Here is a 72,089-nt window from a genome sequence, read left to right on the forward strand (position 1 = left end):
CGATCTGATGTTGACAGATGAAGGGGAAGGCATCGGGAGAGAAAGAAACGTCGATCCGGTATTGTATTGTCACGGCCGCGTTGACAGTGAAGTACCGTCCACCGTGCTGCGAAGATTAGTTTCGGTTGCTGAAGAATCGGGCGTCGTTCGTTGCACGGAGACCTTACGCGGGGGGTGGGTTTGATGAAAATCGAATCGCGAGATTCCCGTTCGTAAACATCGCCGGCAATCTATGATCGCCGAGATGAAGAAGTAATGGACAACCTTCGGGACTGACTTACTCGATCATCTCCCGAGCAACATATGTATAGTTGCACGAACGTTTCGATACGGATCAGAAACGTGTTTGGTGAGCCAACAAACTCGGGGATCTACAAATAACTGCTTTAATTTGTAGTGTGAATCTGATCGATTCTATTGCAATCTTCGACTTTTGAAATAATTTACTGTAGTGAAATCTTTTCCTAGAAGACTCATCGCTAGATCTTCATGCAAAATAAAAATTGTTACCACCGATTGCAGGAATCGAATAAAATATCGTAATGTTCTTAAATTATTAAATAACATTAAATACATTATTTTCTATTAAATTGAAGATGAAAATAGTACACCGGTATTCTTAAACTCCCTGAACCAGTTAGGCGCGTTCGACGTGTATACACGTCAATCCGAAACTCTATTGCGGCGCGGTTAACGTTAATGAATTGTTAATTTCCTCTCGAATAAAAACGTAATTCTTTCTCATTTTGTTTTACTGTTTTCGTCAAATATACAGGGTCATCCGTTTTTAAACGGCCAAAAGTCAACCAGCTATAGAGGACCCCAAATGGAACAACTTTCACCCCTAACACTTTTTTTGATTCGAAGTTATTTCATTCAGTCTCCACGGCGTGCCCCTTGTCAAAAAAACCAAAATCCAAATGTCATACAAAAAAGTTGACTCAATAAAAAAGATGCCCCTATTTATTTGAAACCAAACAAAGGCAAAATCATCAAGATACATAACTGCAGTCCTAATATATTTAATCTTAAGTGAACGCAAAAAATTACGGGTTTTTGCAATTATCTAAAAATCAAGACCGAATCAAAAAAAGTGTTAGGGGTGAAAGTTGTTTCATTTGGGGTCCTCTATAGCTGGTTGACGTTTGGCCGTTTAAAAACGGATGACCCTGTATAATAGCGGCATTTGGCCCGCGTTCGGCGTATATATTCCGCATTGCTTGATTTTAATTCCGCGCCCCGTGAGGGATTTTTCAAATTAAACTCCACAGTTAACCGGTCGACCCTGCCAGAGTTTTAAATCTCATTCACTCATTTTGGCTGTGAATGCATGAAATCCGTCTACTGGTCGCAACGATAGCCCATCGAAATAAACGTTTTCTATCTGCGATCGAGTTACGTTGCTCGCGCTGTACTTACAGCAAGGTTCTCGTAAAGAACAGCGAACGGAGTGATTGCTATAGCGAATATCTCCCACTGGTAAAAAAAAAAAAAGAGGGAAAAGCGAGGTGCAGGAGACGCCCATCGCGAAGAAGGAAATATTTCGCTCGGCCGTTTGTTCGGCGGAGTAACGTTCACGGCTAAAAGATCCACTTTAGAGCGGCTATCGCGACGGCGGAACGGTACCGTCGCTTCATAAACCATCGCCGTACACATTCGCATTACCGGTGGCGTGATCGCGCCGGTAAAAAATGTATCGCGACGGAAACGATGTACGCGATCGCCCTCCTTGGCCGTCGTAAAAACATTTATCTGGACGGGCGATTCCGGGAGCGAGAGAGGACGAAATGTGGCGGTGGCGGCGGGCCGAATTAGCATGCACGTGCACGGAACTTTAAAGTTTGGACTGGCGGAATGTATAACGCCCCCCCCCCCTGAAGGTAGTCTAAGCGTGCCGGCAATTCGTTAATATGATACGCCGTTCAATAAAGAAGAGGAACCGATTAGATCGAGCCCCGGAACATCGCCAAGGAACCCGGGCGAAGGAGACACCCTGGAGGGGTGGGGGGTGAGTTTGTTCTCGGGACGGGTCAGATTAAAAATGAATATTCAACGACACGTCTATTAAAATATAACAGGCATCGATTAACTGTTTGCGGTCCCATTTATTCCCGTCGCTTCGTATCACGGTGATCGGAATACGCTCGATCGGACGTGACCGGAGAATAATGCTTTTTTAGGGGGTGAGAAATGATTCTATCTAGACTAGATCGGGTATAGCGTGTTCGGGAAGTTTTCCGGAGGATGATTGTAAATTTTAGGAAATTTGAGAGCGTTGATAGGGAATACTTAAACGGAGAGGAGAACGATTTGCAGACTTGCAGGGAGGCGGTTGGGGAATTGTTATATCTACAGTGATTTCTGTATACAGGGTGTCCCAGCTAACTTGACCACCTTGAATATCTCGCTTAGTGATCATTTTTTTCTAGATATCAAGGTCATCAATTTTTTTAAAAGTGGCACTATATATTTTTTTATCGCGATGTAATAGTAGGGGTGAGGACCTCTTCAATGACGTATTATACAATGACCTTCGTGTGACCTTGGGTATGAAAAATCCAAAAATATTTACTACACTAATTGGTTTGATTGAACTACTCTATTTCAATAAATGTTCGAAATGATGACCATTGTTTGCAATACATTGGTGTATAGGGAAAATAAATGATTCTTTGGCTCTTCTAATAGCTTCATTGCTAATATTCAAACATGCTGTTCTAATACGCATCTTCATATCTTCGGCTGTTGTTGGAACATGTTCATAAACAGTACTCTTAAGTGTTCTCCATAAAAAGAAATCTAACGGAGTTAGATTAGGTGACCACGGAGGCCATAAAACGTTCGCGCCTTGCCCAATCCAACGTTGAGGAAACTTCTCGTCTAATATTTGACTGGCTATTCTTGAGTTATGTGCCGGACGTCCGTCATGCTGATACCACATGTCGATCCTTCGAGCTAATGGTATTTCTTCCAATAGGTGAGGCAAATCTTCAGTTAAAAAATTGGCATATTTGTTACCATTTAGTGTACCATTAACACCAAGCCAATTCGGTTTTTTGGATTTTTCATACCCAAGGTCACACGAAGGTCATTGTATAATATGTCATTGAACAGGTCTTCACCTCTACTGTTACATCGCGATAAAAAAATATATAGTTCCATTAAAAAAAAATTTGATGACCTTGATATCTAGAAAAAAATGACCTTGAAAAAAGTTTTTTCCGAATCATTATGTTGCCCCTTAGGTTAGGCGAATATTGTCCTATAACGTTTTTTTCTATCACTAACACTAAGCGAGATATTCGAGGTGGTCAAGTTAGCTGGGACACCCTGTATATGTCGTCAAGGCTTGGATGATAAACGTCGCGGAATTATCCCCACTATCGCGGCGTATAGAGAGGCCTCGGACTCCTCGGTCTCCTGGACGATACACGACGCTGGCAAGACCCGTGTTGTTGACATATATCGAGAATTCACTGTATTCTAGACTATACAGGGTGTTCAGTTGAAAACTTTCCAGCCGAATATCTCGAAAAGTATGAAAGATATTAAAAAAGTGTAAAACACGTGTCTAAGGATCTCGAAGGGGAAAGGACGAGTCAAATGACGAGGTCATTTGAAGGTCAACTTTGTTTTTTCAAAAGGGAACCTATATTCTTTATTATGGGATCTTATTGTACGTAAAAAGACCAGCAATTTTCGTATGATACTTTTTTTATCCGCGCACTAGATTCAGAGATATTTAGAGGAAAGTAGAGCGAGTCGTACTTATACTGCGACAAATTTTCAAAATGTTCTCCGTTGTTTTCTAAACAATAATATAGACGATTCTCAAATTCTGAACATCATTCGAAATCCTTGGACACGTGTTTTAAACTTTTTTAATATCTTTCATACTTTTCCAGATATTCGGCTGGAGAGTTTTCAAATGAACAACCTGTATATAGCTTATCCGTTCATTTTTGTGATAGTAATAAAATTTAGAAGTTTTGCAAGTATTACTGACAACAGAAAATATTTGAAGAAGCAGAAAGAATTTCTTGGCGGAATTGTAGATAAATGGGGTGTAAAATGATACTATCCATCAGACCCTGAAAGTAGCGAGAAAAATGATAAAACGAGGGATCACGGGGTCTAATCTAGTCTAAATTGCATACAGTCCGTTTGACTATCGCGTCCCGGAGTAGCGAAAGACTGAAAGCTGTAATTAATACCAGCGAATATTCGAGATAAGGGTAATTCGCGACTTGTTAGAGGATTACGGCTTTAACATGCAGAGAAGTCCGGTGCAATCAAACCTACTGCACACTTCGCGAGTGGCTTTACCACCCTAAATCACGCTCTCCGCCGGTGCAAAAGTAAATAAGGAAACGCAGAACGAAGCATTTACTCATACGATCCGCATCTCTCCTTTCAGTGCCTACGGGCACACGATCGTGTAATAATTTCGTGAGCAATCAAGATCGGCGCAAATGAAATACTCGTTTGAGAATAAATTACCCCTCGCAATTAATCTTTCGCTTGGCCGACTGTTTTCCCGGCTGACAAAGCAGTTCGTGACTATCTTGCCTAACCCTTTATGGCCGAAAGAGTTTCTTTTATTTCAAAACTGGGTACAGGTATCGTTTAAATCAATTGTATTCTCCTGTGTAATTTTTGCACCAACCTGTTCGAAACAGTTGGGAAATATGTAATGCGATTGTTCTTGCATAGCATACAATTATTGTGGCACGAATTCAAGAATGCAATATAAATCAGCGGAATCGAGAACTATTGGCGTAAAGGTTAACGTATTCAGTGTAGAATATCAATTCTCAAAATTCTCACAGGATCAAAGCGATTTAATTGACACGGCCGAAACTCGGAATTTAAAATTGAACGCAGTGGATGAAACTCGATTTATTTGAACATATCGTACCACCCTCAGAAACATGATCCACTCGCTTTTTTTTTCGTGATTATTCTTTAAAAGAAGATTTCTGGGTTCTTGTTTCATACGGTATCACGAAGTTAAGTAATCCAAGATAAGTAACGTGTAAAGTTCGAGTGTACGGAATACTTCTAGAGGGTTCGATGGCAATTAGTCAATGTCGAAATCACCATGCAAAGCAGTCCACTGCTAGTACCGGCCATAGTTAAACGCCATAGAATCGCGGAACGTCGGAAGTGTGCTTGGAGGTACTGTTTTTCTTTTCTACGGGGCACTTCTAGAGACTTCAATAGCAATCAGTCAAGTATCGAATTAGCATACAAAGTGCTCCACAGCTGGCACCGACGATGGACAATCGAAACAAGCTCGAATAACGGCGTCACGGCTGACGCTGGTTCGCGAATCGTTCGAATCGCGGTATCTCGAAAACTCGAGATAAACGAAGAGATAAAGCTGGTCCCCCGGTAATTATATTCGCAACAACGGCCCCCGTTCTAGCCTAATCGTTCGACCCCGGCAAAAAAAAGAAAATCACTTTATCGCAGCCGCGGGGCCATTAAACGGGCGAGTCGAGAGCGTGCGAGATCGCTTTGAATCGGGGCCGTGGCCGGTTCGTATCCTCGAGGCAGAAATGCCACGGTCATTAGGCGGTAATCGCGGTGGCGGCGGCTCCTCCGCCCCTTTTTTCTGCCCCTTTCACGTTGTTTCCCCTTTCGCGGGGGCCGCGTCGGTCTTGTGAACCCGCCATAAATCCTCGACGAAGCCGATAGTTCGCCGCGGCACCGGCAATGACGTACGATCGACGTGGCCCATAACTTAAGGCGGAATCAAAAGCCGATTACCCGCCTTATGTCTCGGGACCCCGCTCCTTTCCGCTTTGCTCCGCCACGATCCGCTTCGTTTCTCCCGCGACTTTCCACCCTCCTCGGCCGCGGCGCGCCGCGGTGGTGCAATTTAGCGTATTAACAAATTACCCTCTCACCTTCGCCAAGCTTAATGTATGCGCGGCGTGCGCGCGAGCCGCGCCACCTCGCCCCGACTTTCTCTTTTATAGAGAGAGAGGGGGGGGGGGGAGAGAACGAGCGCACCTGACCTTTCCAGGCTCTGATCTTTCCACGGGCCGATCGAGAGACCGATTAACGATAACCGGAGCTATCCGCGCCGATCGGACCTCTGGGAACGGAATTGATTACTGCTTTTTCGGGAGAAAATCCCACAGGTAATTTCACACGTTCATTACCACGCTGATGGTCGTAGAAGTCACGGAACATCAGAAAAACTTGAGAAGATGTCTTGAGAAGAACAAACAGATTTATTTTGACAGTTGCTTTTCTAGCCTCCTGGTTATCCCTGTGATGTTGCTTTCACACATTCAGTAAAAAATTGTACGGGAACTGTGCTAATTTTCACCATGATTCGTTCGCATGGGTTGCCGACAATGGCGGAGCTGTCGCGTCGCGTTAGCATCGAATGCGATTTTAATAGAATTCATTAGAAACATCTGTGCGGATGTGTTCGTTGCATGAATTTATTGAACAAACTGAAATGCAGGTTCGAACGAGTCTGTTGTACGGAACTCTGGACCACTTTTTATGGAAATTAGCTTTTATCGTCGTGTCTTTTACAAGCAATATTAATCTCTGTGCCTTTTCTGCGCGCGCCCGCTCTGTCGAATTTTATACATTCATGGAAAATGCGAACGTGCGGCACTGTGAAATGGAGGTTTTATTAAAGGTAGACGAGTTTCTACCTTGATTTTGGACGCAATAAATATGATAATATATTGGCGGTCGGCTGACAAAATTACATTTTACGCGGGCCCATGTTTTTCCAACGGTTCAGACGTAATTACGTTCTAAAAGTCAGCTTTCTGGCTGGTTTTCGAACCAAACATTGTAAAAGAGTACCACTTCAATTCTGAATACATTAAAGAAGAACCATACGCATTGTATGCGATCACTGTACTTCGATGATCAATCAAGCTGAAACAAATGTACACACACGTCCGTTTCCACAAATTTTCCACAAGCGAGCAACAACGTGTCTACAGAGACGTACAGTGACTCCCATAAATATTCGGACACTAGGTACAACTAACTTTATGATTTAATAATTCGTTTGTTGATAAAGCAATCGCCCTGGAAATTGTTTTTAGCAATAAAACATTTATTAAGGATGATAAACATGTATAATTTATTTGAAAAATATACATACGTTTCATAATAAAAATTATTAAACGAAATAATGGACCATTTGTGGCTCACAAAAATATTCGGAAACGTATTATATTTCTCTGGCAATCGCCATCTGGGGACGCGATATTCGAAGATCGGGAAAACGTTTGTTTATAAACAGAATCTCGTGGACCATTAGATGTCCATGCCACCTCACTACTGTCAGTAGTAAACGTGAATTCGTTCAAAACGGGTCGCAATGGAAAGAATACGAGTTTCGATGTGCGACAGCTTGTAATTTTTCATCGAGAAAAAGGAAACGCCTATCGCGAAATTAGTGCAATGCTTCGTATAAGTAAGAGTACTGCTGCAGATATCTGTCGACGATTTTATATTGAGGATCGCATTGATTCTATTCCGCAAACTGGAATACCAAGTCTCTTATGTACGAGGGAGAAAAGCAAAATTATTCGGAAAGTGAACAAAAATCCGCGCTTAAGTGCTCCAAAACTAGTTAGTGAACTATTAGGCGAAAGCTCCAAAAATGTTTCAGCCGAAACAGTTCGGAGAGTGCTGAGGCAAGCTGGTTACAATGGAAGAGTAGCTAGAAAGAAACCATTTATCAACGAAAAGAATAGGAATAAACGAAAAACCTTTGCAAGAGAGCTAATTTCTAAGGCTGAGACGTGGTGGAAGGATGTCATATTTGCTGGTGAAAGCATATTCAATCTGTACAATTCCGACGGAAGAACTATGGCGCGGCGGAAAGCGAATAAAGAGTTTAATTTTGAAAATACAAGAGGTACAGCGAAACACGGCGGAGACAGCGTAATGGTCTGGGGTTGCATTTCGTCATATGGAGTCGGTAACCTAGTGTTTATTGACGGTATCATGGACAAAAATCATTATTTAAATATACTCAAAAATAATTTAATTCAAAGTGCTGAAAAGATGGGGCTTAATAATACTTCTAAGTTTTACCAAGACAACGACCCCAAGCACAAGTCACGTATTGTGCAAGAATTTTTATTATACCGCTGCCCCAAAATTCTTCAGTCGCCGCCCCAATCACCGGACCTTAATCCTATCGAGAATTTATGGGATGAATTGGATAGAAAAATTCGAAAAACCCCAATTACATCGATAGCTGAATTAAAACAAAGACTTGCAACTGAGTGGTCGAATATAACTGTTGAATATTTAAAAAAAATTACAAACAATATGCCAAACAGGTTAAGACATGTTCTTAAACAAGATGGTTATGCCACGAAGTATTAAACAAATGTTGTAATGCTAAATTACATTATCTAAATTGAAAAAGTAATATTGTCCGAATATTTTTGTGAGCCAAAAATGGTACATTATTTCTTTTACTAATTTTTATTATGGAATTTATGTACATTTTTCAAATAAATTATTTATGTTTATCAACATTAATAGATCTTTTATTGCTAGAAACAATTCCCGGGACGATTGCTTCATTAACAAAGGAATTATCAAGTCGTAAAGTTAGTTATAGCTAGTGTCCGAATATTTTTGGGAGTCACTGTATTTACGATGAATAAAGCAATGAATAAGCAATCGGCGTGATTAATTGTCCAACAGAGACACCAGTCTAGCCGGCCGAGTCGATCAATGATCTCTTTGTAAATACAGAAGTATCAGATAGGCGAGGAACAACGGGGGACAACGAAGGTCTAGATATCTCCCCAGTGTCACGGCAGACCCAGATTCGAATCTCGAACAGGTCCCCGGGGGGCTTTTCCGCGCTTTTTCCACGGCCACGACACGTGTACCGTTCGCACAAGACAGATGTATTACACACGCTCGGACACAAATCTTCGCGCTACGTGCGCGCGCGCTTGATCGCGCGCGGCTGATTGCTGTCGCAGGGCTGCTATTACTCCCTCGAACCGGTCCAGGCAGCTAGACAAAAGCGACTCGAAAACACTCCTCTTAACAGTGATCGGCAACTGCCGAGGGCTCGCTGACATTTCAAGCAACGCTGCGAATCCTGCGCTACACGCGATTCCCAGCGCCGGCGCTTGTCACACTTGAATATCACAACGCGGCGACCTTATTCGGCGTCTGAGATTTATTGTTTAGAGGAAAATATTCTTCAGAGCAGGTCACAATTTTCTTCGGAGCATTGCTCAAATTTTTTCTCCAGAATTCCAGTGTGCTAAAATGTACAGTGATATACAGTGTGTCCCACGAGCTATGTCCACTTGAATGTCTTGGTTGTTTCAAACAATACGAGAAAATGTTACTTACAGAAGTTGTAGGGTTTAAGAAACTACATAGTATGGTATAAATGGTAATCTTGCAAGTGGAGGCGTAGCGAAGATATAGAGGTCACCTTTGTTTTGTTAAATGGTATGTCTAACTTTTTATGCTCGGTTTCGATAGATTGGCGTATTCTGAGTATAAAAGTACCGAAGTGTATTTGTCCTAAAACTTACCGTTGCTGAGATATGTGACTGTTTTCTTGAAGAATGTTCGAAATGTCTGAGTATGACCGGATATTCTACTTGTAAACGAGACACTTTGGGTAATAGAATCACCCAGATTTTGTTCAACAATTTTAGGCTACTGAGGAAAGAGTGTACAGTACAGTATGTCTGATTATGACTGGATATTCTACTTTTAAAAGAGACGCTTTAGAAAATGGCTGAATTATAATTCTCTTGGAGGGCATGTTCGAACTTCGACTGTGAATTTTATGCAAGTTTTAATTGTCCGCGCATAATTAGACAGCAAATGGGTGAAACTATCATTTGCAATCGATACAAGACTCGATACGAGTTACTTATTGAAACATGCAAATACAGCGTCATAAGTAGACTGAATGTTATGCAAATTTGAGTTGTCTGCTTATAATCAGAAAAAATGTTCGAATTCCATTGAAGAATTCTAGGCTCCAGAGGTTAGAGTATAGTATACTCAGTATACAATACGATGTATCTGAGCATGCTTGAATATTCTACTGGTCGGAGAAACTCTGTAGAAAATGGTAGAAATTTCTGTCTTTCATTAACAAATTTCGAAGACCATATCCAGCTATTCTGGAACTCTTCATCAATTTCCAATTTTTACAACGTACAGAAGCGCAGTCTACTAATGAGCAATAACTTGCTGCAGATGAACAAACATGATCCGTATATTCTGAGCGACCTCTAAATCAAGTGCGTCCAATCCCTTCTTGTGCGCAAATCAAACAGCAAAAACGAGGTATAGACAACTTTGTCTCTGGTTCGCGAACCAGCCTACGCTGGGGAACTAGTGTCAATGTTTCTCGATACAGCAGTACTGCTCGTCGTCGTCGTCTTCGTGGTACGTTCCTTCAGCTAGTCTAGCACGGGCCCCGCGACATTTGCATGGGAACGCCCGGCTTTAATCCGCGAGGCACCGTTGAATTATGCCGAGCGCCCCCGATTTGCATAACGCTCGCAGAACCCGGCCCGATAAATGACGATTCGCGGAAAATTGGCCCCGGTCCTGGAATTAAATCCGCGGGCTTAATTAAGCGAAACTTTACAGCGACGACAGCGAACCGGCGGTTCTGCAATCCCCTCCTGCCCCCCCCCCAAACTACGGCGAGATCATCGCTCCGAAATGACTGTCCGACAAATCGGCCATGCTCTTTTTCGTCCGCGACCACTATGTCTTGTTAAATTACGACCACGACGAAACGCATTCCTGCGGGTCCCCCTCTCTTCCGCTCGCTGTCTTATTGCGCCGACACTTTGATGGCCCACCGCGTAATTAGGAGATCCCTATCGCGGGATCTGAACATAACGAGCGCTACCATCGAACCGGGGGGACGCTACATTGTGCGAAATGTCGGCGCGACCCTCGCGGTTTTGATCGCTCGTTAAGTGGCAAAGTGTTTTCCGTGCTCAATTCCGATCTGCGTTATGCTCGCCGGGATTTTGTCGCGTTGGGACTCGTGTCTCTGTGGGGAACCTGGTTTTTAAGCCCCCGTGGGGTTTGTTACGCCTATAGTTAGCGGGTACGTTCATTAGTTCTGATTGACAACGGATCTACGGGCGTAGAAAGTGACTACTTTATGAAAACAACGAGAATTTATGTAGATTGTTAGCCATTTTTATCATAATATGTATCCAAAGATATAAATTCATTAACGCTACACCTACCGACACTTCTTGTACACCTATTGCAACCGCGGAAAAAATGACCGGTCCTTATAAAAAGTTATTGTTAATATAATTAAACGTAGATAATAGTCAATTTGTCGCTGAATGAATTAGCAGATGGTCGGTCGCGGTAGGCAGGACAGGCTACAAATATTTCTTCAAAAGAAAAAAATAAAAGGAGAAATAAATACTGAAAAATACTTTAACAAAATACGTAAAGATAAATAGCGATTTAATAATGTTGTGTGTACGAAATTGTATGCAGAAGTTTGAAAAGTCCGGTCAATTCGACCGGGCGTGGTAGGTTTAGTGTTAAATAGATTCTTCATAATTGCGGTTTCTTTTATCAACTTGCTGTCCAATGTTTCCAACAAGTAGATTATCCGACTATACTCAGCCACATCTCGTTGTACACTCTACCCTCTCTAGTCTAGAATTCTTTAATGAAATTCGAACATTTTTTTCTGATTATAAGCAGACAACTCAAATTTGCATAACATTCAGTCTACTTCTGACGCTGTATTTGAATGTTTTAATAAGTCACTCGTATCGAGTCTTGTATCAGTTGCAAGACTCAGGAGTGAAATAAAAACGTGTTTCTCCAACCACTTTAACACTATTCCTACCGACACTTCATGTATACCTATTCCTACCGCGACCGGTCTTTAGCACAACTTATATTTTTTAATATAGAATGAAGATAATAGCCAATTTGACAGTATAAAAATATAGTTTCTTTTATTTAGGAGTATATAATGTATATTTTATCCGTTTTCACCGCATAATATTTCGTTTACTATACCCTGTTGGGCCTGATGTTCCCCTAGAAATATTATGAATAGGTGCTCTTCCAGGATTAGACCCTTCTTTTACTTCTTGCCAAACAGTTCCGTCTACAGCAGTTTCGATTACTTCTTCCTCATTCTCACTATCGGAAGTAATTAAAAATCTCCTTCTCTTTCGTCCTCTACGTACGTTCGAAACATTCTCTTCGTCCTCATCGGTGTTCGAGTCGTTCTCAAATAGATCATAATTTTCCGTATTGTCATTTTCAATGTCAAAGATTTCGAACGTCTTGACATTTTGGGAATGAATATTCAAGGGATAAAATAAAAATTAAAATATAAAAATGTAAATCAAGATGGATAAAAAAATGAACAAAAGATAAAATGTGAAACTTACTACGAAGTATTGTTGGTTTGTTCACTTTTTTGAAAATGACACTTATAACACGTAATACGATATAAAATAAAAGTAGAATAATAATAGAATAAAAATACAAAATAGTAAAAGACTGCCGAATATGCTCCTTGTAACTTTCACGTTTTGATGCTCTCTGTTCAGCTCACAAGACTTTACTGATTTGAATTCGTGAGAAGACGTCTAGGCATCTCCTTCGGCTATGATTTTATTTATTTTACAGTCATAGTAGATAAGACGGTGTAAGAAAATCCGAGGTTCTGGACCGCTTCGGTTATCAATCAGGCAAATAAACACCGCGAGGCCGATAGGCGAGCGAGAACTCTAAACACTTTGAAGTGCCGTAAAGCAGTCCCTGGATGGCACTTTTCGGCTAAAATCATACCACAACTGCCTTACCTTTCGTTTGTAACGACTTTATAGTTTTGGAATTGAGTCTTTGAAAGAATACTATTACAAAAAGATATAAATCGTTCTACCGGTGAAATGACCGGTCGCGGTAGGTAAGACAGACTACAAATTTTTCTCAGAAAATAAACAATAAAAAAAGAAGTGAATATTGAAAAATGTGTTATACGCATATTTTAGGAAAAGTCGTGAAGTTTAAAGGCGATTCGATTACGTCGTATATAAGAAATTCTAATCGAAATTTTAAAAACGGTCATTTGACCGGTCCCGGTAGGAATAGTGTTAATGGAACCAAAGTAAAATTCAAAACCCGTAATTTTAAAAAATTTGTCTACCGTCTTGAGCGTCGCTTATGATGCCAGATTTAAAATTTTGAAACGAGCGACTCGTATCGACACCGCGGCGGTAAATCTTGATTTTGGGACCACAGTGCGGCGCGTGTGCACGTGCAGAAATAATGCTCTCGGCCGTTTCGCCGCGCGCTATTTACGTCCGGCCCGTTCGGTGACTTGTAACCGGCTGCATCGCAATTTGTAAAGTCACCGGGGGTAGAGAGACGCCGGATTGGTTTATGGTGGCTGTGCCAGGGGGTGTTGCGCACGCCGAGTAAGAAAATGTATGCAGATTGGGGCTGTGTTTAGATTTTGACGAGGTCTAGCCGCCACGCCGCGTCGCCACGATTGAAGGAGATGTTGGAGGAGTGTCCCCGCGGGATTGGAGACCTCGGATATTTACGGATCCCCATTGCCACGGTGTTGGAACTGTCTTCCAGCCTCGAAATGTGGACAGCGCGCTCTATGTTCGACCCGGAATTTGCGATACCGAGTTATCGTCGCTGTTCTCGCTGAATTACGGTCGAACGAGCCAGTTCGAAATTGCCGCTTCACTTCCGCAACTCGTTTAGCGAACTCCGAATGAGATGGAATAACTTTTTTCTGGGCAAACGAGATTTCGTTCTGTCAGTCATATTGTAATAGAAAAAAGGCGAACCACGTGAATTTAATAGGGCAACGCAGTGGAAAATTGCGAACAGTGCGACTCGTTCTAAATCGTCGATGGGTCACTTCAATAGTTTAATTTCCTGGATTATTGCACTTCAGATAAAATAAAATAATGTTTTCTAGGCAACCAAAGGCCTCATTCTATCATCTAGATTATGATGAAAAAATGATTTTGCTGCTTTGAAGCCTGACGAAACCGTGCACTTTGAAATTGGTTCACTATTTAATAGATCTACGCATTAGGTAAATTTTCTTTGGCATCAGCTCTAGGATCTGTTGAAGCGCATAATCCTATTGTAAAAGTCTCATGGGACGGTACATCTCGTTAGAAAATAATTATTAAATATTCCTTTGAAAAATCTACCTTAAAAGGGTTGAGAGTCCTGGTGATCCCTTAATCCTGGGGAGGTTACGGTGTATTTCAGAGACACGAGGAGGTCATTTAAAATCTGTGCTGTAGCACTAATTTCTGCGGAAAAGGATTCACTTGTATGCATGTAAAATATTCAACTTCCCCAACACAGATATCACTTGAGCGTAGTACGTTATGCAAACGTGCATTCTTGCGAGCTAATTTGTAGAAAAATATACAAAAGAATTTTCCGTTATCTTGCTAGAAGTTTTATACGAACGTTCTAATTAAAGTTAATCGAGAACAGAAGAGAGGATTGATTGAATTTGATGTCTTTATAAATGAGGAATCAAAACTGATCTAAACCAGGAGGAAGATCAGAAGAATGGAAAAATTGGAGAATTAAAATAATTGTAGAGCGAAAGGAGTTTCGAAGCGACTTCCGTTTCACGTGGAAAATGTCCACCCCGCATAAAGATCCAGCTTATAATTCTTAAAGGAAATGCAGCGAGCCTTTTAAAAAAGTTTCAGACGCAAACGACGACGTATCCTTCGCAGGATAATGTCCTCGGGAGAGTCATTAAAGTTCGAATATTTTTTCCAGGTTCTCGCCAGGTTCCCGGAGAAAACGTACTCCGTCGTACAGCTTGGGAATTCCCGGCTATAGCAAAATAATTTGTCTCGTTAACGTATTAATTGCCGCAGGAATATTGCGGGACGTTTCTGGCGGGGACTGTACCTCGCAGTGGCGCATACCGCGTAAAATGCGCGGCAAATTTATTGCCCTTTAGCCGCGGATGTCGAGGAATTCCGCGACGGAATTGTTTCGAAACTATGCGGCCACGTTTTTTGTTTCCGCGCTCCGGCAAAAATCCGACGCGGCGGGACAGCGGAAAAATACGCCGGTTCCTTTCGACGCCGTTTTAGAGACGCTTTCGCTCGTTCGTTTTTCCCTCGTGCAATTCTGCACGGTTCTCTTTCACCGGTAATTGAATCCTTGACCCTTTAACCCTTACGACTTTCTTCCCCCAGAAAATATCCCCGCGACCCAAACTGAAATCTTCGAACAATTTGGAAATCGGTCCAAGAAGATTTTTTCCCAGGCGAACCGGTGCTTGCGATCTTTATTCAACTAAATCGGATAAACTTCTAACACTTGCTGCATTAATTTTAGCAAGCCGTTTCATTTTTATCGCTCATCCAAGTGCTAGAGATTTTACGATTTTCACGATTGCTGGACAGAATGCGCTATGCGTCAAACTGCTTCTGCAAATGATTTTTTTATAGACGTACCAGTGATGTGATATTTGTTTAACCAATTGGGGCAGATGATATGGACCTCCTGCCACGCGCTGTATTAATTTCATTATGCTTCTGCGAGGCGTTTCATTTTTATCGCTCATCCAAGTGCCAGAGACTTTACGATTTTCACGATTGCTGGACAGAATGCACGCTGCTAATGATATTTTTTTGTAGACATAACGATGCAGCGATTTTTATTAAATCAATTCGAGCGAGTAATATGTACCTTCTACCACCGGTTGTATTAATCTTATTAAGCTCTTGAAAGTTATTCGATTTTTATCGCTTTACATGATTGGGGAATAAAATGCGCAGTGCATTGAGATAGTAGTGGAAACGAATTTTTTACAGACGAACCAGTTTTGCGATTTTTATTTAACCAATTGGGGCAGGTAGTGCGAATCCCCTGCCACCCGCTGGATTAATTCGAACGAGTATGTTGCCGTTTGATTGTCACCTGCGATTTATTTCAGGTGTCTCCCGCCGGAAAGCAGATCATAATTTTTAGGAAACGTCGAGCGCTGATTTTCTGAGACCCGGGGTTCCTTCCACCAGTTCCCAGCGGAGCCTGGTGCTCGATAAGATCTCAGCTGCCCTCTCATTCTTCGCAATCTTCCTTTCATTACTGGCAGCGGTAGCATTCCCCTCTTGAAGCCGCCTGATGCGCTCCTTATCCTCCGGACTCCCTTTCACTTCCCTTCGAAGTGATGCAATTATTTCCAAAACGAGCCCTAACCTCACACACACGTGTAACCGTGTTCCTCTTCTATCGTTCAATGGCTGGCTAATTGTATCCACATCTATTGGTCTCCCTTGAAATTTTTCTTTTCAGCCAATCATCCCTCGCCCGCTTTCTTGACCCTCATACGTTCTTGTTCTTCGTACCTCTTCGAAAAGAAAAAGAAGCATTAAGTGCTCGTTAAGATCTAATCGTACCTCGGAAATAAAATATATGTTGCCAGGAGGTGAATAGGTTTCGTGAAATTAAAAGCAGTCAATTACGCAGCGGAGTTTCTAATTTTTCAATAGCAACCGCAGTTTCAATTGCATACCAAAAAATCGCTCCCCTCAAAAATAATGTTGCAATTGTGATCGACGTTCACAGGAATATTTTGAGCTTCTTTTCGACGTAAAACAGTCATTGTAATATTCAATTGCGCCACGAATTTTTATTTCATCCTTTCTGCTTCCGTTCTGATGAAATTACCTTGACCATCGTTATTTCGTAAAATACTATTTCATGCTGATGGAGATTCATGTCCGCGTTTCATCCGACAACATACGAGAAACGCATTTCCACGTGTCCCGCGCATGATGTGTTAATAACAAGCTTCAGACGAGCAAAGCATTCAATTAGAATACGCTCGATATTTCATAGCAATAATTATTCTAGTAACCAGAGAAGATTTCCATCTAACAGCCACACTGAAATTTTATTAAAAATGAGACAGTTTCATTTCTACGGTTCATCGCGACCATCCCTTATTTCTGGACCGCACAGTTCGCACAATTTATACCGTAGCCAGCGTTATCTGTATACATTTTTAAACCGTGGACGCGTATCATTTATCAACGAAAGTAACGCATGTTCATCGAACGCGATTTCCAGCGGAGGTCATTAATTCCGGGGCTGTTCATTACTGCCATCAGTTCTTCCGAGGACAACGTGTAACCCAGCCGCATACAAACTCGCCCCGTTCCATGGTGGCGGCTTCGGTGTGCCCATCCAAAATTGACAGAGCACCGTTCATAATCGTTACAAAGCTGATCGCGATGATCCGGTGCTATCGGCTTCCACAAAACCCGGGGAAAGCAGCGATTTCAGAATCGCAGGGCGATAACGTCGTCGTTACGACGCGGTTATTGCCGCGGCCGCCGTATATGCATAATCCACGTCAGAGTCGCATAAATTCCCGGTCCAGAACCGTATTAATTTCCCGGGTAATCGCGATCGGGATCTACAGGCAATTACGAGAAGGATAGGCCGTTCAGATTGGCCGACGCCGTTTCGCGCACACGCAACCGCCCCCGCAAATTTTCATCCCCTAGACACATTGCTTTCGAAAACGGTCCTCGGCGGCAATTTGAAAAATGAGGTACACGTAATCATTAAACGAAGCACCCTAATACAAAATAAAAACAGGGAAACATCGATAGACTGCGCGTTATGCAAAATAAAAATTGTTTGCATCAATCACATCAAAATTGATTTCTTCCTGGAATAATTTTAGGGGGTTATACGTAATGCATCAGTAATATCAAATTCATCTAATGTTTCTTCTATTTGGTATTTCACCTACCCATTTTTCCATAAATCCATACGAAGAGAACAACGAAAATATTCCAAGAACCTAAAGATACTGTTGTATTGTTTTCAACTTGATGGAATGATTAAGGAAAGAAATAAATGTGCATGTACGATTTTTATTTTACGTACAAATCCGCTGAGTAGTTGTGAAAATATTTTAAGGAAATCATTTTAGAGGGTTATACATGATGCCCCAGTAATATTAAATTCATCTAATGTTTCTTCTATTTGGTATTTCACCTACCCAGAGAACCTACCAAGAGAACAACGAAAATATTCCAAGAACCTAAAGGTACTGTTGTATTGTTTTCAACTTGATGGAATGATTAAGGAAAGAAATAAATGTGCATGTACGAGTTTTATTTTACGTACAAATCCGCTGAGTAGTTGCGAAAATGTTTTAAGGAAATAATTTTAGAGGATTATACATGATGCACCATTAATATTAAATTCATCTGACGTTTTTTCTATTTTGTATTTCACCTACCCATTTTTTCCATAAATGTATATGAAAAGGACAGTGAAAATATTCCAAGAACCGAAAACTACTGTTGTACTATATTGGACTTGTTGAAATGATTAATGAAAGAAATAAATGTACATGCACGATATTTAAGGAACAGTTCTTCGAAGATTAGGAATTCTCGTTTGCTTAAAAATGAAAAATGTGGATAAAAAATTCGCACAAATAAGGGTAGAGACAAAAATGATTTCGCACAGCCAGGATCGCGATATTAAACGACCGTGCAGCCTCCCTTCGAATCGGCCGAAACAGGAGGGTGCGTTTATGAATTGTCCGGCGAGGATATCGCGATCGACCCGCGTGGAAATCGATCTCTCGACCGGCCCGGCGCCGTTTCCGTTTCGAAGTCGTCGATTCCCGCGGAAATAAATTGCTCGAGCAATTGCCGCGGCCGTAACTGTAGCAATTGCTCAACCGCGTATGAGTAATGCGTTGATGAGCATCGGACGACTCCGTTCGCTCTGCAACATGCAACCGCTCTGTAATCGTTAATCGCGTTAATTCGCCGGTCGGGCTACCGGTTACACGTTAACGAGCGCCGATTGAGTCTCGTTGCGCTCTAATCACCGGATCGCAACCTTCTCGCGCTAATCTAGACTCTACAAGATGCGAAATTAGCGAAAGGGAAACGTCTTGGACCGTAGGAACTATTTTACAGTGGCGTTATTAAAAAGCACTCGAGAAAATACCAGTGTGATTTTTCTTTCGTCCAAGGTCATTCGAAGGTCACCGGTGTCGCGGGTCATCGAACTCGTACTGGTACACGCTACAATAGCGAGTCTTTTAACGTACGTCTTTTAAACTATTGTGATTTTTGCTTTCGTCCAAGGTCGTTGAAAGGTCACCGGTGTCGCGGCTCACTGAACTCGTCTTGATGTGTGATGCGATATCACACGAGAAAAAAATCGATATTAATAAGTAGGCTGCGGATGATATGCATCTCCAATAAAAATGAGTACGTCAAATGTAAAATAGAAGAAACATTTAATGAATTTAAAAATGCAGTTGTATTATTTCCAACTCACTACAATTATTCACAAAATAAATAGTCATACGTAGTTCCCGTAGCTTGTAATTAACGCGTTACATTGCATAAAAATCCGCAGTCTATTAACAAGCGAAAATATGTTGACGACTTTGAGAACTCGCAAAAATGTCCTTGAAATAAAAGTAGTCCTCCCGATTTATTTCGCGTTTCCAATATTTTGTATGAAATCCACCAATGAGCAACGACAACGGCCACCATATTCCATCGAAGATCAACATCCCCAACCACCACACACCCTAATCGCCTCATTACCCCAAAATCAGAGTTGATTAACCACCCGCCAGGACACCTCCGGCGTACCAGGCGATCGATGCTGATGGATCGAGCACAGTTTTCGACGATTGCTCGAAAGAAGAGAGAAAGCGTGTCCCGCGGCTGATGGCAGGACAAAGAGGAACAAAGAGGAACGTATCCACGCTAATACCGTGGAAGGGTGAGAGGCCCGGGGGTAGCCGTCCCCGGCAACGCAGGTCAACAGCCATTGTCCGACGGAATTACCAGGCAGCGGGCTCCTGTGATTAAATGCCACCCCTTGGAAGAGGGTGGTCTGGGGAGGAAGGAAGGAAGGAAGCCTAACGGGGTGGGGGTGGGGGTGGAGGAACAGATAGATAGATAGACAGATAGATAGATAGAGAAAGGGAGAGTAACATCGAGGGAGGCGAAGGGATACACGGCATACCTATATGATAGTTGGCATCCCCGCATACCTATAGCTCCTCGAACCCTGCCAGAATCCCAGGACCCTCCCCCTACCATCCCCTGTCGTCCGAGCCGGATAATGCCCATTGTTTCGAGCATCCCACGCATCCTTGCTCTCGGACGCCGGATGCTGTCCCGGAGAAGCCCACCTGAAATGCTACCCCCCCCCTCCCCAACCCTCGCGCGATACCATGTGTCCGAATGCTGCCCGAAATGGCCGTCTAAATGCACTTCGCGGCTGCGTGGCCCCAGGAACGCGATCCAGACATTCAGGTGCAAATTGCCCGACCAGCCTCGTTTCGCTACTTCCGATCTTCCTGTGGCCGGGACGTCCGCATTGTTCGGGGGACGCATGAGGACTCGATGCGAGACGGATTCTGCGAATGGTTTACGTCCGCGATTATCGTCCCTGCAAGGTAGCAAGATGCTCGTTGCCACTGGGAATGGGCACTGCTAATGGGATTTACGTGGGAATCCGTGGAAACGGGAGCGCGGGAAAGTACAATGGACTTCTGAGAGCTTCGAGGAGACTCGATGGGCTATTAATTGTTCCTTGATCTCTTTTCCTTGGATCCTGAAGACGGAGGCTGGAGAACGAGCCAGATGTTTGGTGGAAACGAGGTTTATGTGTGGACGTCGCTGATGGCTTCGCGCAATGTGCTTCTAGGTTGATTGTTTTTTGAGTTCTTTCTGTTGTTATTTATAGAATATTGTGAAATTCTTGGCACTTTTGTGTGCCATGATAAAAGTATTAACCCTTGGCATTTAAATGGCGCCATTAAAATTGATAGACCATTATTCAAAATATCTAATAAATTGTTAAACATTTAAGTATTGTATGAGTATTATATCAGTTTCAGATGCACAAGATTTAAAAAATCAGAATGGGAATATTGTAGGGTGGAAGAAATGTTTGGTTTGGAGTGCAAAGGGTTAATCCTCGAATTAGAGGCTAGGCCCATTTTTACCCAGAGCTATAAACGTCCTATCTAAACTCTAATTGTCCAACAGTCAGTTTAATGTACGGGCTCCGTACATTATGTCTGATCATCAACATTGATCTAAAAAACTGTGGTCAAAAGAATTGTAAAAGAAAATTGTTACGCAGGAGTTTGATCTGATAATGGCTGCCATGAAATCGTCAAAAGCGTCCAATGCGAAGCGTCCATTTAACAGTTCAAACCTGATGAGACAACGTCAAACCAATATCAACATATTCAATGCTGCCAAAAGGGAACATAGGGGTGCAACGATGCTGATCTGCTAAGTAGACACGATTCTATCAAAATATGTGTAAATAATGTTGATGCTGGTTTGACGGCGTTTGAGTCCCTTGGTGAGGAGGATGGGGGCTAGAGAACGAGCCAGCTGTTTGCTATAAACGAGCTTTATGTACAAACACCATTGCTGTCTCTATACAACGTGGTTCTACATCGATCATTCTCAGTTCCTCGCAGGAGTTACGGTTTATATTGTTCATCGTCTTATCTCTGTTATTTACAAAACATTGTAAAATCGTTGGCAGTGTGTTGTCGTTTGATCTCGCACGCCTCAGATCCACGGGCCGAGGCGGCTCTCGAGGACGTTGGCAGCGTCGACGCGTCCCATCAGTCTCAAGTGGTTCAGGAGGTCCGCGAGGGCAGTGCCCTCCTGATGCTTCGCCTCCCATAGGTCCAGGATGTGCTCGGTCGGGCTCGCCTTCGTCGCGAAGTAATCGACGTATCTGAAATGGAATCGTGACAGATATTTTAGCCGGGGCTTCGCCCTTTTGTCGTCCGCGATCGGATCTCTCACCGGTCGACTTGCAGCCTCTGCGCGAGCATCCTCCAATCGTTGCCCCGGGCGCTCGGAGGGTCCAGACACTGGCAGAGCTGTTTCCTCAGCGTTTTCGAGAACCTTGGACCACATCGTCTGTCAAACGAATTCGAGCGAAATCCAATGGAATAGCAGAATGAAGTGAAAAATACCTGAACGGTCTTGGGAGCACCGATTCCGTCGACCTGGCCGAGTTCTTTCCTCGCAAAACGATAGAGGACTCCGTCTTGGTGGACCTCTTCCCGCTGGAGCTGTTCCTCTTCATGAAGTCCAGGTCTATCCTCAGGAATAGCGCGTGCTCTTCGAAACCGCACTGACAGGCGCGTAGCTCGAAGCTTAGGCGCGTTTCTCCGACCGTTTTCTCGATCCTGAAGGATCGCCTTATGCTTGTCCTCGTCGAGGACCAGATCCTGCGGTGCGGAATCTCTTGGCGCTCTACGAACCCGCTTTCGCGGTCCTCTAGGTCGATTCTTAAGGGAGAACCACCGGCTCTGAAGCCTAGGGCACCGTGCTCCACTCGGCTGCCGCCTAGGCGACGTTCCTGAAGAAATACGGGGAATAGGACACTTTCAAACGCGATCAAACATGGTTGAACATGGTCGAATATTGCTGGGCGGAAGTGTAAGTGCCACTATGAAGTTGTTGAAGAAAGCATTTCAACAGTATACATTGAATTTAAGAAATTGTAGAGCAAAGAAGGGGTAGATAGCATAGACGACATTCTTGAGATGCCTACTCAAAAAGAACTCTGGAAACGATGGAATATGGGAAGTAATTGAACTCACCCTATCCACCAGAAGTTTGAACGCCGCCTTGGTGTCCTCGATCAAATGACACCTGATGTGATCCCTCTCCCTAGACATGAAGACAGCCACGCAGACTCTCTTCACCGCCAGGCCAGGAGCCACCGATGAACTCTCCCCAGCGACAGCATAAGCGCTGGGAGTCTCAGTCACCAAGAAGACCCCAGTGTGATCAAGTTGTGCGAAAGGTTGTCCAGGTAGATTAATCGGTTCTCCTCCCAGCGTAAGAATCTTGCGCCACATCATCGAAGAAGTGACATTCGAACTGGCCGACGAGTTGGTCGAATTACTGGATCGAGTCTCCAGGTCAAGATCCGTGGACCAGAGGCTGAGCTCCCAGTTGTCAGTCCTCAGCTCTGCACAGTGTTCAAACTGGAGGATCACCGGCTTCACTAGATCGATGTCGCTGGGTCCGCAGGCTACCACAGCTGACAATAAAGTTAGACCAGGCGGTAGGGTGGGTCTCAGGTAGTCGTCCCCCAGGACAGCCAGGTGCAGGTTGTGTCGACGACCTCTGGGGATGGCTCCTTCAGGAACCGACATGGAGACTCCAACCTCTGGGACCACGAGGAGGGCTCCTTGCTCATCCACTACTGCTCTGACGATGAATCCACCCGAGTCTCCATGACTCCTGTCATCTTCAGCAAGTATATCCAGCTCGTCATGGGCGTCTTCGTCTTCGTTGGTGCTCTCCGCGTTCGGCTGAGTGGAACCTGCGGAAGAAACGCCAACAAAGCTCGAGAATGCTCACCAGCAACTGGTGCATCGTCCGTCTACGAGAAGATGGCACGCAGAGGCTTCGAGGCAGCGTTTCCGCAAAAATTCCCCCTGAGAAATATGTGACGTCACGTTCCGAGAATTCTCCCTCCAACGTACCAATAGCGGGGCTAGCACGAATGGCGACGTCCCATCCCCATTACTCAAAACTTTCCCCACCCTGAAAAATCGCCTCGAACTGGGATTGACTACACTATAGGCGTGTGACGTCACTCGATTCTGACTATAGCATTTCCCCTCCATTCCCTCGATCCGGTACCGCTGCTTATAGGTTTCTATACCCCACTCCCCCCCCCTCTCTACGTCGCGCTACAAGTATTTGTGAGCTATGCGGCGATGATGTCCCACTGTCCCTCTAGAAGAGGACTGCCCTACTTCTTCCTCGCTTCTCCTTTTCAACCCCACTCCTAGTCCCCACTAATGGACCCCTACTCAGAACTTCAGCTACGTCTCTATCTCTGCCCTCCTCAAAGCTGAAGAGCGGGGTCACGGAGATCCCGTTCCGCCGTTTCGCGTGCCATCTTCTTGCGCACGGCCAGTACAACGTTCCGAGCGGAAATGGCTCATGTTTACGAGAAGATCGGCCCTCCTCGTTGTCGGACAGGCCCCGTCCACGTTGGGAGTTCCTGCAGGACGACCTGGTAACCGAAGAACTCGGCGAAGGCCTCGCAGTAGACGGCAAGGACAGTTGAGGCACGTCATAGTGGTGCTCCGAGCAAGACCTGCGCATCGTCAGAGGGACTTTCAACGGGGGACAAAGATCGATCAGGGGGTACAGTCCTCGAGGATCGTTTACCTAGGCATTCTGGCAGCGTTCGACTCGTCTATCACCTGCTCCAACCGCCTGTCAACGGACAGGACCGATCGGTTCTTCGAGACGACCGATTTGGCTAGGTCACCCGGCCGACGGAAGTCCAATCTTGCTACCCCGTACAGCGCCTCCATTCGCTCCTTCCGGCGCATTAGGCGAACGAAGAAGACGGTCGTCAGCACCAGGACGATGGCTGCTAGGCTCAGGGTGATCCACAGGGCCAGGATGTTTCTGTGATCGATCGAGCGCGCCGCTGCGGTGCAAACACGGATTCAAGACGGACGTTCTACTACCCGCGACAGGAAATATTCGATCATGGCGGATGCCGATGTGTGGGGTAGTTCACATAACTGGGGGACCTTGAATGTCTCCAGAGGGAGCATCTTTGTGTCACAATTTTTGCGTTGGTTGCAATTCGAATGAAAATGCTGAACACACAAAGGACAATTTTCGTTCAGAAACTTGTACAGCGTTGGATAAGTGTCTGAAAAGTTGGACCAGCAAATCGGTTGTCATTTGGTTGTAATTTATGAATTATTTTGTAATGATTGAACATCGATGACATACTCTACGCCCGATTAATTCGATCGAATAATTTCTGCCAAGGGTGCAAACGGGGTCAAACTCCGTTGCACTCACCTTCCTTGAACACCCTGGGCCCGTCCTGTCCAAAAGCTGCATGCGACATCACGTCGAAAAAAGAGAGGTTACCGTACGGGAATGATCTCGCGTTCGAAAGGACTGCCGACTTTATCTCGTTAACAAGCGGAACGTGCCCGGGACCGCATCGTTAATCTTCTTGGTTTCACGGCGGACGCGACGGCAACCGATTCGAGATTCGAGCTCGGCCCGCGAAAGGTATCTCGCGGCCGACGATTAACAATAGAGGCATTCGAAGCGTCCAACGAGCGGCTAATCGAGGACGATTACGGTGCAGCAGTCCGACGGCTCTCCGGGTTGATCCTCGGCAAATAAAGGACACGGCTTTCTGCGAGTCATTATTAATTTAAATCGTATCGTCCCCGTCGCGTCGGCGCGCGTCGAACGATCATCGGACGCGACGCGCTCGAACCGGAGCCCGCTCGCTCGTAATAAATCCTCCGAGTCACCGGCTCAAAATCGAGAATGAAACCAAAAAAAAAAAAAAAAAAACACGGCCGGGAGACAAAAGCCAGAAAAAGGAAAGAAAAAATAGAAAGAGAGTCGCGAGGGAGGGTCGAGGAAAGAAAACAGCGAGAACTCAGCTGGAGCTCACCATTACATCGATCCGCGGAGCAAGACTCGACGATGATGTCCTTGCCTTGACAGGAACGACCACCATTGCTCGCCGGGGGGTCGTTGCAGGATCTCCTCCTCACTCTGGAACAATCGGGACCGCATGCGGACCACGGGGACCAGCTTGACCATCTGCCGTCGACCGCTGAAAGCAACGGGCGAGCTTGAAAATCACGATTAAATCTCGGTTATCAGATTCGAGAGAGAGAGAGAGAGAGAGAGAGAGAGAGAGAGAGAGAGAGAGAGAGAGAGAGAGAGAGAGAGAGAGAGAGAGAGAGAGAGAGAGAGAGAGAGAGAGAGAGAGAGAGAGAGAGAGAGGAGCAAGCGTAGCATCTGCGGTTCCTGAAGCACGTCTATCTCTATCTCTGTCCGTCTTCTATGGTCTTTGACGATGTCGCGCGGAATTGGAGACCGTTTGACGGAGCCATTGTTAATTTTATAATTAAATCGCTTACCGGGACAGGAAGGATTGCACTCGACCCTTTGCGTCGCCGGACCCGGACAGGGCTGACCCCCGTTGATCGGCATCGGGTTCGAGCAGGTACGCGTCCTCTTTTGTACACCTCGGCCGCAACGGGTGCTGCAGTCCGACCATCCCGACCAGGAAGACCACCCGCCGTTCACTGGGAACGAGTCCGGAATAGAGGATCGATGGAGGAGACTTGCATCGCGAGTAATTGTGCATTGCTCTTTGACGAGACCGCGGAAATTGAATTGATCGGAGAACCTGGGCGGGAATCTCGTTTGTGGAGTCTGGCTTCTCGATGCCAGACGTTATCGAAAAGTGCAAGTGTTAATGCACTTTCTGGGATCCAGAAGGTAATCATTGCACTGCGGATCTTCATGCAAGATAAACATTGTTTCCACCCGTAGCAAGAAACGGAGAACTTGTCACTAGACTGCGGATCTTTATGCCATATAAAAATTGTCTACCCGAATTGCAACAAACTCGAGTGAAATAGAAATTTATTTTCTTTCTTAACCCATTAACTGCCAAATTTTAGAATGAAAGAATGAAACTAAACTGTCAGGCGTACCAAATATGTTTCTGGCGCCGAGTGGTGTACGTAAAATTCCAAAATCCCTAAATGGCGATCGTGGCAGCTAATGGGTTAATATGTGTAATAGGCTGAACATAATGTAACAGCAGTTTAGTATTTTTCTAACGTTCTTACTGTTTTAAAATACGCCTACCCATTTTTGTCATAAATGCATAAAATCCGCAGTCTAGTTGTCACTGTAGAAATTCTATGATTGAATTAGATGGTTGTTACACGACGTTGTAGTCCTTTCACGGACCTTTGTGATTTTCTAAAGCGTCTCAAGAGGCTGCGTAACTAAAAGACATGTTTCTAGACATATTTGTAAAAATATTTTTTTAGAGACACTTTTTTTATAAGACATTTTTGTAAAGACATTTTCTTCGGCATTTTTGTAAAGACATTCTTTTAGACATTTTTGTAAAGACATTTTCTTAGACATTTTCTACACATTTCCTAGGGACATTTTTCTAAAGGTACGTTTCAAAGACACGCTTTGGGGACATTTTCCTAAAGACATTTATCTAGTGAAGTCACGTTTTTCTAAAGCGTATGGACACTTGTATTAACCACAATGCGGGCCGCGTAGGGTAATATCATTGCGCGTGTATCTTTGAAGTTCAATAAATTAGTGAAAGCTGTTTCGTTCGGCTTCTTCAAATCGCGGTATCGAATCGCCGATAACAAGCGCGGCAATCTCCCTAGTGCAACATTATCGGATGCCGATATCACGAATTCCCTGGTCGCGACAATTACTTAAACCTCCGACCCGCTGCAGCATGCTCGATTAAAAGAGTATCCCAGTTAATTATCGAGGCCGGTCGGGCTGGTTGCCGTTCCCAATTGCTGTTAAGCGGGCGAATACAATATTCATGCGGGTCTCACGGAATCGTCGAAGAGGATATTGTTTGATCTTCCTTGTATGAGGATGCAGTGATACGCCTCGGATCAATGGGGGACTGAACTGCCCTGCTGGCAAAACGTTTAGCTTCCTACACTATAATCTCTACAGGAAGTCTCGGCAAACATCGAGCTGAAATATGAATGCCTCAAATCGTTGATACATTGATTGTCAAAAAATCGTTTTTAACATTCGATAGGATTAATGTGGATTAATCGATGTATGTCGAACTAAGAATAAATTGGAAATAATACAGTTTCTCTTGCGAATAGTAAACATTACGATAAAAAAAAGGGAAGAGCAAAATGTTATATTGTTTCTTGCAAGCAATTTTTTTGTCTGCATTGTATTTTTAGAGATGAAGATGACCTTCAATTTTGTAAATAGAATGCTATGTATCTGTTATGTGAATGCTATCTATTCTGTTATATTATATGGAAGCGTGTGCCAAAACGAATTCATTCGTATACGACATAATGATGTGCAAGGTCACACAAGGTCAGCGATGTGTTTCCAAGTATTCTTTCGTGGCGAGGCTACAGTAAGTGTTATCCTAAAGAATGTCGACGTTCTTAGACCGTTTTAAACGGGACCAACTAGTTTTTGCCATAAATGCATGAAATCCGATGTCTACTGATGACTTCCATGGCGTTCAACAAATTCTAAGCGAGTCCAGAGTTCTGCCAGGGTTACCCGCACGAATTGCATTGTATCGTTGGATAAATATCGAAGAAGGGACTCACCATAAACGGTGAGCACAGCAGGCTCGCTGACCCTTCTGGCAGCGATGTTCTCCGCGACGCACGAATAGTTTCCCTGGTGCCTAAGCTCAGCTTCTCCGAGGAACAGGTGTCCTTCTCCGGTCTGCACGAAATTTCCAGTGTTCGCCAGGTCGTTGGCGTTGCCCTGCTGAACGGGCGGCTGCACGGTGGATCCATTGACGGTCTCGAGGGGCGAACCGTTCTTCAACCAATAAACTTTCGGCAGTGGCACTCCCATAGGCGGCGAGCATCGTAATTCCGCGTTCCGGCCCGCCTCGACCGACAGGGAGTACGGCGGCGACAGGAAGTGCTTCTTCAGGTCTGCGTTCCGGGGGTCGTTTTTATTTTTTAATATTCCCGAGGCATACGGAGAGAAATGGCGGCGAGGGAGTAGGGCACTCAGCGATATTAGGGCGCTCGCATAAATGCAAGGGCGCTTTCACCGGCGCGGCGGCGCAGCGTTGTCTATATGGCGCACTCGAGCGGCAACGCGTCGGAGAAAGATCTGCTCGATTCCGCGGCCACGAGGGCAGCCATTCGTCCGGCTATGGGATATTATTCGGTGTGCCCCCCGTGTATACGCGGCAAAATAGCTGCTTTTATATCGTTCGTGAAGAGCCGAGCCGCGACCACCACCGATGCAACCCGATGCACCGCGTCCTTGCATCGCTAACGGACGTCTAGACTGCGTGCTTCCCGATGCCATATTGCAACGGCCGCTTTTTTAATACGTCAATGCGGAACGGGCACGATTACCGTCACGCGGTACGCTTACGGAAATTTACTGATTACTGGCGGAGTCATTACCGTAATGTATCGATAGACGCGAGGGAGATGCTAGCGATTTTTACGGGAAATTCACCCCCATCACTGCGGACTGCAATCATTTCTTTATGACACTTCCATCCGACGTATCTGTGGCATTTTTCCGGTTAAAATGAGTCCAAACATGACATACTTGGATGCACGTTTCCCTGTTTATTACACGATTTAGTAGAACCTCGATTATCCGAACCGATTATATTGATTAATCTGATGCGGTCCATATAGCACACGATTCGTTGTACGAATCAGTAAAGATTCAATCTATTACTGTTCTATCATTTTAGCACTCATGTTTCATAAATTCGTTCGGATAATCGAGGTTCTGGGATATCGCGGATTAAACGAGTAAATACGATCCAAATCCTGTTGTGTTTGGTATCATTTTAATCGCAAAAGTGTCACGCATATGTTGGGAAAATTTCGGTAACAAAATTATGAACAGGGAAATGTTTTTGTTATTGCGATTGCGGAGTGTTCGTGCAATTTCAAATTTCTTTGGTCAAATATCAGGAAAGTGTGCAGTAACAGCCTTCGCGAATCAAAAATAAATGAAAATTATATTAAATCCTGTTGAACGTTGTTCAACAAAAAAGTGTTATCATTGAATATAAAGAAAGTCCACACAAATGCACATGTACTCTGTGCATCTGTTCGACGGAGAAATGCTCCAAGGCAAATTCTTGTTACACGAATCTATAATGAATTATCGGTGATTTCAAGCTTGAACGGTTCTAATCGAAGTCGAAACCAACATTGCGCGAATCAGCGTGCCGCAGCAATTGCTAGATTAATTTGCGCGTTCCGAGGAGGATCGCGTCCCGCTCGATAACGATGATGCAACTCGAAAGTAGGCCCGCGACGAGACACCGTCGATCGATACCAGGCTATTCAATCCCGAAAGCACGTCCGTTTCCTGTTTGCGCGTAAATACCGGTCTAATTCTGTTTCCTGTTTGCGCCGCGTGTTTGCGCGTCGCGCCGCGCGACTCTTCCGAATGAAAATTGTTCTTTCGACGCGCGGCACCCCGCGAAAACAATCCACTTCCGGTCCCGCGGCGCGATATACCAAACTGTTTCGAAGATTGAACGATTCGACGAACGGACAAACAGAAAGTTTTGACGAGCGAGGACGACGCCGACGCCGACGACGGTCTACGGCCACTTGCCGCGCCGATTTCAAATTAAGAAACTTATCGACGTACCGGAATCGAAAGTTCCCGTTGACGTATCGACTTCGACGGAACTTCGATCTCTACCGGTGTAGCTAACTCGTTTCGAAAATTTTCAAAGGTGAACTTTCGAAAGTTCCTGCCGTGCTCCGCGAAGTATTGGAAATGGTTTAGCGCAGTTCGCGGAACATGTTAAAGATTTCCCGGAGATGTGAAGCAACTTTGCACGATCTCGTTGTTGAATCGTTAGAAAGTGAATTCTCTGTCCGATAAAGGGAATGAAGATGAAGATTATTGTTGCAGAAATTATTGTAGATAATCGTTTTAGATGCTGAAGGACGGTACGGAGAAATTATAATAATGTATAAAGCTTCTAGCATTTCTGCAGACCCGTTACAAATTGCACAAACCTTACATACGGTGGCGGCCATAGACTCACGTACACTTCATATTTTAATTTTAATTATTTTATTAATTTTAATTTTAAACTAAGAGTGTTAGAGCCTGATCTACACATCTGCAGCAGAACTTTGACTTATTTCGAGAAAATAAGTATTTTGTAAATATTTTGTTACGATCTGTCGGTTTTGTAGCGGACAACTAGTTACGTAAACAATATTTACTAGTATCTGCTGAGCAGTGTTTACAGTTAGACGTATTACAATAGTGCTGTGATGAGTAAAGCGTCCGCAGAAAGTTTGACACTTCAGTATAAAAATATAAAAAACTTTTTAATTATAGTAAATTGAGGGAAGCTAGTTTGATATGTTATTATATATATTGTAAACGTATAATAAACATAATTGATTTTCGTATACTTGTTTAACGTATAAGTGTACAGGAAATAATATTAAATTTTATTAACTCTACGTAAGTGTGTGGCCGCCACTGTATCCATTTCTAAATAATTTGTAAAATTTCTGCATGAGAATGATGTGCATAATGGCCACCGTGTTCTCCCAGGAATAATAAAAAAATCGAGACGTCCATTTTTAGATAATTTCTAAAATTTGCAGACACCAATGCCACCCTCAGAAGCTAGCACGTTTCCCCAGCCGCAATAAAAAAAATCGAGACACTGTCAAATAAAACAGGGAGGAATAATTACAATGAAGCGCAAAGCTCAATTAGAGTTCCATTACGAATTTCCGAGCAGCACCATCAGAAGTTCCTGATGAAAGACACCATAGACCTTTTACCGAGGGTTTCCCGGCGAATCCGGAGCGGGTCTTCTGAGGCTGCCAATTAGGGGATCAATTTCGTTAATGTAGAAGGTGACCAATAGTGGCGGGGCACGAATTCGAATCGAGAGGGCTCGGCGAGCCGTAATTAAACGGGAACACGGTCGGCCGATAGTTTCCATAATTCTGATTCTCGCTGTATAAACGAGAGGTGGTGTGGATCGAGGATCGTTTGGAAACGAACGTGTAATTGTAGCGTACCCTCGGCGTGTCGGGGGTGCGAATAGTGCTACGGGGGTCGAAGAGAGGAGAACGGCCTCGGGGCGGCCGACACCTGGAATCGGTCATAAAACGTAACTTCATTAACCCGATTAGCGGCGGGCCGAGCTCTCTCGAAAGGGGTTTTCCCCGAGATACCGGACGCGAAATTCACTCGCGTGGGGTAAGCTTTGGACGGCTGTCGACGAGGGTTAACCGGTCGGCTGCGGGGGGTGGAAAGTGGCCGGTTGTTTTCATCCGATATTTCGTGACGCGTAAACCGAGAGTCGAAAATCTAATCGATATTCCATTGCAAGGCAAACACCCGTGAATACAGAACCGGCTCTCTACCCTTCCTCCCCTGCCCGCCCCGATCCGCGACTCCCTTTCGATCGGCCCGCGATTTTTTGGTCCGACAGGCAAACGTTGTATCGCCGCCCATGCAAATTCGAATGGTAACTTGCGAATCGGTTTAGCAAAAAAAAAAACCGCGGCACGACGCAGCTTGCTTTTCAATTTTTCCGGCGAACCGACTCGCTCCTGCGGGACCGTTGTCGACGTGCTAGAATAAAAGTCAACGCGCAAGAACTCCCGGAAAACTGTTTTCACCCGAGACGCTTTCGCGGATCAGGCAGAGATTCTTTTGTGGGGGAAAGTTTGTGACCAGTTTGCGATTGTCAGCTAGTTTTTGGACCGAATGATTCGCAGAATTTTTCAGTGGATTTGCCTGCAGCGATGGCAATGTTGATTTTTTAACGCGTCGATACTTTCCCTCAGCGACCACAAAAAGAGGCTGAAGTCGAAGCAATTTTTTCAATGATACTAAAATTGAGGAACTAATTTTTTAATCCTCTTATATTTTACAGACAAGAATCTAATTTAGCACACTCTATCTGTCACTGCAGCCGTGAATCTTTCATGACGAGTCAGTCAACTTGTTCAGTGACAAGACAGTTCCGATAATATGATCGAATAATTGATTGAGGATTTATTTTAGTTGATTCTATTGAATTTGTCGATCCATTTACAGTTTCATCTGGTTCATGCTATTACTAGTGCGATTTTTGTGGAAAATAAAAATTGTTTAAAGTGCTTCTGATAGTTTAAATTCCACCCTAGCACTTCATTAATCAAATCTTGTAAGTCCACGTTTCATTCAAAATGATTTTATACTTAAAAGAATGTAAGAAGCTCGTTGCTAATACATTGATTCCTTCTTAATAAATATCTTGTGTACATATAGTGACGGTTATTACCTACATTATAGTAAGCAGGGGCTATTACGGAAATCGACAGGGTGGCCGGAATCCTATATAGAACGATATTTAGGAAAATCTCGTGGTAACACAGCATTAACGCGAATTACCGAAGAGAAGCCTTTGCATAAGGGTAGCTAACGTTTTAGGATCCGTTTACACTCGACACCCCCGCCGTTTCGCACCCTTGCGGATCATAAACTCCCCTTTCTGAGTCACACCAGCAAATATATATGTTAATCCACCCTCAAAATGTCTCGGCGACAACTTTCCTCGCCTTTATGTCTTCTGTATCATAAGATCTTCGATACCCTTCCATACTTTGGAAGTTTCGCCACGAAATTCGATCGAGACACCAAGATCCACGAAGGGCCAAGAAACGTGATGCTAATAACGAAACAATCTTTTTTTCCTCCCGAAAACACCCTTATCACATTACCGTAAATATTTACAAGGCAACGTAAAAGTTGCAGTATTTTTTACACGGTCCACGTTCCAATAAATATAACGCCAAAGAATTATGGATGAAGGGGGTGAATTTTGGGGGAACAATTTTTCTTGACAATTTCTTACATTCTTTATGTAAGAAGACCGTAAGGAATAGTACAATTATTAATTTAACCTTTTTCCTGCATCTTTGGTTTGTTAAAATATATTGGAGAGGGTAATTTCACCCCTAGGACCATTCTTCAGCAGGAAAAGAAATTGTCCCTAATTTACAGCTACAAATTAACGAGAACAAAACAGCCCCCTTATCTGAAGTTTCGACTACCGTACACTTCAACCATTGGGCACGATAGGTCTGATCTTATCATGATAATAAAATCAAAAAATCCTCATATTACAGTCGAGAAAGACTTCACATAAATCATCTAGAACGCATGCCACGAATATAAAATAAATGGTTAGTTTATCGTTTCGCGAGGACACACGGGGACTCGTTCGATCGAGAGTTTGCCAGGAGTCGCTCGAGCCGAGAATCGAGAGGGGTCAGGAAAAGGGACGTCAGGGGTGGCAAGAGGGTGGAAAAGAGAGGTCGGCAGAAGGGGTAGAAAATACGGGAGAAGAGATTGGAGCGTTCTCTACTTACAGGCGACCTCAACCGTGGCGGGCTGCCCTCGAATCTGACCTGGTCCCGACCATGCCACGCACTCGCACTTGAACCTCTCCTTGCCGAAGTACTCCTCGACCTCGTTCCTCGTCACGTTCAACTCGACCTCGATGACCCTCGTCCCGGTACGAGGGTCGACGAAATCCTGGTGCTGCGATCGCTCGGCCCGGTCACCGTTACAGCGAAAATACACCTGCAAGCCGAGCGGAATACGTGGGGGGCTGGTTAATTTCCCGTGGCAAGTCGAGCCGAGCCGAGCCGAGCCGAGCCGAGTGAAGCCAAGTCAAATGAACGCAAGCAAGCGGGGGCAAGTGAACGCAAGTGAAATCAAGTCAACCTCGAGCCGAGCCGAGTGAAAAGAGGCTGAGACGTGTCCGTTGCTGGCGTCGAGCTAGCTTTGAGTGGTTAATAAGGCTCGAGTGGAAAATGACGGGGTCGACGACAGCGCGGTTAGACCCTACTTTGCGGACGCGCGAAACGGAACACGTCCGAAAAGCTATCCTCCCTCTCTCTCTCTCTCTCTCTCTCTGTTTCGTAATGTGCGAAAGTGGCCCTCCCGAGGCCCTTTGTTTCTGCTTTTCGACACAGCCGTCCGGTTACCATTGTTCCACGGACGCAGAACCAGGTGCTAAATGGATTTTAGCAGGCTAGTGTCTTGGGCCTGTTGTTGTCACGTGCGGCAATCTTCTCGCGCTGAAACCTCCAACTTGGAACCCGTTTGCGTATGTGGCAAGGGACCTTGCCAACGGGAACTAGGGTGTCACACTAAATTTTGGTACCTCATGCATACTGGGTGCGAATAACATGCGCAACTGGGCACGAGGTGATTTGTTATAAACGAATAAGAATAAAGTACAGAATAAAATTTCCTCATCCTCAGCTTCCGTTTCGAGAAAATCGAGCTTGAAAACGCAGCGGGTACGCGTGCTATGAATCGACGCGTCTGACCATGACCAACCAATTCTACTTCCTGCAGATACTAAAGTACGTTTTCTCGAAAACGAGACGCCAAGCGAAGAAATGTTACTCCTTTTGTTTTAAATTTATTGTTACACGACCAACATTGTTACATTCTTGACCGACCAATTCTACTTTCTGCGCATACTAAAGCACCCCAACTCGACGAATCTCTAAACTCGATTTTGTCCAAAACGAGACGCCAAGCGAAAAATGTTCTTCCCTTTTTCCAAATTTATTTTTACATGTACACTCAACCCCTGCCCGAGTGTACATGTTATTCAACCGCACCCTCTAGCAAAAAACACTTATTCCATAAACTTGATACAAGTCAGCGTAGAAATGAGTTAACACCAAGCAAGAAACAATTGCAGAAGAATTCAAATGTTTTAGATACGTCACAGACCACATTGGCAATCAACGTGTGAAAGTATTCGATGTAAAATCAGAACGAAGGATACTGTTCGCAAAATGTTTCTCTACAAGAAAAGCACACTTTTCCCAAGTGAGGAGCTCCTTTGACGGGCACAATAAGAATAGTTTGGTACAATGAAAATAGCATTCGCCGTACCAGAAGAGCCTGTGCCGCGCGACAGTGTAGGGTGGCAGGCCTCCCCTTGACGACGAACGTGTCGACAGGCTCCGCGAGGAAGATCGGCAACGCGCCACCCGCGATAAGATCGGTGTCGCTGATTATAGTCGCGGTTTCATAGTCCCCGTAGTCGTAGTCATCTACCGGATAATTCTCCTCGTCGTCTTCCTCCGCGTCATCCTCCTCCTTCGTGTCTGAAACAAAGGGCGAGTTCACGCGACTTCAGATCACAGATACGGAAACTTTCGACGGGTTCCGACTCGCCGAATTAATTCTAAATCGTGCGCTCATCCTCGCCGCGTTGACACCTTGTTACACCGCCGTTGCACCCCCGCTCTACAGGGTGTCCCGAAATCTCAATCTTCACAACTTCGTGCAGAAACAGGTTTAACACTGAACCTGCCACGGTCAAGATGACCGGTTTTCTATTTCACAATTATTGAAATTATGAAAACGTTTTCATAGGAAATTACTGAATTGACTTCTTTATTTAAATATCGCAATGGAAATCGATCAAAGTTTAAATAAATTCAACCTTCTCCCTTCTATAAGACGTTCCACTTTTTTATATGTTTTGTGCTTGGTAGGTTTAGTGTTAATTGGGATCGGAGGGGAACGTAATTTTAGGGGAATTTGCAATGTATAGTCAAGTTAATATTACTGACAGTACGGTAAGTATTTTTTTTTTTCTTTGAAACGTAGAGCTATACTAGACCTAGAGTATAATTTATACTCAATTAATGGTAATGTTGCAAATATATAGTGTAGAGGCAGGCATAATTTAGGGGTAGGTACAGTGCATGCACTTTCTTTTGTTTACCTAACAATTGTCTTAGTAACACAAAACGCTGTACACATCATTTACATAAAATCCAGTAAACTTCAACTTTCAGTTTATTACCAATATATTTGAGCTTAATTATTTAAGCACAAACCAAACATTTCTTTTGTTTATCTAACAATTGTCTTAGTAACACAAAACGCAGTGCATGCACAATTTAGGCTACTTATAGAGACAAATATATTTGCAAACATAAAAGATTATGGTTGTAGGGTAATTTACGATCTAGGGGCAGGTACGATTGAGGCCACCTACAAATCTATAGTACCGATAAATTCGTTTGCAAATGTAGATGGTCTTGTTGTAGGGTAATTTTGCAATCTAGGGGCAGGTACAATTTAAGCTACTTATAAATCTATGTAGAGACAAATGTCTATGCACACATACAAGCTCTCAGTCGCAGGGGAATTTACTATTCAGGGACAATTTAGCCTACGTATACATCTATGTAGAGACAAATTTCTTTCCCAATATAGGGTTGCATAATGTTAGGGGAATTCAGAATTCGCAAATACAGTTTAGCCTACTCTTTCCTATACTAAAGTAAACACAATTGACTTTTGATGACACTGTTAAAGTTGTACCTCGTGAGGTCATAATTACGGATTTGATGCATTGATGACAAAACTGTCAAACACAAAGCTGTAAAAACATTATAAGGATCGAATGACGTTGTTATATTATCCTCAACTTTTTCAAATCATTAGAAGAACAATTTTTACCTAACTTCTGTTTCACACAATTCAGTTAAAAACTGTCATTTTTTATTTGTCACTATTTGCTTGCGCAGATATCTTCAGGATAGCAGGATTATGTTGCAGGTGAGCGTGTATAGTAACTCCTACAGCCTCTCGTAAGCAGCAAGAGGAATTGTATAGACGGAAGCCGATAGCTGACAGCAGACCAGCGCGCGGCACGCCGGGATCGTTGATCCATTACGCTCGGCGAACGGGCGTTAAATAAGAGCATTTCAATAAGCAGAAAAATCGGCTGATCGTCGGAGGGTTCATCCGGTCGGTTCCCCCGATCCCGTGGGTAACCTGGCTGGACATTGATTCCGCCGTCAACGCGATAACTATCCCCCAATCATCATCCATCTTCGCGGGAACCGGCAATTTCCTCCCGCATTACCGCGTGCAAATCTTGAGCGAAACCGCCACGAACCACGGGTTTCCATCGATACGGGCGGCTCGCCGCTTTTACGTAGGCATCCCCTTGTTCATCCGCGGCACCGAAACGGTTCCATTTGCCCGATCGTTATCCCGTTAAGTTATTACACCGCGAACAACCGATAAAGATCGGACACGGGACGCGGCGCGGCGTTCCGCTTGTCGGGAGAGAGAGAGAAAGAGCAAAGGGTTAATTCAACGAGCGAAACGAGTGGAAACGAGCTGAAACGATGGAGGATGGAGAGAGAGAGAGAGAGAGATCGAAGGATATCCGTGCCGACACGGTTTTCCTCGATCATCCTAACCGCGTTAACAAGCCGATCGAGGCGCGTTCCCCGCGCGGTAAATTTAGACGTCGCGGCGCGAAGCATCGCGATGCTTGAAAACGGTAAAGCCCGGTTTAACGATGCGTACGGGATTTTACGTCGTGTATCAGTCAGCGGGATCCGCTCGCTTAGGAGATCTCTTAGTCTTTACACTACTCGCCGAGAAGCCTCGTTCTACTCTTTTCTCATCGCTTCTCTCCTCTTCCTCGCGTTCGTCGTCGTCGTCCTCGTCGTCGTCGTTGTCTAGCTGTTCCCATCCTCGCGTGTTTCTCGCTCGACCAACAACCACGGGAACTTTATTGGCCAGCACCGACAGCTAACCGCGTCCCTCTTGTTTGACTCGAAGCAGTAAACCGTGGAACGGCTGAACGACGATTACCTACGCTGTCACGCGCCGGGAAAAACATGTCACGATTTTCGAGAGGCACAGGCTTTTCGAGAATATCCGTCTGTCGCGTAAATTCGCCCCGGCGGATTTATCTCTGTCGCGGGTGGACCACGATCTCGGATCCGACGGCTTTGAAATTGAGAATGACGCACCGAGAGCGTGTCCGATCCGCGAAGCGCGCGGGGCTTGCTGGTTCTGCGTCGATCGCTGGCAAAGTGATTTTGATCAGTGCGAGAAGCTTGTGCGGTGAACGTGAGCGGGATCGGTGATCCCCGTTTCCAGCACGCCGGAGAAACTACAGGTGTTCCTAGCTGTTTCACTTTCGATTTTTATTGGCGTTTTTAGCGTTCTTCTTTGGTGTTTAAAACAATATTACACTGTTTTTCTACGGTCCTGTTCTACGCGATTTCTTTTTTGTGCGGTATATGAATGCCAACGGTGTTATAACACCCTTGTAATGTTCTCATCACAGGAAGATGCGCGTTTTGGACTACGACGAGTAGTATTGAATTATGTGCATTTTGAAAATTTCCCCATGTTTAAAATGAGAAATTAAATTTTTTTAAAAATGTTTCCACGTGTAATTTAATTATTTATTTTGCTTGGAAAGCGCTTTCTCGCTATTTCGTAAATCTTTGACATACTTTCTAAGTGAGACTTTTTTATGCGGTCCCTCTCCACCGCATAAAAAATTTTTTTTAATATGTTGTAAAAAATTATTTGTTGAGTAGTATTGCATTATGTGCATGTTGAAAATTTCTCCATGTTTAAAATGAGAAATTACATTTTTTTAAAAATGTTTCCACGTGTAATTTAATTATTTATTTTGCTTGGAAAGCGCTTTCTCGCTATTTCGTAAATCTTTGACATATTTTCTAAGTGAGACTTTTTTATGCGGTCCCTCTCCACCGCATAAAAAATTTTTTTTAATATGTTGTAAAAAATTATTTGTTGAGTAGTATTGCATTATGTGCATGTTGAAAATTTCTCCATGTTTAAAATGAGAAATTACATTTTTTTAAAAATGTTTCCACGTGTAATTTAATTATTTATTTTGCTTGGAAAGCGCTTTCTCGCTATTTCGTAAATCTTTGACATATTTTCTAAGTGAGACTTTTTTATGCGGTCCCTCTCCACCGCATAAAAAAATTGTCTTTAATATGTTGTAAAAAATTATTTGTTATAGCTATTTATGAAGTTTCTGAATACTTTTTTTGTGCGGTTTCTTTTATGCGGTCCCTATCTACCGCACAAAAACAGGTTTGTCTGTATGGACTGTTTTAGGCAGTGACAGGTTAATGGAATCAAAAGCGAAAAACTAAGACTTCCGATACTGAATTCTTTCTTCGTCATCGTGCATTTTGTAGATTCCAATCAAAATTGTTACACCGAGTATATCACAGCAGAAATTCTTCCGCCAACTATGAAGTAATAACGTGGAGATCAACCTGTTAAATAACCTACATAGATCCGTAAAAAATTGTCCTTATATAAAAATTCTTAGTGTTAAAATTAAGTGCACTTTAGGGACCGAGTTCTGTACCCTACGTATTTTTAATATAATTTTATAACATGTGTAATGAATAGTGGATCTTTATGCACAGTAAAAATTGTCTGCTTCAATTGTAGAAAATAGAAACAAAATAGTAGGCTTTTTTAATTTGAGTTTAATGTCGCAATGTTTTTACTTCAAATTTTTTCTTACAATTATCTTAATCTTCCTACCACTTTAAATCGTTCCAACCCAGTTCTGTCATAAATGCATGAACTCCGCAATTTTTGTAATGAGCCACTGGTAAAATTGTACACATATAAAAATACAGTTCAAATGAAAATTTATGATAGACGAATGTGCAATCGAAATGTATATATATTTACATCTAAATATAAATATATGTATCTAGATTTACATCTAAATGTATCTATATTTACATCTAAATGTATCTATATTTACATCTAAATGTATCTATATTTACATCTAAATGTATCTATATTTACATCTACGTATCTATATTTGTATCTACATTTTATTTCTTTATTTTTTAATATAGTGATATAGAAATAGATGAATTTCAATATTTGTAAAAAAGTACGTCCGTATGAAACAAATTTTTATATGCAACATGCTGAACAATTTAGACTGTGTGACTCACTCTATATAGTTTTCCAAGTGATTAACCCTTTGCACTCGTATGTCTGTGAATGTGCCCCCACACGTTGAGAACGATGCTGGCACATTTCCAGAATATTTTTCTCGGTATTACAAATTTTATATATCATTTTACTGTAATTAACTAACAACAACACGTCCGAAATGAAAGAAATTACATCGTGGAGCGCAAAGGATCAAGATTAAGATTTACAGCTCCATTAAACGAAACTCGCGACCAAACAAAAGACAAATCATTCAAAGTAATCCTCTAATTTGATCAGAGACAAAGATGATCTACCACATTGAAAGCTGAACATTCTACCGCTAGATCCAACGATCCTTACTTTCGATCGCGCAGGCGAGGCGAAGTAGCGCCAGGAGTAGCAGGCTGGTCTTCATCTCCATCACATCTCACAATACCGACTAGTCACCCACCACCATGACCAACTCGAATCCGATCGTCAGCGAAAACAAACCCAAAAGGATAAACAATCTCAACCGATCACGTCCCTTCTTCCGACGAATCCTCGAATCATAACACGCGTGTCACCGGGCTCGTACCGTTTCTACACGGTATCGCGAGTCAGCATAGCGATGCTATCGTCTGACGATTCGATCGATCTCGATCATCGGCCGGAGGACCGGTTCTCCAACGATCGGTCGGCATCGAGGCCCGACACTCGAACGAACCCTTTCACGTTCTTTAATTAAGACTGACCGGAAGACGGGCCGGTGTCATTAATTAGTCCATTAAATAGGGGGTTGGGACGTAGATAGAGATGGTCAGAGAGAAAGAAGAAGAGAGAGAGAGGATGAGAGGGTTGGCACTTGGTCGGATGCACTTCGTGCTCGAGGGATGAGACCGAGAGACACGTGACTATGCGCGCGCCTGATCGAAAAATGAGAGGAAACAACGGTTCAGATAGGGGGTGGGTTGCTCGCAGTTGGAGGGTTGGTTGGCTGCACGATGCTCGCGGCTCGGCACGCGGTGGACGACTGAACTTGCCGACGTGCGCGCACCTCTATATATACATATATACACGTCTCACTTCGATACCGTCGCTCTTCTTCATCCCCTTGTCGTCGGGGGTGGTGGTGGCGACGCCGTTGTCGGGAAACGGTGGTGGCGATGCTGGCGGCGGCAGAGCCGGCTCTCTCATGGTAGTGGTGGCGATGCTGTTGGCGGCGGCGATGCCGTTGGTGCTGGTCCTCGTGGTGGTGGTGCCCGTTCCTGATGGTGGTGGTGGTGGCACCGGTGCCCCTCGGAGGCTGCGCCTTCTTCAGCGAACACGCCGATCCTCCTTCCGGTGCGGATCAAGGACAAGTGCCGTGCAAAGACACGCCGAGTTTCGGGGACTGTGCATTTGTCGACTCGAATTTGTCGAATGTTAGGGAACGTTTGTGTTAACGATGTCTGTGTCTCAGACTCTTCAGGAACGTCCGTGCATCGTGCTAATGAGATTCTCAACATTTATTACGCTAGGCCAGATTGCTATATATTTTATAGATTCGCTTTCATCAACTGTCGCTTACTTTGTAGAATTTGTCGATCGTCGAAAAGGATCCGAGAATCAGGCCTCGTCCTTGAAGGGTTAATGAAGATTGATGGCAGTTTTATTTCCTTCGAACTATAAGAAATTTGTCAAACAATGATCCAAGTGTTTGGCACTCTGCACTGTAAAGAATCTTCAAGGCAGTGAAATGTTTCTTGATTTTGTGTATAGTGAAATATAAAAATATAATATATTTAATAATAAATCGATTTTTAGTAAACTAACTTATTAATACACCAGGCTACCCTATTATTGAATTGATTTAATTAAGATTATATATAAATCATTAAAATGAAATATTTGTGTGTCTTTTTACACTAGGATTAGACGCCCTATTATTGAGTTGATTAAATTAATGTGAAATGTAAGTCATTAAAAAGTGTTTCCTTTATTTCGATTTTTATTGTCGAAATTGTAACATGTGCAATAAAGATCACGGACATTTCTATTTTGTCTGCGCTGTAAGCAATGTTTTAGACAACGAAATAAATGTTTCCTTTTACGAAGCACGGATCTGCTGATTAATGTCTTGCTTCCAAGGCCGCGCCTTCTTCGGGTGTATATCAAGGACAAGTGCGGGCTCGAACCGAGCCGACTTATAGTCGATTGTCTTATTTACGAGTTATTCTTCTCGCCAAACCAACTACGAGCTGGAGGCAATAAAACTTCAGGCAACCTTCCAATCCCGGCCCCCCCCCACCCCTCCCACCCCTAAACGTCTCTCCGTGAGCTTTGATCGCGTTGCGAGAGTTTGTTATTGTTGTAATGGACTTTGCCGCGGGAACTCCGAGACGATTTGATTAGGAAGGGGCGGAAGTTGACGGTACGGAGTCTGCGATTAAGATTGACGGAGTGTGCTCTTGTTTCGAGGTTTTGAGAATGGGGATGAGAGTGAAATGGTTTTTGTGATTGCGTGGAAAAATTGAGTTACAGCGGTTTCTCTATATATGTCGTCAAGGTCTGGATGATAATCGTCGCGGAATTACCCCCACCCCACATTACCTCCAATGTAAACGTGTCTCCTGTACGATACGTGACGCTGGCAAGGCCCGTGTTGTTGACAAGTATCGAGAATACACTGTAATTTGGTTTGAGGGTGATTTGGGGATTTTGGTGGTCGAAGATTGATTGGATCTGAGATATAGAGTCTTTCGGCTGTGTTGGTAGCAGGGTTGCTATTTTTTAAAATTGTCAGAGTTCCAGGCACCCAAACTATATTCCATTGCCTCTTTTAGAAAATTTTCCCGGAACGTCCATAAAGACCCCGGCCTAAAAAAAGACCCAATGACGCGTGTCAGAAAATTTGTTCCACCTCCATGACGACTAATAACGTGTCCACGAGTGAAAACCCCTATGTGCTCGATTGGAGCTCGACCCCCTACCCTTTCTCCAGCTGCAATTTCTGCAATTTCTTTCAGTCCGATCCGACCCGCCCCATGATGAAACGACCGGCCATTAAATCTGCTCGAATTAAGACGCGACCTTGACACGCTCACGCCTCGAGGTTCGAATTCTCCTCCCCTCGCAAGTTGAATAACGCGACCGGCTCGCCCCGAGGTCATTGTTAGCTGGCGGCAGCTGGTTCGTCGGAGGATCGAATGGATCACATCCGAGCCCTGAAAACCGACTACCGATTGTATTTTGCGGTTTATTGACTATTGTACTGGTCTTTGTTTTAACCTCAATATGACCCTCCTTTGTTACACTTTTTGATTAATCCGTAGAAAACCTCGCTCCAAGCTTGATGATCATTTAATACAATTTTTAAAATCGCCGTCTCAACGTCGACACCATTCTAGATCTTTGCATTCAGAATCTCAAGTTGTACAAGAGTAATTAATAAATTCGTATAAATTCGTTGTTCATTTACAAACAATTTGAATACAGTGAAGTCACGAAAAGACTCCCCACTAATTTCTATAGCCATATTTATTCCGTTCTTGATCACTTCGTACGAGTTTCGATGCCCGAACAATTCCGTGTCTTTTGAAGGAATGGGATGAACATTAAAAAATGGCGGTGTTCGAAATGCCGATTGAATCTCCCCGCTGATCGGTCGCAGGCGTAGGCTTCGAGGAAGAGATCGGCGAAGAGGATCCTCGCGGGAACGTATGGGATTTCCGACGGTCGATCACTGCCGATCCGGCCGAACGTGAAATCGGATCCAACCACGGGAACGAGGTTAGACGTGTCGCCGGTCGATGGCTTCGACGGTGAAGGGACGGTTGGTAACGGTAAACTAGCTTCCGAATCGGTTGGTTACGTGTCTAAGAAACCGATACCAGCCACGGGTGTAAATAAATCGCGGCCCGTGGGGATCCGTTTCCGTTCCGTGTTTCTCGATGGATTAACCTTTGTCGACGCTTTGACTCCGATGACATTCACGGGGATCGTCCACCGGCCGGCGACGACGACGCATCCATTCCGCTCGAACGATGATGATCGATCCGGTAAGGATTACCACCGAGGTTAGGTGTCCGATTTGATCGTGCCCGGGGTTGATTGTCCGCTGGGAAGACCGGTTAGTGTGAACCTCTTTTGTCTCCGGACTGGTTCGAGACTATCCAGCCAAATTCAAACTGAACACTAAACCTACCGAGCTTTAAAAGTAACGGATGCCTTATAAAAATGACGAGATTGAATTTTTTTCGTTTTTATTTAATCATTTCCTACGAAAGCATCTTTATACTCTCAGTAATTGTAAAATAAAACATCTGGAACCGGCCATTTTGACCCGCGCTGGTAGGTTTAGTGTTAAATGCTACGACAACAGTTTCAGCATTTTGAGACTTGATTCAGATGACGAGACTCACTTGAGAACTGATAGATTGTACGCGTGCCAAGCAGATTTGTGAATTCGATTTTCTCAGAAACGAAATTTCACAGGGGAAATGTTATTCTATATTTTCGTCTCATTTTTTCACGTAGAATCACCCCCCCCCCCCCCCCCCAATCCAACCATACTCAACCTGCAGCCGGAAACGCTTGTGTTCACTATTCGTTAATTTTTTAAACATCTGACAACCTAAATTTACACGTACGTCGTCTCTGGCTATTTATTTATTCATATGTTTGCGAGAAACGTATGTGTCCCGAGAAGAAAAAAGTATGGCTGCACTATCGGGTTGTACCGCCAGATGTCCTTGTCATCTTCTCGCAAATAATATATCGTTGTTCGTCATTCCGAGGGTTAGGGGATCGTGCGTCGGCCACCATCGAAAGAAAAAAGAGAATTTGCGAACGAAGGGTAGGGAGTCATGGGAGGTGAATGGACGGCAAGTGCTCAAGGGCGTGAGCCTCGTCGAGATTTCACAATTAAGACAGAAGTCGAGCGAGAGACGTTCCCCGTTTTATCTTCCGGGTAAGTAAGAAGACACGCTACATTGTTTTCTTCGTTCGCGAGCCCTCCTTGTCTTTCGCGTTCGCGTCTCTTCAGCTCTATGGTGATCCATTTTTTCTCTCCCTTGGCCTCTTTCTTCTCTTCAGTTCCGTCCGGTCTAGGATTTCCTTTTCTCCGCGTTGCTTTTGTGCTACCCCTTTTCCTTTCTTTTTCGTCGCCTTTCATCCACATGTACAATGCGAGTGTCTCTCTCTCTCTCTCTCTCTCTCTCTCTTTGTGTCTCATGGGTCCTAAAGCGACATAAACCCCCCGGACAAATTGCTACGTGTGTTTACGTTAAATCGCTTAACCGACCGATGCACCTTCGAAGGTACATCGGTGCTGGAAGAGGCCGCTCGTAAAGGCGCGCGATAACCATCTGCGGGAGAGGGCGATCGGCGTAAGTCAAGCTTCGATGGCCCAACCCGTGTATCGTTTCTCTATGTGCGCGTTTATACGGATTAAGAAGACTTCATGGCCGGTATCGGCCGCCTCGAGCACCTCGGGAACTGCTACCGGCCACCCTTTGCACTCTCGTTACTCTTCTCGGCGACGTGGCTACCGAAAACAAGACGGTAATGAACGTGCTCCTGCTCCTGTCTCACCTGCACGAGCCACGATGCTCTGCGGAAAAATTTCATGCCACGAACTCGTCCCCCGCTTCAACAAATCTGTCGATATAAGATTGTACTATTTAGTCAAGTGTGAATCGTCGTAATAAGAGGCACTACAGTAAGGAGCAAAACTGAACACGCGCACGAAATTTTAACAGAAATCATTTTTTATTCAACATTTGCATGTAGAATACAAAAGAAACAAAATACTTAGTATTATCTAGAATCTTTTGGCTTTTCAAGACAAACTTAACATTTGTGATATTATTATTATTTCGCTTCACACAATTTTTTTTTTTCGTGTAGTCGGTTTTGCACCGCAACTAATTTTGAGTAAACATTTCAGATTTTCGTACACTTAATATTTCGTCCATGAACCTTTAACCTTGATTATTGCCTGAATACGTTTAGGCATACTTAATACTAGATTTTCGCAATATTCTGGTGTAATAGAATACCACTGTTTCTGCACTCTTTGCCACAAATCAGTTATCGTTGTTGGGGGAGCACTATATTTATTCTGTAACTTCGTTTTTAAGTATGCCCAGACATTTTCAATCGGGTTTATGTCTGGACTTTGAGCAGGCCATTCCATGGTTTGAAATGGTTGAGTTTGCAGCCAATTCTTTACGCTGTTCGCACAATGCCCAGGAGCGTGGTCATGTTGGAATACGACATCACACTCTGGTACCGGCATATTTTCAATTGTTTCCAGTAAATTTTTTTCTAAAATATCCTTATACGTATACTGGTTCACCGTATCTTCTATTCGAACCTACACCGTACGCCGTAATGCACCCCTACACCATAAGTGAACCACCACCAAATTTTATTGTTCGCTTCACATGACGCGGTAAAAGAGGTTCACCTTGCTTCTTCCAACACCAAGAACGTCCATCCGATGAAATTCGATTGATTTTAGATTCGCCGGAAAAAATTACTTTTTTCCATTGCTCTATATTCCAGCTTAAATATTTTCTTGCAAAACTCAGACGGGCCTTGACATTCTTTTTCTGGTTTTTTTTTCTTCTCAATTGCTGTAAAATTGGCTTCTTTTAATGCCCTTCGAGCCGTCCACTTACTAATTTTCTTTCCAACATCGCTTTCTAATAACTTTGCAGCCATTGGTGCCGTCGTTGCAATTTCTGAAGTAATGTATCTTGTCAACCTTGTCTTCTCCTGACAAGATAATAATTTTGGACGGCCTCCAAAAGATGCAGGGACTTTACTACAGTATTTTTTCCGTATCTTATGTACAATTCCCTGATTGACAACAAATTTTCTAGCAATTACTCGCGTTGATAAACCCGATTTTAATTGGAAAATGATATTATTCTTCATATCTTCAGATAATGGCTTCATCATGTTATATTGATGCGTGTTACCGCATGAACAACGATAAACTAATAACTACTGGCACTCCTGGTCGTGGCATTGACCGTGATGGACTACCAAGTTGTTTACAAAATCTGTGTCTACAGTTCCTAATCCCGAGAATCTTACAATTAGTGCGGTGCAAAACCGACTACACGAAAAAAATTGTGTGAAGCGAAATAATAATAATATCACAAATGTTAAGTTTGTCTTGAAAAGCCAAAAGATTGTAGATAATACTAAGTATTTTGTTTCTTTTGTATTCTACATGAAAATATTGAATAAAAAATTATTTTTTAAAAATGTCGTATGTGTGTTCAGTTTTGCTTCTTACTGTATATCGTAGTACAATTCATTGTATAAAATGGTGTATTCTCTAGGAGAACGAGTAGAAATCATTTTTATTTATGGAGCTGGTGAGTGTGCTCGTCGAACTGCTGCTACGTTCAATGAAAGACATCCTGGTACACACGTTTCTCATACGTACGTGTTGCAATTAGTTGCAAAGTTTAAGGAAAGGATCGGTGAGAAATTTAAAAAGAAACCAGACAAAATTCATGAAAGAAGCTGATCAAGTCGAAATTATAGGACGGTTTACTGTGAATCCTACTTGTTCAATTCGACAAGTTTCCATGGTAACTGATGTATCAGTGGGATCTGTGCACTAATTACTTAAACATAACAAGTTTCATCCTTATAAAATGTAGTTGCATCAAAAGTTATTGGAAGATGACTGTGACAGGCGGATTGAGTTTTGTGAGGAATTGACAAATGTGATCAACGTCACTCCTAATCTAATTAAAAACATTTGTTTCAGTGACGAATGCACTGTTTTTTAAACGATGCTGTAAATCGTCATAACTGTCACTATTGGAGTGACGAAAATCCACATCTTATTAGCACTTTGACTGTCAAACTAGAAACCTCAAAAACTCCATAAAATCAAAGTACTGGACTTTTTCCTGAACAACGTACAGGAATGTAGAGTTATTGTAACAGATACCTTCAAAAATGTTCGTTCAGAATTTGAGAATCGTCTGTATTATTGTTTAGAAAACAACGGAGAACATTTTGAAAATTTCTTATAGTTATAAGGAAATTACAAATTTCCTCGCAGTATAAGTATGACTCGCTCTACTTCTCCCTAAATATCTCGGAAACTAGTGCGCGAATAAAAAAAAGTATCCTACGAAAATTGCTGGTCTTTTTACGTACAATAAGATCCCATAACAAAAAATATAGGTTTCCATTTGAAAAAACAAAGTTGACCTTCAAATAACCTTGAAAACACCACCCAAATAAAGAACTGATACTACTTCCCTCTTTCCCACTCGAAATCCTTGGACACGGGTTTTACACTTTTTTAAATATCTTTCATACAAAATGAACACCCTGTATATTCTTTTGTAAATCATGAAATTATTTTTTGACAACCTTGTACTACACACGCCATCGTGTTTCATGAGGTGCAATGATTAAGAGCAACTCGTTAATAGTTGAATTCATACTCCCTTGTCCAATGTATCACTCACAATGATTTTAATCAAAATATTACTAATTTATTGTCACGCGTAATTGGGAGCAACAGATGCCGTGAACAAAATCGACATGAAAGCCTTCTCCTAATCGCTCCAACTAGTAGAAGGGTGTTCATTATTGCTTTCACCCCTCGTCCGATGGATGCAGTGCGCTCGTCTCAATTGTTGTCGTTTCTCGCTACAGCTAGAATTCAGTACACTGCAGTTGTGCGACACCTGTAACAATTTCGTACCACAAATTTCCGTAAATTCACAATTAACACTAGGTTTACGGAGCACTAAAAGCGAGTATTTTACGTTACTTTATAAAAATCAGAAGAATGTGTCTATCCAAGTTCTTAGCCACTCTTTTAAATACTATATACCTACGGAAATAAATTTGTGGAGTAATTCCACGCAGATGGATCTTCACAATCTGAATAATCGTAAATTAAAAATATTAGAACCCGTTATTTCGACGGGTCCAGTAAACCTAGTGTTAAGCGAATTTTTCTGTCGTCTCTCCTCGGTTTTTTTTTTATTTATTACGCATTAGGCCAGAACTGGCCTATCAGCGGACATACATAAAGTGAACATAGTGCTGATAATAAATAACAGACAATACGCCTCTCAGACATATTCAGGTACTAACATTACCATCATATCACAATATAGGCTGGAAGCTTATCGACTAAAATAATTCCTATTACATCAATTATTCCGCATACATTCAAAAAATATTGACCTAACCTCTCCTCGGTAGCCAAGGATGTTGTACAGCGCAATTCCGGCAACGGATTAAATTCAGTTTGTGATCAACGTTCTACGACATTACAGATGTTGCAATAATCCCTAAATGATTTAGACTCTATGATATTTTCTCCAGCTATTCTCAAGTTATAGAAAGCGAACAGTATTATTTTGTCGAACCTAACCGTTAGCGCGTATCTAGAGTTTCAACTTGCAGAAATCCCATTGCCACCCCCGGACAAAAATTCGGGCTCCGGAGGGTTAAAGCTCGCGAGACCAAGCCTGCGTTCGAACCAAGACGGTTGGGGGATGGTTGAAAAGGGGTAAGAAAGGGAACAATACTAGACGGGGCGTCGAAGGAGGAGTGGCGTGTCGTAGCCCCGGGGGCGGAATGAAAGAAGGAACGAGGAAGCGGCCCGGAGAAATGAGGAGAGAGGAGAGGAAAAAAAATGGATCGACCGGCAGAACGGAAGAAGGACGGACAAGGGGGTGGGGGAACGGAAACAATCCGACGAGCGTTGTCTTACTTAGCCCGAAGGTGGATCGAGGAAAACAACGGAGCGGCGACTAATTGCGATCGCTAATTTCGCGCCGGTACTCGCCTCGAAGATGAAGAGCCGTGAGGTACCTTCTCGAGGGAAGACGGAACAGTCTCCGTGAGAGTTAGGCGAACTCTGCCGTTTCGCGGGCTCGTTTAAATAAATGATCGTTGCGGTCGCGATACATCACGCGGATTCGAGATAACCGGGAATTATTAACGCTTAACTCGGCCGCGGAAGCTTATTGGAAACTGGAAGGACAACGACGCGGCGGATCGAATAGGGGTTGTTCACCACCGGGGGGGACGATGTGATTCGTGATTCGTGACGTCACCCTTTGTGCACGAGCCTCATCTCCGGTGTCTGTCTTCTTGCGGCCCGGGTGAAATATTCACGCTGAAAGCGGCTACGCGCGTCGGGGACGACGATTTCCCTTGGAATCCGGGGGGGGGGGGCAGGTCTGAAAGGGGCTGTGATTCGGTTGGTAGAACCCCGGGGGTGCACACTGGCCCGGAAAGAATTCGTTTCCTGATCTTGTTCCGGTTTTCCTGGCATTGTTGCCGGGAACGAACCGCCTGCCACTCATTGATATTAACGCGAGGCAGCTTAGAACGCGCAAATAAGGTTCCGCAATTTTTTCCCAAGAAACCGTGCAGCGAATCGTTTTGCAAGTTTTAGGACAATTTATCCAATGTTCAAGGAAAGTATACTAATTTTTTCGCTGAAAAATCTGTGGCAGAAATGGTATACATAAACATTTCAGTGGCGCCCTGCCACCGAAGATACAAGTTGATGGACACTGTGAAATGCCCGTGTTGTGCGTGCAAATAAAATTGTTTATCTTACCGATTTCATAAATATTTTATTTTTGTTGACGATAGTTAGCTATTTTTGACTTGCTTGCGTCGCGGTGATGCCAATTATCAATTAGTTTATTTTCTATCAATTTTTGAAACTCGGTAAACCAGGCTGCACGCTTTTCGTTGAACACCGTAAAGAATCATAAGTTTTTACAGTGTTAGATCATAACTGAACTGCGAATTTTCTGCGTTTATGGCAAGAATGGTGCAATTTGGAGGTGTACAAAGATTGAATGAATTTAACAGAGACGTATTGTGTTTAGTTTTTTGAAGTTGTTTAAGGAAAGAAATCTGCTGATACGTACAATTTTTATTTCGCACAAAGATCCGCGGTATAATCATACTCCTTCGCAGCGACAGATGCTGAAAATGTTAAAGTAGGTCTCCAGGTCGTCAGAACAGAATAGGACACTGCATTCAAGCCGTGATCTTCCATCAAACATCGTAATCAAATAAATGGAACGAGGAAGAAAATGAGAGGACGAAGAAGCCCCGCGTAACTCGAGGTCATCGGGCTTTTACTTTACAGTGTTACCAGGGTTCATGGGAACACGGGTTCCCCGCAGGTCCCTAAAAGCGAGAAAGATGTTACATTTAACGCGCGGGGCTTTTCTTTTTTCATCAAGGTTTCTAGAGTAGAAGGGAGAGAGAAAACGAGAGAGCGAAAAAGCTTCGCCTCGCCTAGCTCGAGGCTATTGGAATTTTATTTTATAGCGTTACCGGGAACGTTAGGGTATGTTCTCCAGATCTTTAAGACAGGAGAAGACATTACGAGTAAGGCACGATGCTCGTTTGTTTCTTTTTTTTTTTGTATTAAAGTTTCTGGCTGAATGAAGCGAATGGAAAAGAAAATGAGAGAAGGAACAGGAAGCTTCGCGTACCTCCCGGCTATTGCGATTTTATTTTACAGGGTTCCCGGGGATGTTCGAGCTGGTATTCCGGGTGCTTAAAAGATAAGAAGATATTACGGCTTTCGCGTAACTTTTCCCTTCGTTACAATTATCAGCTGGGTAAGCTGGAAGCGAGAAGGAAAAACCTCGAGCGTTCGCGCCCGGCGAGGTAACGTGTTCTTTATCGATGAAGGAGGAAAAATTATGTGCATCGATAATGCCGGGAAATTGTGCCAACGTTTACAACAGTATTCGAAAAGGGTTTCACAATTTTTTCAATCGTTTCAGAATATCTCCAAGTGTTCTGAATTTTTCTGAATGGTGGCTTTGAATTGTAATCGTGTTCTAAAATTTTTGTGCGCTGATTACATTGCTAAAAATTTAAACGTGACTTGAGTAATTCTCCTCGATTGTGTAGTCACTCAATAAGAAGTTAAAATAGTTTCGAAAGCAAAGTGTAAATACATGTAAAAATAATTCTTTACTGGTGAGCAGATATTAATCATTATTTTCCCGCTGTTAATATATAACAATCACAAAAAAATGTATGTTCGCAACGAACAAAAAACGATTCATCTCGCCTGCGGTAAATGTTTAAAAACGTGGCTGTATTTCCGAGAGGATTAAAAATTCGAGGTGTCAAAGAGGACCGGGAATTCTGGATGAACCGTAGGATTTGCAAAATTCCGGTCGGCACGGCCGTGTCGCGAAAGAAGAGGGATTGCAGCAGCGTGTAAGCGGTGATCTGCAGCGAAAACAGAATTAACCTGGCATCGACTGGTAAATCATTTCATACGAGCCCGGGCCACCCCACCCTTCAGAGGGGGGGGGGTGTGAGGGGCGAGCGTAGTGTCAAGAGACGCGTCGCGATGATTACGCGCAAACAAACGATTTTATACGAACGTAATGGCGTTCCGCGTCATTAAACACATACCGTGGATCTCGTTTAAATCGGCCCCGTTAATTGTATCCACGAACGGTAAACAGGAATGACGAGCGACGGGACGCGTAACGATCGACTCGATCATTAAACAGGGATAATCCGTCGCGTTTCGGATAGGACGGGGGAGGGGAAAACTCACGTTGCGAGTAGGCTGTGGAAACGCGCGTCGAAACGATCGTCCGAAGGCGTCGCGGCGCCATCCTGTTTGGAAAATTTCCAGACTCGCTGCCTGAAACTATAATACTTTACCCTTTTTCACTGGCACGACCGTTGGATCTTGCTTGCGCAACGAACCGATTGTTATTTCATTGGCCGCGATGTGGGCGCGATCGTGCTGTTACCCGTTCGCCTAATCCCTTTCGTTTCCGCGAATCGCGCCGCTTGTAATTCCAGTTTCGCAAACGCTTAGCGTGCTCGGCCGCGGATCCGGCCAATTTGCACGGAAATGCGAGCGTATCGATCCGCGGACAATGTCTTGGAATGGTTCTGACTCGACTCCGGGTTTTATGCATTTATGATTAAAATGAGTACGAGCAATCTATAATGGAAGAGTAAAAAATTTGATAGCTTCAATGTGTTAGTTGAAGCTTATCTAAACTATTATAGAAAGAAAGAAATTTCTGTCAGGCTCCTCTTGTTTTCATCACTTAAAAAGAATTTTTATTTTGCATAAAAGTCCGCAGTCTAGTCGTGTATATTGGTTTGCACAATTTCCGGACGAATCAGCATCTTCATGGAAAACCTTCAGAAATAAATTAACGTTAAACTGTACAGCTATCCTCCCAGTCTATCCTCGGATCATCATCGATAAATTTTCCGTCTATTTGATGCATTTATGATAAAAATGAGTACAAGCAATTTAAAAAATTTGATAGCTTCAATGTGTTAGTTGAAGCTTATCTAAACTATTATAGAAAGAAAGAAATTTCTGTCGGGCTCCTCTTGTTTTCATCAGTTAAAAAGAACAGGAGCCTAACAGAAATTTCTTTCTTTCCATAATAATGTTGATAAGCTTCAAAATAAAAATTGTTTTCACCACTTAAAAAGAATTTTTATTTTGCATAAAAGTCCGCAGTCTAGTCGTGTATATTGGTTTGCACAATTTCCGGACGAATCAGCATCTGCATGGAAAACCTTCAGAAATAAATTAACGTTAAACTGTACAGCTATCCTCCCAGTCTATCCTCGGATCATCATCGATAAATTTCCCGTCGATTGCGATCTCTTAACCTGAAGGAACACGGCGGTACTTACACGGTTCGCGTATCGCGGTCTACCCGCTAGTTTAATATTCAACGAACTATTAATGCCTGTTGCATTGATTCCCCGTTTCTCCGATGTTTATTTATTCCCGAAGAGATGGTATAACCTGCTGCGAGCTGCTCCGGGACGTTGTATGAGGGCTCATTAAAGGTTCAAGCGCGGTACCATCGGCTATTCCGGGAACAGTGACAAGAGCCGGTCTACTTTCGCGGCGAATCGCAAATGCGTCCGCAGCTGCACAAATAGCTCGATCCGCGGGGGGTGGTTATCGATCACGGGGGTCGAGGGACCGACGCTGCGCCATCAGATCGATCCCCCGGACCTCCTAAGGGTTTGTCTTCCTTGCCTCTCATATGAGGGCTCCTTAATATTTCAGCGAGCGTGCAGCTGTTGTCTTCGCAAACTCGAGAAAACCCTCACTCTCACCGGTCTGCGGATCTACTCTCTTCTCTCCCTCTCTCTCTCTCTCTCTCTTTCCAGAGAGAAGTAGTTGCTCCGTTTTAACTGGAAAGGCTTGCGCTTCTTCTGTGGCTAGAAGAGAAAGGGTTGCTCTCTCCTATCTAGAGTAGATAGAGAGAAGGGGTTGCTCTCTTTGATATACAAGAGCGAGAGAGAGGGGTTGCTCACCTCTATCTAGGGTTACTCTCTTCTACCTAGAAGAGGAGAAGAGAAGAGGGAAGAGAAGGGGTTCCTCTGCTTCTCTAGCTACAAGAGGAGGGGTTGGTCTCATCTGTCCAGAAAAGAGAAGGTGTTGCTCTCTCCTATCTAGAGTAGAGAGAAAAGGGGTTGCTCTCTTTTATCTAGAAGCGGAGGGTGTCTTCGTTCTATCTAGAAAAAAGAACCAAGGAGTTGCTCTCTTCTACCTAGAGGAGGAAGGTTATCTGTCCTTCTCCTGCTACAAGAGTAGGGGTTGCCCTCCTCTACCTAAATGACTTAAAAGAGGAGGGGTAGCTCTCCCTTCCCAGCTACAAGAGGAGGGGTTGGTCTCTTCTATCAAGAAAAGAGAAGGTGTTGCTCTCTCCTATCTAGAGTAGAGAGAAAAGGGGTTGCTCTCTTTTATCTAGAAGAGGAGGGGTGGCTCTTTTCTATCCAGAAAAGTGAGGGGGTTGCTCACCTCTATCTAGGGTTACTCTCTTCTACCTAGAAGAGGAGAAGAGAAGAGGGAAGAGAAGAGGTTCCTCTGCTTCTCTAGCTACAAGAGGAGGGGTTGGTCTCTTCTATCAAGAAAAGAGAAGGTGTTGCTCTCTCCTATCTAGAGTAGAGAGAAAAGGGGTTGCTCTCTTTTATCTAGAAGAGCGAGAGAGAGAGGTTGCTCTCCTCTATCTAGGGATGACCTCTTCTACCTAGAAGCGGAGGGTGTCTTTCTTCTATCTAGAAAAGAGAACCAAGGGGTTGCTCTCTTCTACCTAGAAGAGGAATCTCTCCTTCTCCTGCTACAAGAGTAGGGGTTGCCCTCCTCTACCTAAATGACTTAAAAGAGGAGGGGTAGCTCTCCCTCCCCAGCTACAAGAGGAGGGGTTGCACTCTTCAATCAAGAAAAGAGAAGGTGTTGCTCTCTTCTGTCTAGAGTAGAAGAGAAGGGGTTGATCTCTTTTATCTAGAAGAGCGAGAGAGAGAGAGGGGTTGGTCTCCTCTATATACGGTTGCTCTCTTCTACCTAGAAGAGGAGGGGTGACTCTTTTCTATCTAGAAAAGAGAGGGGGTTGCTCCCTTTTATCTAGAAGACCAAGAGAGGGGTTGCTCTCTTCTGTCTAGGGTTGCTCTCCTCTATCTAAGGTTGCTCTCTTCTACCTAGAAGAGAGAGGGTGGCTCTCTTCTTTCTAGAAAAGCGAAGGGGTCGCTCTCTCCTATCTAGAGCAGAGAGAAAAGGGGTTGGTCTATTTTATATAGAAGAGCGAGAGAGAGAGAGAGAGAGAGAGGGGTTGTCTCTATCTAGGGTTGATCTCCTCTACCTAGAAGAGGAGGGGTGGCTTTCTTGTATCTAGAAAAGAGAGCAAAGGTCTCTTCTAGATAGAAGAGAAGAGGTTGCTCTATTTCTCTAACTACAAGAGGAGGGGTTGCTCTTATCCATCTAGAAAAATTGTTCTCCTCTATCTAGGGTTGCTCTCTTCTACCACGAAGAGGGGTACGAGGGGTACGTCCTTCCCCAGGTACAACAGGTGGGGTTACTTTCTTCTATCTATAAAAGAGAGAGGGGGTTGATTCGAGGATGGTAGCTTAATTCTATGTAGAAGAGTAAAGTTCCTCCCCTTCTCTAGCTACACGAGAAGGGGTTGCACTCTTTTATCTGGAAGTGCAAGAGAGATAAGTGTTGTTCTCTTCTATTTAGAAAAGAGAGTGAAAGGGTTGCTCTCTTCTATCTAGAACAGACTGATAAAATTTACTTAATAGATCATAGTAAAAATTTATTTTCAAGTCAGCTAAAGAAAATCCTGTCGGTCACACATGACAGATGTTGCGCTGTTAACTATTCAGTGGGTATCGCGATAATGAAGCGTTCCATTGAACAGGAGTCGGTGTCGTTTGCGGTACACGAACAGCGGACGTTAATCGTCGGTCTTCTTGCGTGAATATGCAGCGTGGCCATGGTGCGTCGTCGTTTCGCGTGCAAGAAGTTTCGCCATGAATAGCTGATGGCTAATAAGTATTTCGCTGTAACGTTCCGTGGCCGAACCGCGAACCCCTCTTAGCGGTCGTTGAATTAATAATCCACGGCGACGCGTTCCCTAAACGGGCGGCGCTTGAACGCTCAACTGCCGCGGCCATCTCCACCCCCGCATTCGAGAGTGCCACCCCTTCTAGCTGGGAAAAGGAGGACATTCTCTTTTAGATAGAAGGTGGGACAGAACCCCTTACCTTCTAGATAGAGCACCCCTTATCAGGATCAACAAAGTGTCAGAACCTTTAAAAAATTATTGTTTTATAATTTTTTTTTGCAAGATACATAACTGAAGGGCTGCATTTTTAATGGCTCATACGTTGGTCCGATCTGTTGGCTACATGCACAGAAAATTTTAGGTGAATTCGTGTTTGTCAATTGATGTTGGTATGATTAATATAAAATATTATAAAATCGTATGAAAAGTGTAGAATAAAATAGTATAATAGTATAAAATAATAATAGTATAAAATAGTATAAAAAGCCGATTCAGAAACCGTCAAGCCGAAGTTTCAACATTGAGCGTCAAAAAAGAGTATAGTAGTACAAACAAACAAGGTCGAAAATCGGTTTGAAAAGCTTCAATTCAAATTTTCTCGTTTCAGCTCCAGAAGAGACTATTACAACGAAGCACACAATCAAATAATTCTGAGACATTCTAAAATCTGATATCCATCCGAAAGTTCCCATCGGAGGGATCCGATGTGCGTCCCCCAGCAAAATGGTCCGATCCACCGACGCGACGGTGGAACACAATCGCGCACCGATTCCCCTATATAAAAAAGGAATGAGAGTTCGCAAATCTTCGGGCACCGAAGGATTAATATCAGTTTCCCTCCGCCGCGATACGTGGGATCCACGAACGTTTGGAACATCCGTAAGACGGCTTTGAGCGGGAGGGTGACTTTCCACGATCGGAAAAAGGAGGAAAGCGCGGGGAGGTTCGGTTCGGGAAACTTGCTGTCGCTTATAGAACACTTGCGAGAAGCTTCGCAAAGTTCCGCGAAGCTCCGCGAAGCTGAACGTAAATGCTTGTCCGGTGTAGAGAATTTAGAACGCAAGCGACACGCGAACAGGAAATATCGGGGCCGCCGGTGTTTTCTGCGCTCGGACGATTATGTTGCGCGACGGATCTCGGTTCTGAGCCGGACTTTTTTTTTCCATGGGAAACAACGACAGTCCAAGTGTATACTTAGAACGGTATCGGCCATAATAGATGAACGACGAGGCGAGCGAGCGACGTTCATCGTGCGAACACACACGACCGTCCCGGGAGGAAAAGAAAAGAAAAAAAGACACGACGAAGAGTGACCCTTCGGCCACGTGAATTCCGCTTCCGGTGTGTATATTCCGGAGTACGTGTATCGGCATACCGCCGTTGCGTTTTAGAGCAGTTCCGCTTTCTCGTCCCCGTCTCGTAAAATCTCGACGAGGCGGAGTTACGGACGCGAAGGGACCGGGAAAATCGCTGCCATTATTCCACGACAAAGTGTCCGCGGTGCCGTCGATCCCGAGGAAGAGCTTTCACGATGGTTAAACCTGGCCAGGGAAATGTTAATAAAACGCCGGGACACGTTTACTGCCGGCCACCGAGCTGCTCGTGGTATTTAGGGCCGAGGATGATCCGACCATCGGCTCGCTCGATTATACGTCTGCGTGACGCAGATTACTGTTTCCACTTCAGCCACACATGCAGAAGCGAAACAAATATATTAGGGGGAGCCGTAAGTAATCAACTATTTTGAAATCTAAAACAAACTTTGTAGTAAATTCAAGTTTTTATTTCTTAATTTGGAGATAATTATGGAGACACTCCATAAGCATCGCAAATTTTCTTCGTTGTTACATTAAATCCCGCATGATAATGAAAAAGTATGCAATGACGCGTATGATCCTCGGAAGGTACGGACGCCGCCATTTTATTACAGGGCTGTAAAAAAAATTATACCTTTTAGAATATTTTGAACACAGACTGCTCTACCGACAACTGTAAAAGAATACGTGTTAGCCCTTCAACGATCAGTACAGAACCATTGGCAAAACAAATTCTTTGCAAATAATTTATTACTTGTGGGTACCCCTAATATATACATGGTGGTCCACATACGTCTTAACAGCTCTATATCTCGAAAACTATGCCATCGATTTCAAAGTTCTTGGTGTTAAATTGCATGGATCTGAAGGGCCTTTCTAAAAACATAAGTGTGAAGTGACGCCCCCCTTTCTCTTTAAAGGGGGCTTTGGTACCTGTATAATTTTAAATAGAACCCCCTATAAAACGTTAAATATTTAGATTCTACAGGAAAAAACATGTAAATTTTGTCTGAAACATTTTTTTGTCAGATGTTTCCATAATGAGATATAACAGTTTCAAGTTTACGAATAAGCAAAGGACTCGAGCGCGTATAAATAATTCCATAACGCTATTTCCGAGCGCTTCAAGAAAGTACATACCTACAGTCGGGGTCGATATTAAGTGGACACTCTTAGAAATCGCATAACTTTTTAAAACTGGTCCAAATTAGTTGCATTTTTTTTTAGATGTTAGACCGACTAGTTTGTTAGGCAAGGAGTAAACACAAATTTCTTTAAATTGCAGTTGGTTGAAATGATAAAGAAATGAAAAAATGATTTTTCAACTTTTTTATCTGAGCCTTCAACGATAATTTAAGAAATGTGTTTTGTAGATTCCGGTATCTTATGTACATACTGAAAATTTCACTGAAATCGGTCAACGTTACAATGAGCTACAAATGTTTAAAGATGATCACATAAGAACGAAATTCCCTGACAATGTCGAAAATCTGCGACTTTCGCCCTTAAGCTCTCATCTTCAAACGTTTGTAGCTCATTGCAACGTTTACCGATTTCGATGAAATGTTCTGTATGCATATAAGTTACCGAAACCTACAAAACGCATTTTTTAAATTATCGTTATAGACTCAGATAAAAAAGTTGAAAAATCATCATATTTTCATTTCTTTGTCATTCCAACCAATTGCAATGTAAAGAAATTATTGTTTACTCATTGTCTAGTAAACCAAAGTCATTTGCACCAATTTTAAAAAAGTTATGCGACTTTTAAGAGTGTCCACTTAATATCGTCCCCGACTGTACAAGTCGAAACTTCAAACTGTTATATCTCATTATGGAAACATCTGACAAAAAAATGTTTCAGACAAAATTTACTTGTTTTTTCCTGTAGAATCTAAATATGTAACGTTTTATAGGGGGTTATATTTAAAATTATAAAGGTACCCCGGCCCCCTTTAAAGGGAAAGGGGGGCGCCACTTCACACTTATGTAATTAGAATGGCCCTTCAGGTCCATGTAATTTAAGACCAAGAACTTTAAAATCGATGGCATTGTTTTCGAGATATTGAGCTGTTAAGAGTTATGTGGGCCACCCTGTATATTTTTGTACCAAGCTTCGTCGATAATTGAAATTACTTTGCAGGGTTATTAGAACAACCTTTGTACTATACGCCAACATTTTTTTCCGGTGCGATTCTGTTCTTGTTACTCGCATTATCATTTTCTTAATAGTACTCAAGTCTGACGTTGCTCAAGGGGTGAGTTTACGAATTTCCGAAGAGATTCTAACGATTTTATTATCGAGCTCTTATCAGCATGTTCGCGATACTTTTCCGATTTCAACGGTGCCAAACACGACACAGTTTGGCTCGTATCTACAAATTTAATCCACGATGTAGTAGAACCTCGCTTATCCGAACGAGCCAGTGGAACATGAGCTTTCAGATAATAGAAGTCACCTAGTCTTAGGTTATATCGTTATTAATTTGCACAATGGATCATATCGTATTTACATCACTTTAGATTGAACTTGTCAATCTGAGATACTCAGACACCGGTTCGGATAATAGAGGTCCTATTAAATCATGTATTGAATGAGTAAATATGCCTCGAATAGTGTCATGTTTGGGCTCATTGTAATCGGAAAAATGTCGCCAATGCGTTCATAAAATTGTCATAAAAAAATAATTGAACTATTATTGTGGTGACAAAATTTTCACAAATATTGTGCACATCTTCGCGGACGTTGCGTCACCATTGTATCGTCTACAGGGACTCGTTTCAGTGTTGCTGCGAGCAACTACCAGCGTGTACGAGTGATTTCATGATTTCCCTGGCAAAAAGCCGATCGACGCGATCACTGCTATCCGGAGGCGCGTGTAGTCCCGAATTAACTCTCCGCTTAGCTTCCTCTCGCGTCGGATTTGCGCGCGGCGTCCGACGCGTCCTCAATGGACGGAGGCGTTCCGTTCACCGTTACAATGGAGATCGTGAACATTTTAATTCATGAACCGATGAATTAATCATCACTTTGCAAATGCTCTCTGCCCGGAATCCTCGATTATGGCCTTCGGAGCTATTCTTGCCGGGCTGCAGTTTGTCATAGGCTACCGATAATAAATTAGAATAAATTCGGCGATGCGATTACCGCGACAATTGCCGTTTCTCACGCGGTACTCGACTCGCAGACGGTGTGCTTCTTCTCCCCGGCTCCTTCGAGGAAGCCTTTCAAGGTCTCGGAAAAATTCCAAGCCGTCGGGAAGGTAGTTTGCTGAAACGCCTTTGTCCTCGGTCCCGTTTAACCGTGCCTGTTAGCATCGTCGCAGGGAACGAGAGGCGATAATTAATTCCAATTACAATTGCTCCCTTCCTCGAGCGGCCTACTCTGGTGTTTGTACGTTTTCTGTCTGGGAAATATTTTTAAAAACTGTTGCTGAAACATTCGTGATTTTCCTTTGCGTAAATCAAGCCTTTATAGTATAAGGGACCCTCTGGAAGCTCGACGTTGTTTATGATTGTAGTTGGTGTGCAATGGTAACGTCTTGCACATTTTTCTTTTGCAATTTATGCTTTCGAGTAAGTCGTTTATTAGGTGTACGTTTCAATGCTACACCTACCACATCTGGTGCCTGGCTTCTTGTGTAACGATTATTGTAGTTTTAAAGGTGCTTGCAAGGAAAATGATTGTATGTGTATTTAAGCGATACATACCAGTCACTTTTAGAGATCGATTTAGTGTTAATTCTGCAAGGGTACATAATAATTGCAAATACCAAGGTTTATAATCAGAGATTTGAGACTTTCACGGCCCGGCGTCATACAGTTTTGTCTGTTGAGTCTTTCGGGTGTAAGCCGTGTCCTAAAGTATCAGTGTGTCTTCTGAACCCCTGATGAAGCTAGCTGCAATGCTTGCGAAACGTTGGGAAAATTCTTCCTTTAGGACACGGCTTACACCCGAAAGCCTCAACAGACAAAACTGTACCAAGGTTTATAACTGAACTAGGTACCTCAGAGTACTTTAACAAATTTTTCCAGAATTTTTCGGAAGATATCTAACAAGGGAACATATTCAGATGCGAAAATCCGATTTTGATGAAACTTATGGGAGCTTCTAGTTCTTTGAAAAATATTTGACACGTATTTTTTTTTATCGGCAGACATCCACTTTGAAGGGGTGAAAACAGCCCTCAAAGTTGGGGTTCAAAACCACATTTTTTGAGATATCTCAAATTTGAAAAAATTTGAATTTTTTTTAAATTGTGTGTTTTTCAATGGGAAATGTAGTCGCGCAAGAAAATTTTAACAAAAGTTTTTTGTTTAAACAATATATTAAAATTTTGATTTTTTTTTGCAGTTTCTTTTATTTATTGTTAGTTCATTTTAATGTAAACTTGGGTTTGTGATCTTTGATCCAAAATAGGGGATACATGTTTCAGGATTTTCTTTTTTTTTGCCATTTAACAATAATTATGCATAATGGAAGATAGTCTTGCACCTGGCGTGCGTAGGAAGGAATTCTGGCTTGTTTCATCGAAATATAAGCATTTAGTATAAACGTGTATAGTATTTTAAACAATACCACTGGGTGATGTGTCGTTTATTGTTTTATTAGTAGCTAAAGAAGGTGGCGCAGGTAGCAGCGTGACGCGGTGCTAATTACCGCGGCGGAGTAAGGGTACCGACTTTTATAGCCAATTCGCGTGTGAATTTCTGCAGTCGTTGGGTTTCATCAAAATCGGATTTTCGCATCTGAATATGTTCCCTTGTAAGTGACAGTTGATAGCCCAACAAGACCATTGCAGTCAAAAGTAAGAAAATCAATAAAATTGTTAGAAAGCCATAGCAAGGCATGATTCCAGGATAAAATCGCTCATCGACACTCACACGAGTCTGCCAACTTACCAATCACGCTTCCCCTGCCGAAGTCCCCAAAGTCGACAATCGCATAGCTATATTGAAAACATTCCTCGCCGTGTCCTCCCCTTTCCGCTGAAAAAGGACGAATCCAATAAATTCCGTGAAATGAATCGAATTCCCGTGAACGGTGCCCGCTAGACAGTGTGAAAAAAAGGATTTGCATGCGAATGGTGGTCGGTCCCATTGGCGAAAAAAGAGAGGGGTGTCCTTCGGTTCCCCGCGAGTTCGGGGCTACGCGTTTAAAACGGCGATTTAAAGATCAGCGGTGCCGATATTCGTATTCTATCGCGTGCGCCGACAAAAAGAAAAAAAGAAAAAAAAAATAGAGAACAGAGGGAGGAACGACGAGGTGGCGGATCGAGGGGGTGTTACGGGTCCGATTCATGGTCGCGACGGGGAATCCCCTGGATCGGGCGAGGACTTAATCGTCGAAGAGAGGCGGTTTCCGTCGGCGATCGGCTCGCGGCGCGCGGAAAGTACGCTGATTGTGAATCGAGCTGATTGCCCGAGTGCCGGCGGCGTTCAAACATCGTCCACAAAGGCGGTAATACCGGGGCCGGGCCTGTGGCGCCCTCCCTAAAACGATTATCCACTCGACGAGCCCTCGCCAACGCGGGGGAGGGTTAGCCAACACGTAACGACGTATTGTGAGGACCTCTCCCTCCGTGTGCAGGGGGTGGGAAAAGCCTGCGGGGGCTTTCCTACCTCCGTCGCCGGAAAATCCTCCGGGAGTATCCTCTCGAGACTACGCAACCCCTTCCCCGAACCCTGGTTTCTCGCCTCTGCGACTTCAACCCCCCTAGTACCCCCGTAACACCCTCGGTTTCGCAGGCTCGCGCCTCCACCGTGGTCCCATCCTCCTGCGAAGTCCCGATCAACCGCGATCAGCGAATCTTCCGAATAGACAGCTTCGACGTCGCGAACAGACTTCGGAGTGTCCTCGAAGATCGTCCTTGCGAGGATTCCAGGCTGCAAAGTGGAGGATTAATGTTGAGGCGCGAAAGGAGGATGAAATGGTCGGTGCTTCTTTAACTGGAATGCACCTAAGAGGATTGTTCTTTACCTTGTTAGACGGAGACGGTGCTCTTTGTTGTTGTGTCGGAGAGTTAAGATTGTAAAGATAAGCTGCGTCCACATTGAAGCAACATCGAGCAACTTCTTGTCGCCTCTTGTTGGCATCTTCTTTTTTTTTTTGCCGAATAAAGTAAAAGGAAGGCAACGAAGCGACGAAAAGTTGCTCGATGTTTCCCCGGTGTGGACATAGCTTTAGATTGGAAATCTTGGAGATTTTTAAAGACAATGTATGGAGACGTCTTGGATATGTCGTGGATACGAAGACGTCTCGTATGCAAGACCACTAAATTTTCATTAACAAATTTTCCATGTTCAAAGTGCTGTAACTTCGTGAAAAAACTCGTATAATATTAATTTTAAAGCTTGATGCTTCTACCCTCGAAATTTCTTATTCGTCTTCCTCGACAAAATTTTTACACACTCTGTACCGGGTGAGAAAATGAACGCACTTTTTTGTTTCGAAAACCTTGCAAATCCGAACGTTCTTGCAGACGTTAAAAAATGTTATTAATAAATGAAACCAACGCAGATTCGAAGATTGGAGTCTCACCTTTAAAATGATCCCTCGATGGTGGCTGCACGATTTATTTCGACCAAGTTATTAAATATTGAATATGAATATGTTGAAGTAACGTATTATTTACTATCAACAGCAGTTATTATACAACCAGAATCCGTCTACGGAGTTGAAGCGTGCATGTAAGGTAGACGATCGATCGAAAAATCGTTCGCATAATTATTTTGAGGAATCGGTGACGGGGGTTAAACGTTTACCGTCGTCATCCCCTGGGTTTCTCCCGGGAGGCAAACAGCGAAACTACTCAATCGCCGTCGATTATCCCAAAACTAGAATTTCCAGAGGGATGAAGGCGTCGCTAATCGCGAGATTCGAAGACGCCCAGTGTCGCGACGCGCGATGAACCGGAGGACTCGGGAGACGACGAGAAAATCGTCGTTTCGGACGCGCACGATCGTCCAATTACCTCGTATACAGCGTTTACATAACGTATACACGCGGCCACCCCCATGGCACGGGTTCACGGGGGTTGGGAACTGTGGGCGCGCGCGTGCTACCATGGTCCCCCATAGCCAAGGCTTGCGCAGACGTCGACGACGACGAGCTCACGGCAACCGAAGTAATTACAGACGCGTTTCAGGAAGCACCGACTGAATACAGAAATTATGCAGATGGTGTAATAATATTCGCCACACGTTTGCCCGGGTCAATATTGAACTAAGCTCGCTCGTAATTCCTCGCGGAAAGACGCGGTTGTTCACCGCGCCGAGTAAAAACCCGCGACGCACTCCGTCCCCCTCCCCCTCCCCCCAACCCTTCCGAAACCAAAAAAGGAACGCCGAAAAAACGATACCGTCGAGGGGACCCCCTTCTACGTGTTACCTTTTCGTTACATTCGCCACGTTGAGCTCCCCCCATAAAACGAAAAAGTATGGGGAAAACGGGAAAACCGCGAGCGCCCTGCGTATTCACCGTGGAATTATTATCTTTGACAATACTAGTCGAGCATAGCGCGCAACGTTCCGCCGCTGGTTCAAGTCGCTTTTGATTTGATAGAGAGCACTGGCTCTGACTTGTCCGCGAAATGAAAAGCATTCGAAAACCTGGAACATGTTTAATATTCCGGAGAACCGTGAATCGGTATAATTATTCCCGAGCGGGTCCGGTAGCTGACTCTGGCGATTGAAAACTGAATTTGGATCCTAGAGATAGAGCTGGTAATTTCGAAATTTAGGGGGGACCAGGGAAACTGTGCTTGGATATGTGTAATTGTTATTTAACGCTAAACCTACCACGGTCTTTACGGCTTTTCTTAAAGTATGTATACATTGTATTTTTCAGTATTTATATCTCGCTTTGTTTCTCTTTTCCAAGAAATATATGCATCTTGTCCTACCTACCGTGGCCGGTCAATTTGACCGCCTAAAACCTAAACAATCAGTATAAAAGGAAGGCTATTCCCAATGTGGCATGGCCAACTCAAAATAAATGAGCCGCCTAATTGAATGAGACGCTATCAAGTTACGCACGTGCCTGGTTGATAATACTGTTTCATGGCTAACGCATCCGAACCGCAAAGATGGTCGACACAGCACAATTTTGTAAATCGAGGAGAGAGCATCGCAGTATTTTTTGTATAATTGAAACTATATGAAAATAAATTTGTATCGTCATTTTATGGAAGTTGTTCATCTACTAATTCATTCCGCAACAAATTGACTATTATCTACGTTTAATTATAGTAACAATAACTTTTTTTTAACACGTTCACGTTGGCGCTGCTATTTGTGTTTCTCCTTGCTTTACTTTTTTTCAATTAATATACGTTAAATTTTCAAAACAAAATTTACTAAACAAACTACATTTTGATGGAACATTCAAGTGTGAGCAATAACAATAACAGGAATAGAAGTGTCGGTAGGTTTTGTGTTAAAGCAGAAATGGTAGAATTCTTTTGCTGAAACGAAATAAAAATTGTCTGGAAGAGACTGAATGGAGCTAGACAGACATTTTATATTTACTTTAAACATTTTAACAAGCTGAAAATAATAGATTGGCATTTTTAACCCTTAGCACTCGAATGGCGACTGTAAAGCGCCACTAAAAATTGCTGTATTCAAAGTATTTTTCACATTATTAAATTCGTTCGTATGCAATAAATTACCAAACGCTTCACTATTGTACGAGTAAACTGCACCATTTTCGTATGTACAACATCAGCTTCGAGTGCAAAGGGTTCAATCGTTTCAATCACTTTACATTACACTCGCCGATTTTTGCCACAACAGCATAAAATCCGTAGTCCAATAACGAGCAGAAACTAATTTCAATATACCCACCACTTCGCTAACCAGTTCAGAGTAAATCATTTCCAACTTGTATAAACGATTGTCTAAATCAAATTCGTCCGAAAGCTCGCCGCGAACGATCGATTCGAACGGCTCGATCGACTCGAAAATGCGAACGCGTACGGGAAATATCGCGAGGTTAGAGGTGTGCGGGCGAATAATATTCTCTTTATGGAGCGATTAATTACGACCCTACGGACGGAGGGCCAGCAAAGCGACGTACATCAAACCGGCCGCAGACTTGTGTGGGGCGGAGGGGTGAGGGGCGGGGGTGGCACGTCCGGCGCAAGGCGCGTGATATTTTCTTACGAGTGCACTCGCCTGTTGCGGTTTCCGGGGGTGGTGTCCGCATCGGTAACGAGCCGCGTTATGGACAGAACCTCGGTGGAAACGAAGCTTTCGACGTAACTCACCCTCGAGAGGCCACTTTGCCATCGGCTGCACCGCCAAGTTCAATTCGGGGGTTGAGACACACGGGGGGGGGGGGGTGGAGCGACGGTAATAAAGTAACAAAACTGCAGTGGAACGAGATTCGAAAATAGCGCAGTTCTCACCGCCTCAGGTTGTTGAAGAAACATCCTGCAGGGATTTTCGTGATGTCAGTAATACTAACAATAGGTTCCGAAACATCGGAAACGCAGACATGCGAGAGGGAATTGGTATTAAAATTCTACAGTTGGAAAATTGTATGGAATAACTGTTCCAGTTTATGCGTTTCACACAAGTTTCACCGATTTCATAGACGCGATCAGCGTTACTAGGACCAAGCATTAGTTATTTAATATTGAAGTTCTCTCCATGCGCTATAATCTGGTTAATTTCCGGATTAATAAATCGATACTCGGTGGCATGAATTTTTGCTAATCATATTTAAATAATTCCATAACAATTCGAAGCGTTAATATACTATTTTCATGACGTTTTATAATTTGGAGAGACGAGGCTAGACGTTGAAAATGCGAATCTATAAGACTCACATCTCTAAGAGTTTGTGATTCATCTGTCGCTTTTAAACAATTTATTTTCTGGAAGGGTAGGCATCGAAATCAAGCACGTTTACTATACATTATTGCGCGTGTACATTTAGAATTGAGAAAAAGTAACGTGCACCCTGCGTCTCCGTCTCGGGGCGTGCATTTTCGGATTAGTTCTAGCCACTTTATGGAAATGTGTGGGGTGGAGAGGAAAGCAGAAAAGGGTCGAGAATCCTTGAAAAGGTGGATCGAGGGCCGCCGATCGGTCGAAGACAGCCAAACGGTGTCGAGGGGGTGGCTGTTCCTACTCACCCCCCCCCCCCCGGCTTTAGCATATCGTTACTTGGGTGCTCGAGTGCGGCTGCGTTTAACGACCACGTTCGCGACGCCCCTCGACAAAAACCCGGCAACGACGCGGTCCACAAACGCGAAGAGTGCTCGCGACGTATCAATTGACTCGCTAACGGCTGATTTACGGCGCGATTCGCAACCCTCCGCGCTTTGGGGGTTGCAACGCGCTGAAAATCCGCCGCGAACCGGTACTCCACGACGCTCCGGTCCATCCTGTGCACCGGAAGTCGTCTTCCATGGGGATTTACGCTGCCATAGCGACGCGGCTCGTCTGGCGGCCGCTAATGAGTGCTAATTGGCCGACGGAGTTCAGGTTGGATGGTTATCGATACCGAAAGGAAGCGCGACAACGTTCGATGGGAACTGATAGAAATGTGACCTTGATTTTGGGACTGCAATCACTTTTCTATATATGTCGCCAAGGCCTGGATGATGAACGTCGCGGAATTATCCCCACTACCACGAGGTATATCCCATGAGGGTTAGAAATACTAACTTTTGGACGATACACGACGCTGACAAGATCCGTTTGGGTGACATATATCGAGTATTCACTGTAAACGGTGTGTAAGCTAAGGGCACTGTTGCTCGTTTTAAACGGCAATGACAATTATCAAGCAGGTCACTGGCGATCACCATGGCGTTCAACGTGTTGAACGCGGACAAATCAGGTGCGATTAAAATCGTCCTTACGGTTACACGGCAATCACGATCGTCACCTGGCAGTGCCTTTCGAATGGCGACCGGTTCGATTCGAGACCGGCAGGAACGAGACTTTATTATTTCCACGGCGGGGCAACTAAATAACGCCGGGCCCGGTGGACGTCAATTAGAAAAGTTCAACAATGGAAGGCCGTGCCACATTGTTCGAACGTTATGTGGCTCTCGCGGGGCTTCGGGAAGTTCTCGCGGCGCGCAGAAACGGCAGATATCGCTCTAAGCCTGGAAAGCCTCTATTGTCGCCGTAGTCCGCGTGGTTCCTTTCACGTGTCACCGGTACCGTTCCCATCCCGCAAACTGTTCTACCTTACAGCCTCCGTAACGAACGAACTTTAAACACCGAGCGGAACGGCTCTCGAAATAACTGATCAACTCCCGAAGTGAAAGCGAGGCTGCGACCGACGACAATAAAACTTGCGGTTCCCCGAGGCGGCCGAAACTTCCGGCGCCTAGCATTATTCAAAAGTTGGACCGATGAGCGTCCCGATAAATATTATATTTACACCGTGTCGCGACAGTGTTCCTAACTTCCGCGACACAAACGCGAGAGTTATTATGCCCACGGTGCCGTTTCCAGAAACGCTGGCCAAAATTTACCATTTCTTCCGATCTCTGCGAAAACTCTTACTGCTATTTAGAAATCGGTCTTGATTTTACAATGGAGCTAACTTAACCTAAGCATTCCACACCCGTTTCCATTAACTCCTCCTTTCACCCTATTCCTAATTACCTTACCTAACCTATCTAGCCTACAAACGTTGTTTCAAACGAAGAACACTGTTCACTGCGTGTGTGCCAAACGCAGAGTTCGTCTAGATTCTCATCTGAAATCGTCAGAATTAATCGTGGTACTTCCGTCTTCCGAACTTGAAGATATCAGGGGGACCCATAAGTAATCAATTATTTTGAAATCTAAAACAAACTTTGTAGTACATTCAAGTTTTTATTGCTTACTTCATTATTTAATCTGCATCATTATCAGGGACAGTTTGCCATCTTTCCTGCAAATTTTCAATCCCCCTCTTACAAAAATCCAGGGTTCGTGAAGCAAAATATGACTCAAGGTGCCTCCTTACATCTTCTACAGAAGTGGATGTTTTATTTCTTAAATAATGCTCCAGAGATCTGAAAAGATTACCGTTGCATTAAATCCCGCATGAAAATGAAAAAGTATGCAATGACGAGTATGATCCTCGGAAGGTACGGACGCCGCTATTTCATTACATTTCATTGCACATTTCATTATTTCATTACATTTCGATTATACTTTTTAGAATATTTTGAAGACAGGCTGCGTTACCGAAAACTGTAAAAGAATACGTGTTTCAACGATCGGTACAGAACTAAGGGCAAAACAAATTCTTTGCAAATAAGTGATTACTTATGGGCACCCCTAATATTTGTTTTTTGTTCTGAATTATTTCAAGTGGCGTTAGATCCGCTACGGTTTGAAAGTCGCGAATTTCGGGGAGTTGTTCGCAGTTCCTCGCGGTCGGGGAACGATTCCCGCCGGTTGATGGTTTTCCCGCAGTTGATAAAATGCCGGCCCCGCGGAAGTTTATCGCGTGCCTCGCCCGTTGCTTGTAGTTTTCGATCTTGATAACAGCGAAATTATTATTTAGCCCCGCGGCCCGCATCCCGAAAACCGGATGTCGAACTCTTTGCAGAAACGGCGTTCGACGTTTTAATTGGCCGAGAACACGGAAATTCGGAGCACTCGTGCTGCTTTCCGCCGAGCCCCGGGAATTCGTAAAACCCGGGGAATAATGCCCCGGCGTTACCGATGGGCGGAGGCGAAATTAAAATGGTAATACCGCTCGGGATTTATTTGAATGCGATTTACCGTGCAATTTTTGCTCGGATGCGTGTAATCCCCGCCGCGCGAATCAAACCCGCTAATTTCCATGGAAATTATAAGCCGCCGCCAACGCGGTTAAGGAGAGTTATTAAGACGCGTTGCTGGTGTCGATTACGAGAGCTGTAACTATGCGAGATTACAGAGGGTGAGGAGCACGAACGGTGGTTTGATGAATTTATTTTGGGTATTGGGGTCAGTGAGTTTATCGGTGGAACTGGATCGTTGAAAATATTTTCATTAGTATCATAATTAACGATTTTAAAATTTACCCCAGTTATACAATTTTTTTATTTCATTTACTTAAGCGTTCCTTGTCGATGATGTACAATAATTGTGAAGAACAAAAATGGTGTAGTTTTATGTCAGAATGTTCATTAAATGTTTGAAGACATTTTTACTAGTTTACTAGTCACACTTTCTTCTATCACCTTGAACGACCCTGAACAATCGAAGGTCGTTGAACTAATCATAAAAAAGAGATAGAATTGCAGGTGTTCAAAAATATATGGCTCAATCAATATTATTAAAATAAATTGTACCTCTCTAACATGAATCACATAAATTTCTAATGTTCAAAAAATTTACTTTAAAAAATAATTACTATGTTTGAAAAATAGTGTATAAAGAGCATATACAGAAGATATCGTACAATACATATGTTTAAAAAACACTGTACGAAAAATATGTATGAACTACTATGCTGTATGATGCGTATGTTCGTGCTTGCAGTAAGTAGAAAAGGCAACCAGTGGTCAGACAACATCAGTGAAACATTGGTAATCGATCTTCCGATGAGCGAAACTTTTTCCTCCAATTTTGTAGTCATAAACTTCTGCAAAATAAATTTGCCAAATTATTCCGAATTGATATTTTTGCAAATACCGTGATACGAATATGTTTGAAAAATACGCTGCAAATGTTTGAAAAATAATGTTCGACGCACAGGTCCGCGGTTGCAGTGAGTGGAAGCGGCAATCGGTGATCAGCCACCGTCCATCAAACATTGATAATCGATTTCCTGATAGCGGAACTTTGCTCCTGCGATTTTTCGTACAGTCGGGATAAACTTCGGCAGAATAAGTTTGCGAGATCGAACGGCCAATAATGCCGGCGGTCGTCTGCAGTTCTCGGGTCTCCTCGTAGATCTCGATACCGTCGGAAACGTC

General features: G+C 43.6%; 1 protein-coding gene across 1 annotated transcript; it reads right to left on the reverse strand.

Moving 5' to 3' along the window:
• Nucleotides 1-21,482: 21,482 nt before the first annotated feature.
• LOC143365293 (netrin receptor UNC5C) lies at nt 21,483-41,491 on the reverse strand. Its single transcript, XM_076805348.1, has 13 exons — nt 40,854-41,491; nt 35,613-35,827; nt 34,064-34,277; nt 28,268-28,606; nt 26,039-26,206; nt 25,564-25,728; nt 24,948-24,983; nt 24,294-24,561; nt 24,071-24,219; nt 22,703-23,433; nt 22,070-22,458; nt 21,897-21,998; nt 21,483-21,825 (listed from the first exon to the last, which is right to left on the reverse strand). Exons 1-13 carry the CDS (start codon nt 40,912-40,914, stop codon nt 21,654-21,656), a joined length of 3,009 nt encoding a protein of 1,002 aa, XP_076661463.1. The 5' UTR covers nt 40,915-41,491; the 3' UTR covers nt 21,483-21,653.
• Nucleotides 41,492-72,089: the final 30,598 nt, after the last annotated feature.

The sequence above is a fragment of the Halictus rubicundus genome, chromosome 2 (assembly GCF_050948215.1).
Source record: "Halictus rubicundus isolate RS-2024b chromosome 2, iyHalRubi1_principal, whole genome shotgun sequence".
Lineage (NCBI taxonomy): Eukaryota > Metazoa > Arthropoda > Insecta > Hymenoptera > Halictidae > Halictus > Halictus rubicundus.

Coding starts and splice junctions, on each gene's coding strand:
- LOC143365293 (XM_076805348.1), bottom strand. CDS start 40,914: ATGGAGATGAAGACCAGCCTGCTACTCCTGGCGCTACTTCGCCTCGCC. Junction 22,459..22,702: donor TCAAACTTCTGGTGGATAGG/GTGAGTTCAATT, acceptor GTATTTCTTCAG/GAACGTCGCCTAGGCGGCAG. Junction 21,999..22,069: donor GTGCTCCCAAGACCGTTCAG/GTATTTTTCACT, acceptor ATGTGGTCCAAG/GTTCTCGAAAACGCTGAGGA.